Raw genomic sequence first — 72,089 nt, forward strand, 5'->3', positions numbered from 1 at the left:
TCTGCTGACCTTAGAATGAACTGGAAGATTTTATCTGCGGCAACTGGCCACATTCTCCCTCTTTCACCATTGGTGGCTATGGATACCGTCGTCTTTGTTAGTTAGCGGCCATCAAAGACTTCAAAGAGAACTGGGAACACTTTGGCTTTGCCACTGACCACTTGACCCTCGGACGCCCTGCTTGTGAACTGCTGTAATAGGAAATGAACTAAAGATTACTCCAACCACAATCAGTCAGGGTTTTAAAAAAGCGCTTCACACAAGAGGATATTAGCCTTTGCAGCACACAGAGAGAATACATGGGCCTTTCAGAGATAAACGCTAGGGTGGTGGTCCTTCAGATTCAATTATTACTGACTTTGGGTGGCATGGCTACTACTTTGAAGAATTCAGACAGAGGCTCTGTTATTTCTTGCCTTTGAAAAGGTCAGCGGTGACAAGGAATAAATAACAATAGGACTAAACAGCTCTGGTCAAAATGTCATCTTTAATGTCACCCCAGTCACAATGGGGAGCGTGCTTTGATTAGAGGTGGGCACAAGTCTTTACCCTCTTCTACAGTTTTCACCTTTTGAAACCCTCAGTTGCAGTTTGAGTATTTCTTTTAGGCAGAAAAGAAAGTTTTATTACATCCATCAAAGCAGTCAACATCTCCCGGAAACCAAGGTTTACATTTACTTGTGTATTGCTAGTAAAAGTAAAACTGTGTTGCAATGTATGACTAATGCGATTAAAAGAAATATAGACACGGTGCTGGAGGAACATTATTCCGTTTGAACGGTTTTATCAAGGCCAGATTACTGGCATGATCCCTAAATACAGTTTTCCTTAAAGACTGCCATTTTGCGTCTTGCTGTGCCAAAGCAAACAGTGTGCATAAAAGTACAGGAATAAGACACAGCAGATTTAGTAATACTCAAATTTTATAGTGTTGAAATAGTCACTGCTCTTTATTTTTAATAAAGTACACTGACTAGGCTCAAGAAAGTCCTCATGATGAGATGAATTCTTTCATCCATTTACAAATTTAAATCATCCTTTCTATATAGTTTAATAAATGCATTTGAACGTGATATCATAATCACTTATATTCCAATGAAAAAGCATTTTCGGTTACTTGCAGTAGCATATTCCAGTGAAAATTCTTACACTTAAGCACATTCTCATGCTAACCTCTTTTTTTAATCTCACACTTTCACAAAATGTTATTAACAGGTTTACAACTCTGACTTGCGCCAACTGTTGCCTGATCGACATTCAATTTTAGTGTTTGCTTGAATAAATCTGCTGCCCCAGAAGCCAGTCTACCAAGTAAAGTAGAAGTTCACACACATAAAACAAACTGTGGAGAGAAAATGAAGTCTGAAGGTGAATGTGTGTTTTGCACAGGCAAAGGAGGATAACAGAAGAGCTGGTGAATCATCCCACTCTGTAATAACCCTATAAACACATGCATACAAAGATCCTTTCCAATGTAGGAACTGAGAACTTGTGTTGTACACCTGACATATTTTTATAAAGACACTACTGTGATCTGTTTGTGAGATCTGAGGGACTACACATTGATAAGGAGGTATATAAGTTGTTTGTGCTGTTGCAGAAATAGCTAGGGATGGATGTGCGTGTTTGGGACTAACCAAGGGAACCACAGTTAGTGTGCTTGTCGAACTGAATGGATAAACAGAGGATTCATGTGGACGTGCCCGGCTGCAATAATGACTTCTTTACAGAAGACCCTGTGAGGACACAGTTCTGTTTTCATTTAAGTCCCAAAATGAACCTAATTCTGAGACATCAAGCTATGGTCTTGGCTAGCCTCCATCATATGCTCTCTTGTCTGTGCTTTTCACGCTCTGTTTTTGTAGAACCCTCCACTCTGCCATGACTCAGCCTTTCATCATCCACCAGCAAGAGAGTATATACCCAAAGAGGGTGTCCAGTGGTCCTGGAGATGACAAAATGATCACTTTGATTTCAGAGGAATCAAAGAAAATTCTCCAGGCCGTTGACAGATATACAGAGTGGAAAGAAATCAGATGGTGTTCATGTGATAACCGCTTGGCTCATCATAAGTCCATAAAACACATACTGTTCTTTATGTACTGAGGCACTGCATATTTTTGCTGCACATAACCTACTTTGTGCAACTGTCAGGGCTCTTCACTGTTTAAAGCTGTAGACACCCATAATTGAACAAGAGAATGTACAGAAAGGTGGAGTTCAGGCCAGGAGAAAGACGTTGCAGGTGCACCAGCAGGGGTGGAGCTGAACAGTAAGGGAGCATCTGCTTGATTAAATTGTTCATGAAACTTGCTCCAACTTTCACTCTGTCCAGGGAAAAATGGGCAGAGAATGAGAAAAAAGAACAAAAAGAAAGAAGAACTGTGTTTGATTAGTGAACTGTACTACAACAAACTAGCTAAACTTGAAAATGTGAACCAGCTGTGTTGTGTATGGATATTCTCACTCAGTTGCAATTACTGATTTTCATGGCATTCAGGGGGCCAGCAGAATCAGCAGTTGGCACAATACTGTTGATATTGGGAACATATACTGTAGCAAAAAGACTACTGACTGCACATCAGTTAATGTTGCTCCATTTCCAACTTAAGTTTGCTTTACAGACGGACTAACTACTCCAGCGGTGTGCAGTGGAAGGTGAAGACAGACAAAAGCTTTAGAAAGTAAATTCCCCTTGAACTTACCACCAACGAAGTGCCACAAACACATAAGAGGAAAGTAAAAACAAATGGATGAGTAAACCATGTTGACAAGGATATTTAAGAACTGGCTAACCATGAGCAGACGTGACAAAGTCAAGGCCTCGCTGCATCACGTCATTTCTGTAGCATTTATTTGGACTAGTGGGTCTGTCCACACCTAAATGTTAAATCCAATATTTATTGTTTAGCTCAGTCTTTGCTCTCGCCCTAATTGTCTGAGGGGAATATCAGAAACATCTGGCTGTTTCATTGCTAAATACTTTGCTATATTCACTAGCTAGCAGTCACTGTCATCTGTCTGCTGTTTGGTGCTGTGCAGACAGTGGTTTACTGAAGCTTTTTTTTTTTTTTGCAGAAAGCACTTAATTCTGCTGAAAATAAGACTGATGAGTATTCAGAGTGAATGAAAGCAGTAATGTTGTGGGCTTGAAAGCCAAACGATGTAAAAGATATCAATATACACACTCAACACACACGATAGTTTTTGGTTTTCTCAGTGCAAGCATCCTTTGGGTATTAGAAGAACTGCATGTGAAGGGTAACCCATAAACGTTTTGTATTGGATTCACCAGTCAGTTCACCTTTCACCCTTTGCCTTTCGGATGGATCATTGATCTTGAGACTTCAATTGTCGTCAGCTCAAAATACTCAACTGTAGCTGTGTTAGGCACAGCACTTTTTAGTGACTGGAGCGAAGGCGTCTTTGTGGTCTTTGGAAATTCTTAATACAACTACACACAGTAATCACTCCTAAGTCATGTACATGTAGATCTAAACTCTAAAATCTTCCGGCCCTTTTCAGCTGTGGTCTGGATTTCCCCTATCATTCCCTTTTTAAATGTAACAGTGCTATAAATTGTGGAGGGAGCCCTCAAGCAGTTACCGGTTTTACAGTGGGATAAACCTATTCAGAGCGTGTCAAAGCCTGTATCCATGTCGATGAGCTAAGATTGAACCACTCACTCAGTCACTGCCTGTACTGAGATCGGTTGACACTGCTCTGTGTGAAGCTGAAGAGATGATTCTGCCATGGGTTCTGCTGAAAGGCTCCGAGAGTCTCCTCTGGCTTCAGCCCAAGCCCTGTTCCAATTGCATTCCTCTGGGGCAAACTGTTCAATGTTATCTCTGCTCACTCTGACAGAGGCCCCTGGAGCCACAAAGGACTTGCTGTGTTGGCCTCTCCTCACTCGGGCCTCAACACATTTACTGGAGAGGGGAGGCAGACTTCAGAAGTGCCTAATTATGCTGATGCCACAGCACAGGATGCACCTGCAGACAACAGGTGTTTATGTACTTATGTCTGCACGTAGCCTTACTTTATTTTTAACATCCCAGGACTTGGCTGGAGCAGACATTTATTATGTGGTACATCTGAAATAATCACATTTCACTTGATACTCATAAGGAGATATTTTCTGGTGAAGTATATCAATAGTATTCCTTCCCTCCATTCCTTGAACTTCTCTTAAGTAACATGACGCATGCAAGCAAGCACATGTAGGTATACAAAAATACTGTACACATGATAGCCTGGTTAGGTTGAATTTATGATCTCCCCAGGCAGATGCATATGTATCAGGGGCAGTGTTATGACTAGACCTGTGGCGTCAGCCTTCAAAGGAAAGACGCGCAGTGCCACGTCAGGGTATTTGCAGGTGTGTAATCAAAAATCTTGGGGAAAAAAAAGTGCAGGGAGTGTGTGTGTGGGGGTTCCAGGTTGAGCTGCTGCACTGGGAGGGGACAGACTCTGCGGCGTAACATTTCTGTGGTGAGGATTAGGGTTGTTTGAAGGGAGATAAGACACTGCGGGATCACAGCGCTGTTAAATGTATCTGCCAGAGCCAGCACAGGAACAGCAGCAATGCAGAGACTCTGCCAACATTCCTGGGGATCAACACCTGCTGAAGACTCCCACCTCTCTCCCCTGCTGCTTAAACTTAAAAAGTATCTGATAAGGGAAGCTCACTCACCACAGTGTAGAACTTTAGTACTTCCTGTACTGTTCCTGTTTCAGCTTTAAATTGAGGCATTTCAAGCAGCTTTCTTATAGCTGATTGGAGAATTATTCAGAGCACCATGACAGCCCTACTGGTGTGACAGGAAACACAACCTGGCCATTTGAAGGCTCCAAAGAACTTCTAAAATCAGAGACCTCTCAGTGGAGAAATATGATGTCCATGAGCCTGAGTCTAACTGGTTATATGGTCTTGATTTGCTGCCCTGCACCGCCATGACAGCAGCAGTACTCTGCAATGCATCTGAGGACTTCATGACTGCCAGCATGACTCAAGCTCATTAAAGTATTTGTAAAATGATGAGGACATCTAGTGGTTAAAATCAGAAATCCCCAAATCTTTCTGTCTCTTGATTTTTCTATCTTGTATCTTTGTATCCATTTTTTTTGCAGCTTGTATTTATGACGCAGATTGGACCAGAGGGAACCAGTGGGAGTGTTATTAACTTGTGTGGAGCTTCCAGCTGCACACAGACATTAAAGTAGCTGAGAGCTGTCAGGTGCAGCCATGTATGTAGTGAGTGCCTTCACTGACGAGAGGGCATGATGACTGCATTAGATGACAAGGTCTTCTCCACACCTGAGCCAGCACCCAACTTAATACCCCTCAGTCAACACTGGGTGTCTAATTTAAAAGGTATCGACTAGTGTTCAGTAGAGTACAAGCTCTCACGGACACTCACGCCCTCCAGCTATGAGAAATCCTTGTCTAATTTACTATCATAGCAGTTCTTTGTGGAACATGAAAATGACTGTGTTGTGGTGAGTTCTCTGTCCCCCTGATTTCATCACTGGACACAATAAAAACTCCTGTTTCTCAGTGTTTGCATGTGGTCTTTCTCTGGAGTGGCTTTGACATGACAGGATATGTTTGATCTTCAGATAGCTGCTGCAGAGGGGATGTAATATATCAAAGGTCGAGGACAGTGCTGAGGGGAGGAACATGGGAGATTGGTCGGGCGGATGGGAAGATGAAATGTAGACAACCAGGTCAGTGTCAGCCGGTGGCATTTCTTTACACTAAACATACCTGCTAGAAGTAGCAGAAGCCTAGAAACAACAGGCGCTTGGACGGTTCTATTTAAATGCTTTGTACTCATGTCAGTGAAGGTACTGAGTTCAAATTTCAATACAATCTTTATTCAAGGTCATACACATCTCCAAAAGATATAATCCAATGAACAGCAACACAGGCATTTACAATTCAAGGACAAATAATTCACTTTTACAATAACAAATTGAAGATGTTTTGCCTCTTGAATATATGTTTCACCAGTTGTTGCCTGTAGATTTGGACTGCAAATCCTCAATTCAACAATATTTCTGTTAGTACCTTAAATAAAATAGTCAGTACTGAAGGTCATGAAATTGTGATGATAATCTGTTAATTCACAGTCTGTTATCATTTTCTATGTTTCCAAAGTGCATATTGAGGCCTTTAAACTTAGCCTTTTTTTGATTTTTTATTATGGCCTTCTTTTATGGGATGCACTTTGTAGTAAATCAATACTGTGATACTACCAATGACTTCACTGAACATTTGAAGACTAAAATACCTTCTTTGAACTGGAACATCACCAGAATAAATCAATTTGCACAACTACAAATACTGACCAGACTGCCAGTATAAGGGTAACGTATGTGTCTACAACACTGTGACTGAACAAAGACAACTGGATTAAATGAGAAAACACACAAGCATCTGGAAGAAGGTTGTTTTTCATTTAAAACAGCTTCTGTTAAATTGTATTTAATGTTTTTTATTTTAAATATATTAGATTTATTTTACTATATAATGGTTCTCAGACCATGAGGCTGAATTTTCGTGTAAACATCTGGCCAAAATACAAAGATTCAAACTAATGCAGAGAAAAGATAAACCTGCCACACTGAAAACTAAGAATATTTTAGCCAATAGTCAACAATTAATATATCATACTGAAGTTCAAATATCTTTGTTTCTGGCAACCTAGAGTGTATTGTTGACAAAAAGAGATGGCAAGTGGTAATTATACTAAGTTCAGTAATGATGCACTCAAACATAAATTCTACCTACATTATTTTAAAAACAAACATAAAAACATAAAGGCAAGTGCTGTTCAGGTGGACTGAAAGGATTCCTCGCTCCCATAAAGTAAGGCAGTCTTCTTGAACACCTGAACAATCCCTGTAATGCAACACACTCCCCAGGCATAGATATGTTTTCTTTTTTTTTTGTTTGTTTGTTTTTTTGTCTTTTTTTGTGTGCTTCATCCTCACGACTCCACAGGGTAACGACAAAGCACTACACAAGCAGCTACTGTTAAGTTACATCACTATCAAAATGCTGTCGGTGTGAACATTTTGGTGCTAAGTTCTCCGCACTTGCTACAGTGTTTCCCAGTGTTTCTATGATCTGTTACTAATTTGTGCTCCTGTTGTCTTTTCATGAAGGTGTCCCTCTACAATAAAAGTGCCATATTTAAACTGGAAACAACAATTAACAACTCCAAAAGGCCTGATTTTTTTAAATGTGGAAATGCAACATTATGAGGTACTTTTTTTTTTTGTTGGGTGCTTTAGTGCAGAAGAGTTGACTTTACCAGCAATTTTTCCAAATTCCTAGAAAGGCCACATCTTTTTGTATGTTTACCAGCTGTAAACTTTACTGCTACACTGGTGGCAGTAAAGGCCAGTTTCCACAACAGGAAAGGGCTCAGAAAAAAAAAGCTTCCTTTTTCTTTAGTACCTTTTCATGTATTCCGCTACATTATCAGATGTTTGTGACTAGTTTCAGCTTTCTTGAGAGCCTTCAGTGCTGCTCTTATGAAGGTGACACAAGTGACTGATATTAACCTCATTAGTGAGAGCTGAGTGCACTCTCACAGCTGACTGAAATTAAGCTCGTTAGTCCTTCCAGAATAGTTTAAACACATTTAGACAGAAACCCTGTCCAGGAAACCGATCCTTTAAAGCTACAATCTTAACTTGCTAAGTCAACACTAGAGTAAAATCAAGGTTATGTCAATATTAAGCTTTTACCAGAATTTGTGCTCTTTTGAGTTGTTATTAATGTTTCTGTTGCATAACAATTTCATATTCTTCACATGATGGTAGCTGAATTCCAGGATGTAGTCTAATACATCTCTGTAGTTAAGATTCTAACCTCTCAGTTATAGACAAGACACAGCTTTGGAGGACTGACAAGACCTGGTGTTGAATTGTGACCATCAGAGCTGTTGCAGAATATGAGGTCTAGGAATCACTCCTTATGAATAATTATGCCAATGCACAGGTTCATTATGCTTTTCTTGTCTCTTTACTCAAACTTTGATCCTTGTTGAAAGAGCCTGCATCAATTTAAAGTCAGGATAACAAACTCTGTGTTGTGTTTCCAGAACCTTCTGAACGCCACATGAGCTCATTAATTGCAGTTAGCTGGGTTTCTCCTTGTAACTGTTTTTGAAGCTGTACCATCTGGACACACTGGATCATCTTTGGGGATGTCGTTTTCTCCCTTTCAATTATCAGACATCAGGGTCTCCTGGTGTTTTCCCATAACCATGACAGGGTGAGTGGTTCTGAATATAGCCTTTGCTCCCCATGGAGGAGAAGCAAGGTACAAAAGTGACTCATCATTTTTCAAATGAAGCATCAATCTGAGTTCTGTGAATGACCAAAAGGTAAAAAAATAAATGTTTGGTAATAAATAAATAATTGTTTAGGTACTTGTTTGGGTGGTGAATAGCAGTAATTTAAGTAAAATTAATAATGAAAGGGTAAGCAGTCTTATGAGTTTGGATAGCAACTTTTAAATGAATAAAATGTGGAATGTGTGCTTATTCACTCTTTAACAGAATTTACGCTGTACAAAAACTAAAGGGTAAAAGTGACACATTTAATGGGGGTTTAATTGTGGGACTATTTTTTGGCTGGACTCAGTCATGTCTGGGTCATTGGCAAGCTCCTAAAATGTCATTTTCCGGTGGCACTTGTGGTTTACCTTAAAAAACAGCAGGATTAGCATGATTATCAAATGACCAGATCGTGTAAGAATCTATCTTGCCAGGCATCAAGTTATTTGCTTACGGCCAAACCATGTCAGCGTAAGCAGTACTGGCCGCTGTGGATGTGGTTTAGGTGTGATCACAGCAAGAAGCGGCTGCTTGCTGGAAAAGCAACAATTGCAGTGCCTTCAGAGGTTAGCAACAGTTATCATCACAACTGGAGTGTATTTCCTCAATCAGAGAAGAGCAAAGAACAGCACTAACTGCTTTTTTGATGTAAAAGACTCTCCAGACTGGCTTCGTCATCTGCTTCATTGACGTGATTGGTTGAAATTATCCTGTGATAGATGATGGTAGACAGATGGCTCATCCAATTACTCATCCAAGTATTTTTTGAAAGCTCCAACCCTTTTCAAAATCTTCCAGGGACAACTTCTCACATCTACATTTACGTAGTAAATGGCAAATGGCAAAGATGGCAAATCATAGCTAAAATGTTTTAGTATATGTCTGTACTGCACATTTTTGTATGATAATTTCATAATAATTTGTGGCGCCCTCCCAATGTCATGAGGTGGCCAGACAGACTGACTGATTCAAATTAATTTAAGGAGTACAAATTTAGTTATTTCCTCATCAGTTCTCTAAATAAATAAATATGTTCACCGTTTAACACAATTTCCTCTTTTACGTATGACATATGATGAATTTGTTTCTATCATTGTGCTGAATTTGAACAACTTGAAATTAGGGTACAAAACTGTCTGCAGAGATGTTGATTCTGTGGTGCCAGAAAGCAACAAGGAACTGAGTTAAAATAATTGGTCTGTGAGGTTTCTGGCCTCTTCAATAACCCATAATGGGCATTGTGAAGAGCAATCTGAAAAGTCCAATGAACCTGAGCAGTGGCGAGCGCCTCAGGGGAGTGTTAGGCTGCTGCCCTGTCCCTGCTGCTGATCTGTCTGACTGGCCTTAAAACACCAAGTCTGAGAAAGGGCAATTCCCCTGAGCTGTGTCTCCAGGATTTCCTTCATGACATTTGTATTCATAACTGTTTGTTAGTACGCCACTGTATGATCAGGAAAGGTCAAGGTGGGTTCAAGCTTTCACATCCTAAATAGGCTTTCATGCAATTTATCTCCACAACATCCACAGAGAAAGTTCTCTGTGATACTCCCCTGCAACTAATGAGCATGTCTGAGGTATAGAATAAGACTTTGATTGAATACTATTGGATATGTAAGCTACTTCCACAAAATAGTTCTAAAATGTTAAATCTATCATATCAAAGATCATACAACAAAGATAACAATTACCTCATTACAAAAAATATAGACTAGTAACATTTAGGATCAACTATCCATTAAATTCTAAAATATGGTTTAACTGAGACAGCATAGGGTTGCACAGTGACAGGATGTTCATCACCCAGTTAGAAAACAGCAATAAGCTTCACTGTTTCTTTTTTCTCTTTTGATTTTGGTATAGTTACTGAATAAACAATAACATTGGAAAAAATTCAAATATTGTAAACATTGTACCAGTACAAAAGCACATGTCGCAAGACAGGGTCAGAAAACACCAAAACAGGCAGCGCTTACAGCTTTTACTCCTCCTCCATTGACTTCTCGATCTCTTTCAGCCTGCGGACAAACTCCTGAGCCTCCCTGTCTCCGATGCGAGCGTCCAGCATCCTCATGATTGGCTTCTCTGGAGGGAAGAGCAAACAGATGAGAGTAATTCCTACACCTGACACAAATATCTCGAGATTGAGTGGCTTTTCATGCTGTATTGGAGACGTAATTGGAATCCTGGACATACACCCTCTGGCCTCCTGGGAAGCCAATACTATGTGTGTAAAATGAAAAACTGGATAGAGCCTCAAGCTATACGTACCGCTAGGTTTACTACGTGAGAGGTGGAGAATGACGGGCTGGACGCTCTTGCCGGCTGGCGAGGCGTTCGGTCTGCCTGGCCAGCAGAAGTCGCTGAGAGGAGCCACAGCTTCCCCGGCAAAGTCGTTGGTTGAAAGCCAGTCATAGTCCATAACAGTGAAGGTCAAACAGGCAAACCTATGTCTGTACTGTTCAGGACTAACATGGCTGAAAGACAAAAGAACCAAAGAAATCAGCCTGAGACTGTGCACAAATTAGAAAAGGAAAAGGGGGAAATGGTACTCACAAATAAAAGAGTTCGTCAAATACAGGGTGAAGTGTCTTAAGTTTTACTTGAGTGCGTTGACTCTTGGCCATCGGGAAGAGGTGGTGAGGACAAAGCTCTACTATGACAAATGGGTCACTCAGACCTGAGGAAGACCAGGAAAAGTGAGTGAAAACTTACATTTAAAGAAGAACCTGAAGTTTTTTTCTGACTGGTGCACTTTTACCGTTGGCATCCAGTGCAATGATATCTGCAGCATGCAGAATCTCCACCGTCAGTCTCTGCTCTGGCGCATCATAGTAGCACTTCACACTGATGCGACCGTAACGGGTATGTTTGAGTGTTTTCTGGAACATTTAACACAGTTTTTATCACCAACAATTAATCAGCATACAAAGGTGCAATGGCATTGTGACATATTCAGCATACTCGGCATCTTGTTTTAAGAGTCCAGAGGAAGGCGAGTTTTAAATCAGAGGTAAAACAACAGAAGACAGAGGCTGTTCAGTCGATACATGTCTGTCCACTTCAGGGCTAAATTAAATTGTCAGCCTGTTAAGTTGAAACACACCTGGTGGGAAATCTTCTCCAGATAGTACTGTTCAATCAGCTCAAAGGAGGAACATTTATTCAGCCTGAGCTCCTCATCCAGGACCTACAGCAGCAGGAGTACGGTCAGAAAGGACAGAAGGATAAAGGACACCTTAAGAGGACATAAATCCTAAAAAAGAATAGCAGGAAGTCCTACCTTGTATTCTCCACTCTTCATGTCTTCTAGGGAAAGACCTTCTCCCTTAGCATGGAAGAACTGCAACAGGGTCTAAAGCAGTCAAGTGGAAAGGAAAAAAAGGAACTATACATACATAATAATATATATGATATGTGTAACTTGTTTTTTTTCAGTCCAGTTTGTTGGTTTGTCTGTTTGTCAGCAGGACTAGGGAAAAACTACTTGGACGATTTTGGTACACACACTTGGTGTAGCAGGAAGCACCCATTAGATTTTGGGGGTAGATCCGAATCACCACACACAAATGATTTTTCACTTTAACAGAGTGAGTGCGATTAGACTGACCCCTCCCACCCGACTAGAGGAATCGGGGGGAGGTTGAGTGAGGTACACAGTGAATGAAGAGAGGTAGCAGCGTTGGTGACAACAAAGCAGTAAATCAGAAATAAAATGTTATTCTCTCATTGTGTCACAGCGGTTATGTTCTAAGGCACAAATAAACACAGACACCCCTCTGGAAGGAAGGAAGGAAGGAAGGTGCTGCATGGCTCGATTTAGATGAACAAACAGACAGATCTGCAGCTTATTATATATCCACGACATAAACAGAGCAGAGCAGAGAGACCAATGTAACCTGTTGACAACATGACTACAACCCACTATCTAGAGGCTAATGCCCAGACGCTTCCCCAGCACAGTAAAATAATAATAAAAAGAAAACACAGGCACATGCAGCAGCATATTTGGACATAATTCTAATGGTTTTCAATATATACAGATATATAGTTGTTGCGCATCGTGGAAGAGTGAACTACTGGCCTTGGTGGAGGGCGTGTGCTCTCTGAGTGCCCTTTTGGTTTTGATAGAATTAAGTCTCAGCACAGTAGAGAGATGTGTTGTTCATACAATAAGCATGAAACCTCAGGATAAACAGGATATCTGTCTGTCAAACTCAGCCCATGATGTTTCACGCAAATCTGTCACATTCCTGCCAGCTCTTTCAATTGGAATTAGAATTATACAGTGGCTCCCATATTGTCATTCATAAGGGAACTAATTTTGCTGCTTAACTATTACTTAGTGACTACATACATATCTAATATATGCTAATGATTGCACGACAGCAAGCATCCTGAGCTAATTAAAGGATGATGGGAACAGTTGGGATAATAATCAGGGCAAATCTTTTTTTATTTTAGCAGACTCTTCCTAGTGGGGAAACTACACCAGACTGGAAATAGCTATAAAAGAGTACATGATACATGATAAACAGTAGTAATCACTGACCTCAACTGTATACTGGAAACGGTTGTAGAACTCCACCTGCACGCCTCTATTTTCTGCGACCGCATCCAGGATCATCCGCAGGAGCAACTCCCACATGCTTTGGAGAACTCTACGAGATGGCAGACACCGCAAGACACTGTTTACCAGCACTTCAAATTACACTCCTGTCTACTTATTTAATTTGATGTGTGTTTTCACAGATAATAAACATATCTGAGAGGTATTGTTATTATTACTGCAAAGCTCAGCAAGCGCAGTATCTTATTTGATGAGCTATCACACTCAGTACTGAAATCTTATTTAGAGAAGAAGAAACAGTGAGTATTGTCATGTAACTTGACTTGTTTGGTATTAATTTTAAGTTGCACTCAAGTCAATTGCAGGTGTGCTGGAATTCATCAAGTCAAACGTATGCAGATGACACCGTGTTTTATATGTATGCAAAAAACAGGCAACAGACTGGACAGAAGCACCATGCTCAATTTTATAGTGGCTCATCAAATCATGCTTCAGTCTTAATGTCAAAACAAACAAACAAACAAACACAAAGTTTTGCTTGCAAGACATGCTGTATATGTACCAGCTTTAAATATTCTTGTATTATGTGCTACATGTGACTTCATGATGTGAATTCTGTCTTGTTTGTTTCTCATTATTGGACTGAATGTTTTCTTGAAATGTTTATCATTAACTGCACAGGCACACCAGATGGAAATGAGCAAAATACATTTTCATTGTCCCTGCCAAACAAGAAAATAAATGAAGAAATATTTATAGTATTGAGAAATGAGGAGAAAGTGATTACCTGATCAGATTCTCCTTCACAAGTTTTTCAGTGAGGATAACCATAGTGTCTTGTAAGTACTTCATAAGAGGGGACACAGCCTGGTCACATCAAAACATATTACATAAGTACTCTGGCTACAACCACCACTGATACAAGAGTGAATATTGTAGAAAACCAATTCTAGGCCTTACGTCATCATTGTTGATGGAGTCCGGAGACAGGCTGATGTGCTGGATGTACCGCCGCAGCTCGGGAAGCATCTGCATAGAGATATTCTCTCATACATGTGCATGCATGGTGCATACAAGAGTGCTCATAAGGATGGTGCATACACAGGTACGAAGGGTGACACAATTTTGCACAAAGTTAGCATACACATTATGGTTCAGTATATTTTTGCCCAATACAAAACACTCAGTGAAACCCTCTGAAGTGCAGCTGATCTGAAGGTATTTCTGCTTTGTGTATGGCACCTTGTCGGTGAGCAACGTGATGAGACGTTTGGCTTCTCTCTGCAGGTCCAGGTCCATGTTAAACAACTGCCCATTGAGGGCCTTGTAAACCTGCTCCTTGCCCTCCACCCCACAGGACTCCTCCATGGCCCGTTCCACACCTTGCCAGTCCAGTTCACGAGGCAGGTGACCCAGGAAAATCCGCACGTGCTCTGTGTTGTTCAGGGCAATGCAGAGCTAGCAGAAAGCAAGGAGGAGCAGAAGAGGAGAAACAGAGGGTGGAGGTGGAGAAACAAAGAAGGAAAAGAAGCAGGGCTACAGAGAAGTGGAGGGATGGGGTGTAAGTGTAAATGATTGACGACGACAACAGGCAACAGCTTTTTTTTTTTTGCAAACATATCTGATCTCCTGCCGAGCCCTTTATGTTGCCTGTGAGAACACTTGGTGACATTTACTTCCCACGTCATTGTGTGCCCTCCCCCAGTTCTGTCTTGCTACAGGCGTTACCTGCACTGTGAAGCTCTTGTGGTCTCGGCCCAGCTGGTTCCTCTCAATCTTGCGTGTTATCATCTCCGAGTAGCACACAGCCTCACTGCAAAAATTCTGCAATACATAAAATATCAGTGCTGTTAATACAGTGAAATTCCCATCATCTTTTTTATTTTGACTCAAATAATAAAATCTTTAATTAATCCCATGTGAGTCTTCTCATATTTTTCTGTGAGCAGGAAGTGTGTATGTGACTGTGCGAACACTATAAGTGAGACTCACGTCTGTCAAACGGGTGATAAATATGAAGGCCCCCGCAGAGTCTGGCCAGGCCAGCTGGAGCCAGATCTCGCGTACCTGGCTGAAGCATGTTGTCACTTCCACGGCTGAGGAGCTGTGTTTGGCCTGCTGCACAGGCTCGAGCTGTTCACAAAACACATAAAAAGTTCAACATGCAGAGTACATAGAGTGTGAATGAAACAGGGCACAATTTTTCAGGACCATGCAGTTTATTTGCTCTTTCTTAGAAGTCCAGTAATCAAGGTAGATCTCCTAGCATGGCATGGGATATCAGCTGGCACCCCACAAAAATGACTCGAATGAAACAAAACTACAGTAGTAGGTTTGTGTGGAGCACTATGGATTATATGCCTTATCTAATCATATTTAAATGCAGTGTAGCTCATAGCTGTATCATCACAGACAAACCTAATTTATTTTTATTGCATTACTCAAAATATTTCTAATGTAGGGGCATCTCACCTTATCTGTTTCCACGGCGTTACGAATTCTGTCACATGATCTATCATGAACAATCTGCAGCCACTTATGAATCGAGGACTTGAACCAGTTATGAAAGCCTGTCAAGGCCAACATTTTAGCATCCCTGTTGAGGAGAACACAGGTGTTTTTTGATTTAAATTCAAAGCTGAATAAAAGGTTGAAGTCTCATATCCTCGCTGGCATTTCAAACAAACAGCCACCAGTCAGAATTTTTTATGCTGCTATGAATTGTCATTAGAGTTGAACTGATAACCAACTTGAGAGGAAGAAACTCCCGGAAGCCTTTGAGGATTTTCAAGGACATGAAGAGCTCAAAGATGGTCTCTCCCATTGTCTGGGTCAGTCTGGAGCTCTCCTGCTCCAGTGTCCCACATACCCGCTCCATCGCTACATTTATGTCGTCAGCTACCTGTAGGACGAAGGAGTTTGACTGTGTTCAAGTACCGGTTTCAAATTCAGCATCAACAAATCTGTACGACTCAGAAAGGACCTTTTATGACTGGTTTATAATGACACACCTGTTTCTCCAGCTGCCTGTATGATATGCTGAGGAAATCTACTTTCACTGTGCTGTGACAACCCACAAACAAAGGATGAAGTGGCATTAGTCCAACAATAAATCATACATTATGCATCAACATTAATAAATTAAACAGTAAACAATAACAATAAACAGTTTCTAAACTGCTGATGAGATGTACTGCATTAATATTCACCTGTAGAACAGCTTGTTGTAGATGTTCTGGGCTCTCTGCACGTCTGCACATACACAATCAACCACTTGAACAAGCTTCTTCAGCTGCTCCTCCAGAGTCTGCATTGGATATCAGGGTGTCAACTCTCACGCCACAGTCAGTAAAATGATTTCTAGAACTATGACTTCAATTATTCAGTATATCCTTACCCCGTCCTCCGGTTTATATCGTGCGATTAAGCTCTCGTACCACTCCGCACTTCCTTTCTGTTGAAACAATTGATATTTTTACACAAAATGTACAAGGAGCTTATAAAATCTGATTTATATCATTTATTTAAACCACCCAATAGAGTATACAAGTAAAGCCGAAAGAATTGGTCCTCTTATGTGAAGATTTGCTGTTATTTGCTGTAAATATGTTTAATAATTTTGAGTGTGTAACAGTGTAACAGTCACAGGAGAACCTACTTCTACACTTCAAGCATACTTCAAGCACATTTTCACGCTCATACTTGCATAATTTGCAGGACTTTTATTTGTACTCCAGCATTACAGTGTGGCATTAGTGTTTTCACTTTAGTAAATCTGAATACTTCCTCCATCATTGCACTTCATAAAAAGCTTCCTGTCCATTAAGCCAATCATCTACAATTCAGCATGAGTGACAGGTTAAAAAACAAAACAAACAAAAAAAAAACTCATTCATTGTTACCTTGACAGCAGTAGTGATGTCCAAATGCAGTTCATTTCGAAGAGGACATACAGTCTTAAACGCCCGCATGTTTTGCATGTAGCCAATCCCCCTGGCATGTGACAGGGAAAATTACAACGAATTTCAATACAAGTTTAATTTCAAGTCACATAATGCTGGTTTCACATCACGACATGTTCTCTGAATCTGATAAGCACAAAAGCTGCAACCTGACTAAATTCTTTTCTCTCTAATTGTATGTGTAGGATCCTGTGGCTTTAACTTTTAGGTGAGTCACGGTGTGTCTGTGAGAGGTGCAGAAAAGATCTCCTCTCAAGGTGATGATCACTGGGCACAGCTGTACCTCTGGCTGGGAAAGCTTCTATTAAAAGAAAACAGTCTCCTCCAAATTAGTGTGACAGCATGATGAATTTCAACAATTAGCTGATTTTAATGGCTGGTATTTACATGGAACAGACTCCCGCATTTCAGTGCTCTAACTTACTTCCTTCGTGTGATGGTAACTCAAAACCAAGACCAAAAGATGGTGCTTTCACCATCACTTTGGAAACTTTGGATGGTTTCCCATGAATTTTTGGTTAAACTTTCCACTTAACCAACTCACTGGATAATGACAATGTGCTGAAAAATTAATGCCTGGATTTTCATGAACTTCCCTGGTGGATATTCATGTCTTCCAAAACGATGAATGCTTATGATTTGGTGATTTCTTCTCAACGCTCAAAGTTCCACATGCACACAAGCAATATTAAAATATTCAGACGTTAAAAAGATCATCCTTTCATTTTTTCCATAGCTGTTGGGCCCTCAGACCAGTGTGTATGACAGGATCTGCTCTCTGATTGTATTGCTGGAATGACTGCATAATATCATAGAGGCAATACTGTTATGTAAGGTAAAAATGTGTACAGGATATTGTTGCTTATGACCACAATATGCTGCCGCAAATATTATCTACGTTTCGGGTTTTACTCAACAAAATTTGTGGTCAGGAACAAATGTTTAGTACTTTTTATTGGAATGAGTAATGAGCAATGATTAAGATATTTCTGTTCGAGTTAGGACCCCTGCGCCTTCCACAGATTGACTGGTCGATGTCTCTCTGTGTCTGTGGGGGCGAGAGGCTGAGCGTGCTCCTGGTATGGCAGCACAGGCGAGTGCGTGATGCGATGTGATGGCGGTGTGACTTTACCTCAGCATGAGTTCGTAGCGTGTAATGGCAGCGGCGCTGGTACAGGGGAAAACCTGACGCATGTTCTTCATCAGACACAGGCAGTGCTCTGTGTACAGCCTGAAGCTGTCTGACAGCTGCCTCTCCTGGACACAGGAAGGGCCCGCAGTTATAGCTTCAAGTACGCTTGACTGTGAGACATTTTTGGCTGAACCAAAAATCTTGATGAATGTCAGTGAGGAGCTGAGCTAATGAGGTGGCTGTTACCAGGTGATGAAAGGCTTTTATCCTACTGACAGGCCAATGGCGGAGAACCTACCAGGTCGCCCCTCACAGCGACAGGGTCCCACTCTGCATCGATGGTCCTCAGGAGGCGCAGCAGCAGGGAGTAGCACACCCTCTGGGTTCGATGGTGGCTGCTGTAGCACTGCCAGCGACTGTTAATAAACAAAAACAAGCACCTTTTACCTGCCAGCCAAAGCTTTCATGTTTGATTTGATCAATTTTATTCCTCCATTAATACTCACATAATGGCCTGTTGGAGAGGTGAGAGATCAGTTTGCACAGCATGGTGAGTCAGTATAGTCCAAGCTGAAGGGCAAACCTGCCCGCTCCAGTTGTAGGGCTCTCTCTGCAATCACATGTGCTGGATTACCATTTCATTTCAACCGTATTTCGACAAGCGATAGGAAATGTACTCATCAACAATTTTGTGTTAAAATTAGCAGCCAGACTGAAATCTATGAAATAAAATGTCTTCCATCCAGCAATTTACTGTTTTGTTTTTGAGAAGTAACTCAGCTTCAGTTCTCATACACACACAAAATGTATTTGTTAGGACAAAGCCTAATCAATTTAAAATCAAATCCAGTGGTCCCCAGAGGTTTGTCCCAGCAGACAAGAAATTAATCAACTAAGGTTATTATTATTATTGAAGCTCTGCACTTCTACTACTAAAGAGCTTTAAAATCACAAATTACTGCTTTGGGTACATATCTAGAAGAAACTCACCTTAACTTGAGTGTGCTCATATTCCACAATCTGACTGAGCAGTTTCTTGTGAATCGTGACATTTGAGTCTTTCTTTGACAAAACTGTGTCTCTCTGAAAGAAAAAAAAAAAAGAGTATTAAGAGTTGTAGTTCTTAAGAAGAAGAAGAGGAGTATTCTGTATATTGACTTACTGGTATACTGCACAGACCTGGCTGGTGAAGAGCTTCAGTATCAGGTGACATTCTCCCTGAACTTTAGACGTACTTGATCGAGGCTCCAGCTTGAACCAGGTGTCATAGCCGACAACTGGGATCTCCTGCAAGAAGGAAACCGGCCAGATTAACGACGCTGACATACTTCGAGGGAAATCCTTCACATTGTATCCTGTGGGGGGAATCTATTTGTGGCCGTCTTTGATTTTTCACCACGGCTCGACACCTCTGACTAGTGAGGCTTTTGTGTTTTGAACTCATACACTTTGAGCACTCACATTCAGAGGGATGTTGATGCAGCCGAGGAAGTCGTCGGCGTTCTCCTCAGAGCCTGACGATGCAGATCCGTTGGCACGCACTGACTTTGCTATCTGCTTAAAATACCTGGGAAGGAAAAGTAGAGGAAAAATGAGTCTTGGTTTGTCACAGGTTGAATTCCTGTTTAATTATAGCCTAACAGCTCTAATCTACCGGCTTTCATTTTCAGGCATTTAGCTAATGCTTTTATCCACTGTGACTTACAATTAGAGCATTGGCAGAATGAGTTTCATTTGCTAATGAGAGTTGGCGTTTACTCAGATTTTTGTTGAAATGGAAATTGCACATTTTCCACCAGAGGATTATAATCTTTTTGGCCCCAGTTTGTGATTGACACCCTCAGGTTTTCATTAGACATGTCTGCTATTTATTAGTCTCTCCATGGCCATGGCTGAACTCTCTGTGTGCTCTGTCTGCACAGCTTTATTGGCGCTGGTTTTTCTTTTATGTCAGTCTTTCCTTTAAGAATTAATATGAAAGATTTTATGTAGCTATAAGTTTGAGTACTGCAGCCTTTGTGAAATTTTAAACTGGACTGCCTGGTATTAAGAGATCAGATATATTATATATACATATTCCAGTCCCTTGTCCTGCACACCCCCTGCTAATCCTATGCCCAGTTATTTTTCCTAGTCTTTTTTATACAGTTCATATTTACTTGTACATGGTCTTACAGTATAAAGCATCTAAAAGAAATTCCATGTCCGATCCAGCTTGTCAGCTTGCTGTGCTTTTAAAAACTGTGAAAATGTGTCTTCACAAAGTGTCTATCAGGAGGTATCAGAAGCTCATATTTCTTCTGAAGCTGCTGAAATAATGTGAACGCACCCTGATCGTATAAATCCCCAGTGTGATACAGTCCTCGCGCCTTCCGCTGATCAAAGGCTCCATCCATAGTTGAAGGGGTAAACAACGGATTTGTTGATATCAGCAGTGGAAAGAATAGAGCTCTGAGTTTTAGGTTTTTGCTATTTGTCTCCAGATCAGAAAAGGACTCGGGATAATCGAATTGTAATTCAAGCAACATTTTCTGGGATGGGAGACATTACAACAGCACCAAAGACGAACACAGCAAAAGGAATATCCAGCATTTATTGCTGAAGACTTATCTGAAACAATTACCTTTCATTACATTAACGAAAATTCGGGATTACACAAGTTAGTTTCCTGTACCTTCCCATTCCACGAAGTCCACTGACTTCATTGAGCTTTTTGCAGGCCTCAGCAACAGACACGTCATCGTCATGATCCCTGAAGGAAGCAGGACAATTCAAATCTTATCACAACCACTCATCTCCTTCAAGAACAAGGTTGCAAAACAATTAACTGATCTGAGAAGTAAGATCGGCATTCAAGACCCACTGTAGTTGCTGCACACTAATCTTACCATATGTCAAGATGTAAGAGATCATTGTAGACATCATCTATTTCACTGTGGAGAAAAACCAGCCAAAATTATTAACTGAAGAGTCCTCTCCATGAGTAAATACTGGTGATAAACACATCGATCCTTTATCTCGCCACAGTGATGACAATGTGTTGCACCGGTCACATAACTAACACAACAAACAGCTTTGGCCATTAGTGTGAAACAAATGAAACTGTGAATCCAGCATATCACACATATCACTACGTCCAGTACTCTGATGAAAACTGAACTGCTTTACTCACAACACAAAGTGCTCGTCCCACACTGGGTTCAGAGTCTCCGGTTTGACCTCCGTCACCTGGATACACCTGGCAGGTAACACCTCCTTGGTGCTGGAGCGTTTCTCCAGCTTCTCTTTTCTCTTCCTGAAGCTGAACTTTCTCTCCTTCTTCTCCTCCATCTCCCGGGGGCTCTGGCCCACCAGGATTCCCAGCATGCAGTAGGGGTCACTGTACCCTAGCAGGGTGATGAGGAGAAAAGGTTATTGCATACATGAAAATGCTTATAAAACCCTGATGATGCCGTTACAGCAGCGAGAAGAGGGAAACCTTTGGTGCTGTTTTATCTGTTATGGCTCCGTATTTGTTGTAAAAACAACGAACATTTTCTGAAATATGTCAATATGAAAAATGCCATGAAAAATGTTAAGAGAATGAACTGAATGAAAGTAGAAATCAACCCCAGCAAAAGTTTTTATTGTCAGAAGAGAGCAACTGCAGCTCCTGACCGTGAGTGTTGTGAAATTCTTGCGTGACCTCACTTATGTTGAACAACTCATTTTCAATGAATGGCTGAAAACTGCACGATGTTGGCTAATTGGGGGGAGTGAATAACTCGGTTATTTACTGAATGAGTGCCATGTCAAGTCTTTTAATTCCACACAGTTGCTGTTTAAATCACTGTTTTATTTTCTACTAAAAAAAGGTTATTCAATACTTGAGATGACTCACCGTTTGCATCCTTAGCCATCAGATTCTTTGCTTTCATAACAGAAACTCTCAAGGAAAAATTGGGTCGCTGTGGAAAAAACTTCAGTAAGAAACTTTTAATGCAACAAATTAAGATCACGCACAGAGCACACCACAATGCATTTTCTTTTGAGATCCATTTAAATAACACATGCATTAAGGCACATGTTAAAAATCATTCTTTTAAAAAAAAATGTGTAATTGCCACATTAAAATTCTTAAAATGAAACTTATTCCTTCTCCCTCATTCCATAATACACACTATATAGATAAAAGTATTGGGACATCTGCAGCTATAACAGCCTCCACTCTTCTGGAAAGGCTTTCCACAAGATGTTGGAGTGTTTCTGTAAGTGAGTAAGTAAGGGGCAGAGTCCAACCAATGAAAAATCGCCCCATCCCAATACATTTGTCTATATAGTGTATGAATATGAAACATCTTTCCTTTCATAAGTTTAATTGCTGGAAACAAGATGTTTCCAACTGCTGATTATTGGTCTAGGACTGCCTTCCAAACTGTTTCTGACTTTATAAATGTAGGCTCCACCTTCTAAAAATCACATTTTCAATAAGGGCAGAAAAACTTTATAATTTTTAATTATAATTTATAATTTCAGCACTGAGTGTGAAGACAACTCTGCACAAACATTTTTCTATACAGTGAAGCTCAAATATTCAATTGTGGGAACAAGAAGAAAAACACATTTTAACTGAAGGGGGACTTAAACTCTCCTTTACCTCCATTTTATATAAATAAACATCAGCACGCTTTGTAGATAAAAATTTAAAAAATAGTTCCTGTATGCTCCATCAGATATATTATGGTTTCTCACTTAAACTCAAAAATCCAACAGAGGGTAAAAAAAACAAAACAAAACAAAAAAAACAAACAAACAAATAACTAAACAGCAACTTATTTTCACCCTGGTCAACATTTCCAGCAGTCACTGGGGCTCACAGTCCCTAAGAGAGACATTTAAAAGGTCTCTGGCAGTCAAGTAAAAGAAAATCACACAAAATGGGGCTTTCATGGGTTACAGGTCTTTCATCTCAGAACTCTCCATCAGTTCTGCCCTCCAGCTGTGGCTCTCCAGGCCATGCTTTCACTTTATTACTACTTCACACTTCAGACATGAGGAAAATATCAGCAAATGCACTATAACTCACCGCCTGTGGCTGCACAACTGAGGATTTTGTGATGCCTCTAAATCTGCACTTTGTGACCACTGAGCAGTTCAGTCTGTTGTGTGTTGAAACTTAAAAAGATAAGACTTAAAGGATCATACCCGGTGTTTTGTTTGAGTACAATCACCACAAGTCATAGACTATATACTTTTATTGTACATTAGCTGTAAATGTTTTCTATTGCTCCACCAGATGGTTTCCATTTACTTTTGCAACATGACAATATATGAGGTAACTCTTCAATTAGCTTGAATTCTGTACTCCATTGAGATCTGCTTTAAATTTTGTCAAAGCTAATTTATTGGTACAAACTGCAAGTTGCAACTGGTTGCAGTTTGCAACGATATAACCGTATAATTAGGATTTTAAGGTCGACAAAAACTAATCTAGACATGATGTTCACTGTGCTGGTTTGTACAAATCACACAATTTTCAAAAGTTAACTATTTTCATCCTGACATTACTGGAACCACAGGCTGTCTGGAATAGTAGAAAAATACATAAAAATGCACATCATGCATTGCACATCATGTGTTCAGCAAAAATGTAAAATTTACCTAAACTAACAGTAGCTAAAATATGCACAAATACTGGTGTGGTGTTCAAATACTAAAATAAAATAGTATCATTTTCATTTCACTTGCTGTATAAAAGACTGATGAACTATGACTGCCAGCTTCAACGGCCACAGACTATCAGGATGACACTGCTATAAAGACATCTGAATGTACACTGACTCGAGTGCAAAGTGTCTCACCTTGGATTCTTGAACTTTTTGGAGGATGATGTCATGCTCCTCCTCGCCCATATCAAACACCTTGGAGAGATGGAGATGATCAGTAAATGAAGAAAAACAAAAACAAAAACAGAATAAATCACTGAATAAAAATATTTGGTTCAGTCGGAGCTGCTACCAGCACCTGAGCAACTGGGAAAATGCAAAACAACAAATAAGACACTCAATGCAGACCTACAAGGCTACAGTTCTTAGCATTCATCTGAATGGATGTAATATCACAGCTGAATATCAGTACACGCTGTGGGCTTTGATGTTTAATCAGGTTTGAGCCAAGAGCATCTGCTCAAATTTTTACAGCCTGCTCACAACAAATAACACTCTGCTGTGTGGTCAGCATCACTGTGAATGAGGGAGATTTAATGGAGTCTGTATAGACAGATAGATTATACGGATTATGTGGATAGATAGATAGATAGATAGATAGATAGATAGATAGACAGATAGATACCTTTAGCAGGTAAGCAAACAGCTCTTCGTCACTTTTCACATGTTCTGATGAAGGCACTCCCACCCGGTTGACCACCGTGTACACAGCCTCCTCATAAAGCAGGTCCAGCTACATGAAAACACACTCCACTTAATAACAACCCACTAAAAAGAAAATGTTCCTCTGCCTTCGTGCTTTCTGCTCCGCTGCACATCAAAAGCAGGGATAAGAAGGAAAAAAAAAAAAACAAAACAACCTCGACTGCTTTCTGTTATTGTGACTTTTAAGATATAATCCCTGCTGAAATACAGTAAAAAGAGAAAAGCACCTCTGCCCTGCTGATTCTGTCGGGGATAAGGGGCTGGTCCACATGCTCTTGGGGCGGTGGCACTGTGCAGGCCCCTCTCTGGCACTGTGAGGGGACAGAAACTGTTCAGCCAAAACAAAACCCTCCTTTCTTAAGGCTGTGTTGAGTAAGAGCTGAAGAGAGGACAAGCTGAGGTCACAGAAATGCAATATTGACACTACTCATGCTCTCCATTGATTTTCTTTTACTGTTGGAAGAAGTGGTTAGAGCTTTTCCATCCATCCATTTTCTATACCGCTTACCGCTTATCGTGGGGCCGACACACAAAGACAGACAACCACACATGCACACACTCACACCTAAGGGCAATGTACAGCAGCCAATTAACCTAATGTGCATGTTTTTGGGATTGTGGGAGGAAGCTGGAGTACCCGCTGGCGCAGGGAGAACATGCAAACGTCTCACAGAAGGGGGATTCGAACCTGGAACCCTCTTGCTGTGGGGCGACAGTGCTAATCACTGCACCACCATGCAACCTTGGTTAGAGCTTTTACTGAAGTAAAAGTACCCTAATCCAGAGGTTCTCAATTAAGGTTTAGATCCCCTTCAAAGGGTCACAAAATATATTTGGAGGGCTGCAAGATAATTAACGGGAGAAGAAAGAAGAAACAACAAATTTTTATTCTTTTTTTAGGAGCTTTTTTTCCCCTAATATTTGCTTTTTGTGAAATATTGGATATTTTTACTACTTTGCGTCTCAAATACTCAAATTCAAATTCAGTTTATTTGTATAGCACCAGTTCACAACGAAAGTTATCTCATGACACTTTCCAATTAGAGCAGGTCTAGACTAAACTCTAATTAAATTCTGTAATACAGAGAACTCAACATTCCCCCATGAGCACACACTTGGCAACAATGGCAAGGAAAAACTGCTTTTTAGAAGGCAGAAACCAAGGAGCAGACCCTGGCTCGAGGTGGGCAGCCATCTGCCTTGACCTCATTCACATGAAACCATCTGAGATGTTTAGATATGAAATCTATGAAAATGAAAGATATCTTTCTACCACTGCTGCCTTCATAGCCACTTTATTAACCAGAATCAAAAGATGGATTTGAAATGTGAAGTAAAAAAAAAAAACAGACCCAAATTTAAGATCTCAGGAGCGAATGTAACGTCTTCCCTTGTCTACATGTCAGTAAATGTGAGTGTTTTTGTTTTGATGATGACTTTCTGCTTTTTGCTTCTTTTTTCAACTCCTTAGCAATTTGGACATAAAGACATCAGTTGCTCTCAGCAGAGATCTTAACACAGCATCATTGCCTTCTTAGCAGTGGCAGCAGGAGGAGCTGAATGCTTCCATCAACAGCAGCTTGTCACAGCTGAGCTTCCAGTCTTCTGGGCGCCCAACTCACCCCGGCCCGTCTGTCTGCAAACGTCATACTGGCCACGATGTTGGGCTGAATGACAGCGCTGGGGCCCACATGCTACATGAACATGCTTCAAGCGTGTAACAGATGGAAAGGTGAAAGTTAGGGTGGGGGTTACCTCAGCCTGGGCAGCCCGCAGCATGTTCTCCTGCTTCTGAAGGATGGCATTCACACGCTCAAAGAACTCGACGCTGTCTTCGGAAATCCTGCCAAGACGAGGAAACAGATTGACAATTCATCTCAAAGACAGAGAAAAAACACAGGGAAAATATGTTAGTTTATTAGAAAAAGTGAGGTGAAATACATGTTGTGTCATGGTAAACAGACACTCCATCTCATCAAAGTGGGACTTAGTGACATCGATGGGAACAGACTGCTAATAAAGATGATCTCCTTCCTTTTTCATGTTGAACTACTGGACTCCATCGCCTGCAGTTCACCTCCTTATTAGCTTTCACACATGTCTCATCTCATGCACTGAAACAACCGAACAGCTCTGGACCAAAGCTCTCAGCGATCCAACATGTCTGCACTCTGCATGAACCATGTTAATCTACTATGATGAGCAGTGCTGTGTGCAAAATGCAAATGATATTTTCTGTTTCCTCCAGGTGTGAGTGAATCCCCGGACTCCCGCTGGCCCCAGTTGTCATGGTGATTCAGGCACTTTCAGAGAGGGAGTAGCTGGCTGAACACCTTGGGAATGCCCCCCCCCCCCCCCACCACCACCACCACCACCACCACCACCACCTTCACCACCCAACACCTCGCCCCTCCCAGATCTCTCACTGGGGCATCTTCCTTCCCTCTAGCAGAGCCACCAGGATCAGAAGCGCCGTCTGCCTCCTCACCCTTCCCAGCTTCTGTCTCCTTCCTCTTCGTTCAGCCAACCCCGTCACATTATACAGACGAGCTGTGCGTGGAGGCCCTGTCACGCTCCTTTATTAGCGTCATCGCATCACAGCAGGCGTGTGGCAGCCCATCCCAGCATCCACTGACTCTCAACGTGGTGGGAGAGCGGATGGCAAACCCCTGAGGTATTGATGAGAACTAATGGCAGCCATGCTGGGAGAGTTGGTCAGGTTTCTACCGCAAGACCCAGTAAAACCTGAAAGATGGATTCAGTTAAAATAGTTGAAATCTTTCATCAGTGCTCGGTCCAACTTTGCAAAGCCCATGTTGACATCATTTTAATTGCTTATTTTGTCTGATAAAATATGAGCAAGATCAGTTTAATATCATTAAAAACTACAAAGACCAGTAAATATTCTTGCTTTAGAGGCTTGGACCAGTGACTTCTGCCAAAGGTATAATTAAGTAGTCTGCTCGTCAGGACGGATTAGTGGATTGAGTTTAACCTTTCATGTGTTAGCAGTAAAACTATTTTGCGACAAAAGCAGGCTGTTAGTTTACAGCCTCACTGGCGTGTTTGTTGATTTGACTAAACAGTGATCAAAACCCAGAGTTGGTGTTCTTCTCTGAAACCCCTCAGTCAGCGTTTGAATGCTTGAAACCATAAAACCGAGTGCACGATCTGTGAATGACTGCACAAACAAAGCTTGTTCCGCCGACAGGAGATGAGAAGCTTTTTTTTTTTTTTTTCAGTTTCATTTGCACATACAATACAAATGAGCTTCATTTGACTGTAATACTTGTGAGACACTCAGTTCTCTCCACATTCATCTTCATCTTTTTCGTATCCGGAAATCTGTCCCATCATCTGTCAGTCAAACAGCTTGAGGATTTGTCCAGACAGGCTGGGATCTTTTGTTTCGAGCTTTGGGATGCTGTGTTCACAAGCAGAAATAAGGCCAAAAAAATCCAGTCAATTCTCATAAATGATGCTGGTGTCGTTCAACCTTTGTCTCTTTCTCTTTCTCTCTCTCTCTCACATACACACACACACACACACACACACACACACAGATGCATACACGCCACCAGAATAACAAACTGATTTGATGTTGCTAGGAAACAGGTCCCCTTTTTTAAAACTGTCATTTCATTCTAATTTATTTCCAGAATTCACTCAATTACATATTCCTGTTTGGAGAGTGAATCAGAAGGTAAACATAAATAAAAACATGAACGCTGTGAACTTCTTCAATCTGCGTGTTTAAACATGACTAATTGGGAGTGTGACGATGACAGCAACCCTTACTTCAAACTTCAATATAATATGGCAGCGCATACAGGGTAATTAACAGTGGAGACATCGCTGTTGTCTGCGGCATGAAAGACAATATGACATCTGTATGCATTATAATAAAATAGGGCGATTTTTTCAAATGTGATTCATCGCAGTCGTCGGTGCGTAATGTCAGACCCGTGGCTCTCCGTGACAGAGATCCTCCCTCAGATACTACACTCAAGACTTATTTGTTTTTCTCTCATTAGACATGTGATTAAGCAACAAAACGTTACAGGTGAAAAGACTGGCGATACAAATGCAACAGCTCTGATAAGTTGAGCTCCCGGCAGTGCTGACAGTATTAGGCCACTTGGTGAGAGTCAAACCAGTATCAAGAGTTTTTCTTTCCATGGGATTAAACGTCTGTCACTGATGACCCTAATTGAACGTTTTAGGGGTTATCTGTTAAGGCTGATGATATATTTTTTTTAAAAGTAAAAGAAGTAAAAGTATGAGTGAAGCCCACCAATGTGTCTGTTGAAGAACAACACAAATGTCTCCATCTACTCCCACCATCTGAGGTTGTTAAGAACCAGACTTAACTAGTTTTCACGTTGCCCATCCCTCCATCCATCCCATTGTCATGAATGCTGCATGTGAGGAAATTATGGCACAAACTCAGACTCAGTGATGACATGATAAGCATTTAGCTGTCAAAGACCAAGTTATTGTGACCTCACAAAACACACTTTTTTAGCCATAACCTAAGAACAGATGCAAATTAATTTACTTACATTCATAACTGGTCAAAAATGCAGACGTAAACATGTTGTCTACTCCTGTTTGAGTAACGTTGGCTAAAATGTTGGCTAAAAGACTTTACAGATTTTTAAAGACATCTTCAGTAGTGATTATTGGGACTTAGATTAGGACATTAGAAAGATACTGGTAAATTGAATAACATATAGTTGGTTTTGGTCTTTTCATGGGATTTATTGACAAACAAACAAAAAATCTAAAATGACATCAGTCCTATCCTTTACATGGTATGTCTGACATTAAATTCTGTATTCACATGCACATTATGGGTCTCTGCTTATCATTTTAAACTCACCTCATGTTTGAAAACACAGTCAAAGGAGGTGGAAGTGAGCAGTGAAATAACAATAAACCAAATATAAACTTAAATAACAATTTGTGTGGATTTTCGGCTATATGACACCCGGTCAAGCTCATCCCTGAAAACATCTGACGCATTTACGCAGACTTAACAACCAACTCACACGGACGTAAAAACATAATTTGCTCGACCGAATTAAAAAGTTCACCTCCAGCGTGCCACTCTGCTCCGTGAGCTCATCTCTGACAGCCAACTGTACCGATGGGTCAACAATCGTGGACGGAGCAGCCACAAATCCACCCGGCCTCATTTGCAAATTCTCAATTAAAGTGAGAGTGCAGGCAGGGCGGCGGCAGTCTGAATGGATAACAAAGATCAGCAGCCTTCCTCTAATGATGAGCGCTCAGGGTATGTGCACGACTGGGGCTCAGTGGGGAGACTCTCGTACCAGGGGGGCTGGGATGGGAAATGAGCAAAAAGGTGAGATACTGACTGTTCACATCATTCTATAATGAACGTCTCAGATAAGAGTCCTGCTGGAGCTGATTTTACAATAAACTGCGAAAAAATGTGAAGCTACTTTGATAAAATATACCAAGACAGCATCTTGAATGCGCATTGAACAGAAACAAAATGCGCCAAACAGTCCTCTGTAAGTCTGCTCCTACTCTCTCAAATCCAAAATTGATCAGTGTTGCACACAGCATCTCAGCTTATCTTTCATGTTAAAAATAGCCACGGCGGTCATTACAAGTATAAGTTCAGATCGCACAAGGAGCCTGAGTGTAGGTTGCTATAGAAACCTCAGGTTTTTACTATTACGTGATGATTTTACCTGTGACACTTGATTTGTTCCTATGAAGCAGACACGGAAAAAAAAATTAAAAGGAGGGAAGGAACCTCGGAGGTGATCAGACAAGATCAAAACTGAGGTCCAAAATACATTAAACTCCTGTTGATTCTACCTGCACCAAAGAAGGTAGTGATGTCAAGAGGGTGGTGGTAATCAAGACAACACAAAACATTAACAAGTGCAACAGAAAAGTAAAGGAAAACAAAAAATACATGCACACAGTATACACCGCCATATAATACATGCAAGCATGCACATCCCCCGTAGAGCAGTTTGTTCTACAAACAAAGCTAAACGAAAAAAACTACACTTTAAAGTAACATCTGGAGTACCGCTTATCTGTCAGGGTCGCGGGGGAGCTGGGGCCTATCCCAGCTGACTACGGGCAAGAGGCGGGGTACATCCTGGACTGGTCGCCAGTCAATCGCAGGGCCAACACACAAAGACAAACAACCACACACTCTCACACTCACACCTAGGGGCAATTTAGAGTAGCCAATTAACCTAATGTGCATGTTTTTGGTATTATGGGAGGAAGCCAGAGTACCCGGAGAAAACCCACGCAGGCACAAGGAGAACATGCAAACTCCTCACAGAAGGGCCCAGACCGGCATTCGAACCTGGAACCCTCTTGATATGAGGCGACAGTGCTAACCACTGCACCACCGAGCCGAATTATGTTTTATACCATTTATTTAAGAAGCATGCATGTTCATGAGCCCAACTCTAATTCAACATCTGGACAGCATGTTTGGAAGGTAACAGCAGATCCGTCCACTGTTTCTTGAATCACATAGTTTGCCCGACCAACAATCTGAAACCTAAAAATATTCAGTTCATTAAAATGTAGAAGGAGGATAAACAGAAAATCTTTGTCCTTATTAAAATGTAGAAGGAGGATAAACAGGAAATCCTCGTCCTTAGGGGGAGCTGCACCTAACCCCATACATGTAACTTTCATGTAGGATGAATTTACACACAAAACACATACATGCACTGAAACATAAGATGATTTGTTCTCCTGCTGCAGGATGCAGAAGTGTGTTTTTAAAACAGCGGCCTGCTGTAGTGTCGTTTGCACATATGCTGAAGGAGAGATGTGGTCGTCAGAATCATGTGGTGCAAACTGATATGTAAGAAAGCAGCATCTGTGATCCCAGTCAGAGCCTGACTGTGCATGTAATAGTGTGCTTGATGTGTCCTTAGGGGAGAGGCAGCTTGTGCACGGCACTCACAGCAAGTCACAACTCTGGAATAAATGCCAACGACATTAAACCACTCTGTTGACAAGAAACAATGACCTGTGGCTGCAGCTGGACGGCCAGTGGAAAACAGAACAACAGACATGAATTATTCCTTATGAGCTTGAGCCACCGTTTCCAAATAGGCTGTGATTATCTTTTTGAGCCCCACTGACTGCAATTCAATTTTCCTATAAAAAGACTCTCATTATCAAAGCTATTACTCGACTAAATGGCACCAATCGAGCAAATATCAACTGTAGCTGGAAGCAATGTCTCTAGAAATGATGCTGTATTAATAAACAGCCTCCCACTTCTTCCTCAAACTTTAGCAAGGCTTAATTTGTGTCCGACACTGGTAGGAGGAGAGAGCTTGGGACCCAAAGGTCGTTGGTTCAACTCTCCGGACCAGCAAAATAAATTTGGGTGGGGAAGGAGAAAGACAGCAGCTGCCCCTCCCTCATTACCACCACTGAGGTGCCCTGGAGGCAAGTGAAGCTGCTCAGTGGCCAGCAGACAAGACTGTGGTTGTAATGAACAGCTTCCAGGCTGGAACTGTGAGAAGTTGGGGACAAAAGAAGGTAATCTAAAAGCAAAAGCAGAGAGTGTATCATGGCCCAACTTCAGTTCAGGTCATAATCTCCAGGTAAACTGAAGCCCAGTAGAATCATTATTAACAGACTTGGCAAAACAGCACCGAGCACAAAAAGTGCACAGAAATCCTCACAGAAGAAAAACCTTTATAATAACTGGAAACCAGCATTGGAACTTGATGTCATGTGTAAGTGTGTTTGCGTGCACGCGGGTGACTCACCTGCGAGGTAAGGGGTCAGGACAGTGTGTGAGGGGGCTGCCGGCGGCGGGCGGTGGCTCCCGTCGGCTCCTCAGCGATTGGCTCCTCTGCACCTGCCTCAGCACGCTACTCTTCAGGTCCAGCAGCGTCGTCATGACCTTTCACTGCCAGGACAGACACAAGGAGCAAGGAGACTTAAAAAGTTCAGCTGAGGGATCTAATTTATAAAACTGGCTGTTTTTAGAAATCCAGTTGTTTCAGGGGATTCTTTCAGGCTAATCAGCTGCATAATCATCCCACCCCCTCACCCCCGAGCTCTTTTAACATAATTATACTCTTCCTGAGCAGAAGGTGCATTCTATTTCTGTCTGAGTCTGACTAATGCCACAGAGTGTGAAATTTATCTCCCGCCTTTTTGTCTGGTCAGTTCAGAGTCAATGAACTTTTATTTTTGGGACTGGATTTTGCACAAAATATGCAAATGAAGAAGCTTGACGGAGCCACAAGAGCCTCATAAAAGCAGTTTCACGCACAAAAAACGACAGGAAAACAGAGCTAAGTAAAGGCTTCTTCTGTGTTAGTCAATGTAAAAAAAATTAAGTTGTTTTAATTGTATAATTCACATTTTCATCCCGTTTGTGCAAACAGTACAGAGTTTTCATCATCCAGTGGTTGAAGCAGGAAACTCTGGTTAAAAAAAAACCCCAAAACAACCCAAAGCTCTTTTTTAATCAAATGATGAAAGATGAAAAACTTTCACAGCAGGAGGTTATGACAGGTTTGCTCACAAGCACATCAGCAGCAGGTGTTAAAGCTGCCCAAAGGCCAAGAGAAGTCTCCCTCTCTCTCTCTCTCTCTCTCTCACACACACACACACACACACACACACACACACACACACACACACACACACACACACACACACACACACACACACACACACTACATGTCAATCACAAAGCAGTGGAAAGGCTTAATGCTCGATTACAGTTATTTCATTTCATGCCTTCATATCGGTTCTTATTGCCTGTTTTGTGTAAAGTGCTTTGTAACACTGGTTTGGGAAAAGTGCTGGAACTAAGCTTTAAAAGAAACTTGTCATTTTCACAGTTTTTGTGTCAGACTTTTTCCCATAATTATTAAAGATGTGGACTTTCTTATTGGCCCCCACAGGCAGGATTGCTGTTTCTAGTTTTATGCAAAGCCAAGTTGCTGGCTGTATCATCATATGAGTGGCATCAATCTCAGCATGAAAGCAAATTAGTGTAAAATTTTATTATTCCTCGTAACAAATAATAGTGCTAATAAAACCAAACTGCATCTCTAGTGCCATTTAAACTACCAAGTAATTTATCACTGGAAATTACCTCGAATAAAATCCTTTTCAATGTCCATAAAATGCTTAATCTCTTAACAGATTCTAACAGCTTTTCACTTTGTGCAGGTTGAACAGGAGAAGGACCGTTAAGTAAGCATTTGGAGAGAAAGGTGTTCTCAGGTTATCGTGACTGTGAAATATGAATTTGGAAAAATGAGCCTATCTGGCGACCTTAGAGAGATTGGCACTGTGTTGCTAAGCAATTCGCTGAGACCGAGTGCCATAAAGTGAACTCTCATTTTGGCTTCACGGTGTCTTTAAAGTATAACCGAATTATATGACCTCATAATAATATCATGCACTGTCAGCGCTCCCCACAGAGGAAGAGGAATAAAATAAAATGCTATGTTTAGGGATATTCAGTGAAACTGTGCATGTCTGCATTTTCCTCCCCAAGTAAAAGGATAAAGAAAATATGTGAAGTGAGAAGTTTCTCAAGAGCCATGTTGGCATAAGTACTATATATAAGTGTAATGATCCCTTTATGAGCTTTCTGTCCAAAGTCAGACGCTGAACTTCATTATGTGCCTGTAGTATATTTTCTTTATTAGGACTTAATCCTTGACAGAAGGTTGAGTGTCTATAAATACCTGCAGTTCAATATTGAAGTCGGTCACTAAACCCTCACAGGAACTGAATACATTTATTAGCTGCCACAGTTTTCAAGTACAGGCCAACATTTGGGGGCACAGCAAGGCTGTTTACAGTGCAGGCGGTGTTTTGTTTCACTATTCATCCCAATGAAGAGGAGAATAAAAAAAACAAGAAAAAGATTTCAAGATCATTAATTGCATAAAAGTCAGTAGTTGCCACAGCAAAACATTCAGGGATGCTAAAACATCTGCCTAGCAACTTACGAAGAGGGTGAAGCTGATCATCAAATCAAGGAGACTCCTGAACAGCATCCAATCACTGTTGTTCCCTTTTGTCCAATTTAGAACGTTTTAACTGTGATGCAAGGTTCTTAGAAAAGGGACAAGCTCCACCTGGATGACTGAGTGTCTTTTGTGAGTCAGTGTGCCGACGAATAGAGGGGCGACAAAAAAGAAGAGACGGAGCATTCGGAGAAGAAAAAAAAAAGGAGGAATGACAAGGACACAAGAGGGAGGGTTTGATTGATGGAGAAGTTGTTACAGAAGACAGTCAGACAGTCGCAGACAGTCAGACACTCTTTTCAATTGTTGACAGCCCCTGTCTGCACATCTATGTGAAAAAGAAGCAATGAACCGTGGGCTGGGAGCTTGTTCTCATTCTCCAGTCGGCAAAAGACACAATAGTCACTGTTATTAGAAAATTGTAATAGAAGACAATTAGCTCCATGTGCTAGTGGTCACAGACTCTGAGCTGACGCAGCCCATTTTACATCAGTGTTGAATTATTCTGAATTTTATTTCATTTTATTTTTAGATGGCCCTGCTTGCCTGTTTTGAATTACACTGCCGACACCAAACGGATCCAGAAAATGAGACATATTTACTTGTATGAATGCTATCATTCAGCGCTCCAAGCCAATTGCAACGGAGGATGCCAGAAATTCATGGTACAAGTTGCATCATTAGCTGAGCCAAAGGACAGTTCGCTATCGATCTGGGAGGCTGACACCTGTTATCCACTTGGAGTATCCACACTTTGATCTATTAGACTCAAGTGGCGATACTCCCTCTTTGTCAGATATCATCAACGTGGCGTTCCCAAAGCGCTACAGAGAAAGGCTGTTGGAATTCCCTCTATTTTTACATCTGACGATTTTCCAAAATGACAGACAGGAATGAGGTGTAAAGTTGCTATTTCCAGTCACAGATGGTGCATGTGCATATAAACATTCAGCTAGAGCCGACTAGTTGTCAAAATGTCTTGTGTTATTGCATTACGGTCTATTGAAGTGAGTAGCAACTCGAGTGCTGTGAGTAGCTGCCTCTTCCATGATGCATTTATTCTTGTATGCTATTTGAACATCAGCGCTTAAAAGTCTTTGGAAAGCTCTCGGAACCTGACTGAATCTCAGAACTGTTGACAGGCCAACTTTCTGCTGTCAGTCTCCATTGTAGCTGCATGGGAAAGATGCCTTAAATATGAGGGTCTGCGCCCCTCTGTGCAATGTTTGCCTGCATTTTCTCCGGCTTCCTCCCACAGTCCCAAACACATGCACGTTAGGTTAACTGGCTACTCTACATTGCCCCTAGGTGTGAGTGGTTGTGACTGGCTGTCTTCGTGTGTCAGCCCTGTGATTGACTGGCGACCAGTCAATGGTGTACCCAGCCTCTCGCCTGTTGTCAGCTGGGGTCGGATCCAGCCCCCTGCGACCCTGACGGATAAAGTGTGTATAGAAAATGGATGAATGAGGGTAAAATATAATTATATTTATTCCCAGAAATGATAGACAGCACGGTAAACTGCGAAGAGTGAGTGTTTTTGCCATCGCTGCCATGGAAATAACAGGTTAGGTTTGTACTTGTGACCTGTCTGATTTTAAACAGCAGATCGCTTAACCCTAATGTTGCCTAACAGCTCAAAAAACACCTTGATAAAATCTTGTTTTCTCAGCTTAATGGTTTATGATTTTAACTAGTGGTATGTGAGAGAAACCTAAGAAGATTCCGCTGATTGAAAACCAAACCAAAAAAAACAGAATTAGCTAAATTACCTTCAAATAAACTTCAGCTGTAACAGCTTTAACCAACAAAAGCACAAGAACAAATATCATCTTTGGAATTTTTTTTTAAGTATAATCCATCTCAATCTTCACTTTTGACAACCCGGTCCTCTTTATTTTCTTATTATTTTCATGTTTTTGGACATTTCTAGGCAGCAATGATTCTGGAGAAAGACAGCTGATTGTCTCATTCCCAGGATGTCAAATACCAAAGTTTTGGGTTAGTGGCTACTTCACAACCTGCGAACAAGAACTATCAACTACCCTTCTCTGCAATAGCTTACTGGTGTGTTTAAGTCAGCTGTGAGCTGCCACAGTAAAAAGGAGAAACCCCTAAATAAGAGAAGACAAGAAGAAAAACAAAAGGATGATCGTTGGTGGCATAAATTTAGCAAATGTTATACATCATGTCTGCTTATCCCAGCGTCTTGATCGTCACACATTTGGTGTTTGCTCTCAGAAGGATGTATGTGTTTATTTGCATATAAAGCGGGGAAGTGAGATGTGATCACAGGTGATGACTTGAGACACATGAGCTGACGTACTTAGAGCTGTCTGCTAGCTCAGGACGCATGTTAATGTCAGCTATGAACAGCCTCTCAGAGATACCAGACCTCCTCGTCCTCATCATCACCACAGGATCACCAGCGCTGTTGTGAGGAGAGACAATAGTTCAGCCCGGGCCTCCCACTTGCCCAGAATGAACCAACACCACCACCATCCACCACCCTGCTACCTCCGAGCTGGGAAATGTCAGAGAGACGCTGCACACCCTGAACAGCTGGTTTCTGTTCAGCCAAGGTGTACGTAGAGCATCGTCTCACTTAACAGAATAGCAATAGTAGCAGTTGGTAATATGGTAACGTCATAGTGAAAACAGCACATGCTTTTTGGTTTTGGTGTTGTGATGTGTCTCACTATACAGGTTCATTGTTTTTAATGTGTTTATTTCACATGAACAGCTGGAATATTCAGGGTCGTCACTCCTCAACCTCGGGGCAGGAACCCTGAAAACGTGAAATCTGTCAAAGACGTTGATGTGATCGTGTTGACAAACACATGGTGTCAAAATGATCCGCTCACTCTCTGTCCTCCAGGATATAACGAAGTCAACATCTCACCAGTAAAAAACACATTTGGTAAAGAATAGATCAAACCTTGGGCGTAACTGAAAGGGATCCATAGCTGTGTGCTACTTAAATAACCTCAGCAGATTATCCTTATTTTAAAGAAGACAATTCTGAAACTCCCGTGTTCAGAAAAATCCTGTTTCCACGCCCAGAGCAACATGCCTCTAACTGGAGATCTGAATGGACGAACAGGAACTGGACCTGATGTCTGGAACCCACAGGGCATCAAGCATGTGCCTCCTCGGTCTCTCCTGTTTACCAAAGCAGCCGTCACCCATCGGAGCAACTTTGACTTTGAATTAAATCAAAGTGGCAGGGAGGCAGTGCATCTCTTTAGGAGGAGCCACATACTCCTCAGCTCTTGCGTCTTGTGACCATGCTAACACTGACACAGACATCTCAACTGTCAGAGCATAATCCCCCCCATTCAAGCCATAACCAAGTAAACACATTCTTATAGTCGTAACATGCAACACTCTTCTGCTGCTGTTCGTAAATTAAGTGATTCAGAAGATGGTCGATTGTCGTCAGATTGCCACCAACACAAAGCACGGCATCCGGCGCCCTGCGAATGAGACTCAGCAATCAACAATCCTCCTCTGGAATCATTGAAACCTAATGAAAACAACAAAACAGAAAGACACAGACAACCACACAAATCTAGCTTGTCATAAGCGATGACTGAGAGGGATCATTTTTATTTTTCTGCACATATAAAACATGAAACAGCTTCTCATTTTTTGGAATAACACTGCTTTCTCATATTGTGTCATGTCGGTTTGTGGAAAAGGTAAGAGCTGCCACGGTCCGTGTAAAATTGAATGAACGGAAGGTACACGGACCGAATCACAACGGTCAATCAGATTTTGGTGATTTGAATCAAGTATAACACCATGCAAACGGTATTCAAGTACCGGAAAGTCTCCAGTTTTACTGCTAACACAACGCTGCACTGATGTGCATTTTGTCAGCCGGCGTCAGACACTACAGAGTTGTACAGGGAGAAAGAGTTCGCTGCTTTATGCTCTACTTACTTGGAGACAAGTGTTACGCTTTCTTTTGCGGCATCTTTAAAAGGCAGAGCAACCCAAACACCTGAAGCATTTATTTCCCTCTTGCTCTGATAAACAGGAAAAACTTTTTTTTTTTTTTTTTTTAACTTCAAACTATGGTGTCACAGACAAAAAACTGCTCAGGCATCACATCATATCCTCTGCATGCAGGCTGGAAAGCGTGGACTGTTGACAGCTAACAGGCACCGCAGAGCTGCTGTCTCCCAGGTGAACTCATTTCAATTACAGGAGTGGATCTCTCCCAACTGGATTTCGCTCTGTCTCAGCCATCAACCCGTAGTGACAAAACGGGTCGACGTGCCACCGACGGCGGGGGGGCCGCCGAGCTGCCAAGGAAACACTGTCAGAGCCAAGTAAATGCCTTTCTCGCTACACTGGTGCCGGAGTCGTGCCAGGGAAACACTCGCTCACCAGTGTCTCTCTCCTGAGAGAGCCAATGAGCCCGGCAGCCAAAAGCGCCTTACTGATAGGGATGGAGTGTCTCTATGGTAACAGCAGAGGAAAAGGAGCTGGTAAATACAGGTAAATGAAATTCTACAAAGACCGGAAAAAAGACCCTGAATGCTAAATGTGTTCACCTAAACGCTGCCAAACACAGAGGGAACTACATACAGCTCATACTGACAGACACAGCAGTCACAGCAGGCCGCAGTCTGGTGACAGAGGAAAATATCCAACACAATCGTAATCCAGGTGCTAATAAATCACTTTCTCCACAACTTGCTATCTGAGTCTACCAACGCCAGTCACAGTGTAACCCATCAGAGTCGGTCAGTCATGAATAACACTCCAGTGTCACTCGTGAGCTTACGCACGGCAACCGCTGTTACCACTTCTCGTTCCTTTTCCATTTCATGTTCTCAACGTCAAACAAAAGGCAGCGAGAGATACTGCAGCCGATCAATGAAGTAACAAGCTTTACAATGTGTTCTGCTCCAATCAGTCATTAGCAGCTTCAAACACACGCCTCGAGATTAGTCCTTTTGTGGCTTTCAGTAACGCACCTTTCTAAGTCATTAGTCTTTTGTTGTGGAGCGCTTCTCCAAGTGTGTGTTTTGAGCATCAAAGATTCCTTCTTTCGAGTGTTGTTGAGTATTTTAATTGGAGGGGAGGCAGAAAAGGAGGACGGGGTTATGGTTTTCTACGTGTACATCTCTTTGCCTTAATGTAATTAGGAGCATGCATTTAATTCATCACATTCCCCCCGAGTCACCAAAGTGAAAGGAAATATTAATCATCTCCTTTCATGATGACAGTTTACGTAATTGAGTCAACCAAGACGTGCACATCTCTGACCTTCATGTTCCCCCGGACTTAATTTAACCACTTCAGCCTGAGGGGGATACACATTTGTATCACAACTATAAGTAGGTTCTTCTGTAGTGTCGCTGATATTAAAAAACAAAAAACAAAAACAAAAAACATGACTATCATTACCTTTTGGACTGAAACCAAGAGCCTCATCATCGGCCATCAATGTCATTACGTAACTGGTCCTCGGGGACATATGGGCTAAACAGATCAAGCTGTGAGTTCTTTAACAAGCTTTCCAGTGGATTGGACGTGTGGAAAGTGTGGACATCACTGATCTATACTGTATGCACCTGTAGATAACACATAATCTATAATCCAGCAGGCTCTGGCCCAAAGAAACACAGTACATCCAGTCGCCTGTTCCCAAAAGCTCCCGGTGTCTGTGTTGTCAAGGCACATGACAGGCACTTTGGCTTGGAAATTGATTGCTGGAGAAAATCCCAGGTATTGACGGCTGGGAGCTTTTTCAAAAGGGCGTCTACAGCACAGCCAGGCAGCAGAAATCACTGACAGCCACGCACCAAATATAAAACTTAAACAATGGTACAAATCCTTGCTTATTATTACCACACATAATGCATCCTTTGTCGCCCTGAAAAACACTCACTCCAGCAGTTAACACTGCTGTCAAAAATAGCAACAAATGAGTCTTTATGCAGAGACAACAATTCCCCCGCCATAGTTTACGCAAAACAGAGAGAGAGAGAGAAAAAGAAAACAATCAATCTACAATTCAAGACAACCGTGCTACAATACAAGTGACGCTCTGAAGTCACACAACTGCTCACACACGCTGTAATTAATGGCCTACTTCCGAAGAGAACAACTGAATACCCTAACCTTTTCATGATGCGATGTGTGGCGAAAGGAAAACACTGGGGAAGCTGCTTTAATTACAATAAGAGATAATGATTAATTAATGACTAATGGACTCATAATGATCAGCCTAAAGTGGAGTTACAACCTGCTGTGGGCAGCTTCGTAAGAAAAGAAGACGTTTTCGAAAAGCCACATCATTCCTGCACCTGCACAGTTCTGCACACGACATTTCTATTAGACTGCAGTTTCAGACAGTCAGTCAATAATGAAACATAGTCCTTTTTTATTACCCTTTTAATCTCCAACGCATTTAATTATTTCCATTACAGGCTCAGAATTGCTGTTGCAGTCACTGTGTGTGAGAGAGCTCACTCTGCAAGCATCTCCGAAGCACCAGATTGATTTTCTACACAGTATGAAGCTTAGTGCGCTTCTAAGGAGGTTAAAATCATATCAAGATCAAGAGCTCTAAACCTGCCTTTATGCTCATGACGACAATAAACCTGCAACAGGAAGATCAACCAGACTGAAGCAAATCTTCCAACACCAGCTTGCAAATGTTTCAAAAAGTGCATTCAAGACATTTGGAACCAGGAAAACAACATGTCTCTAATGTCAGATTTTTCTCTCATGGGGTGCTGCTCTGGTGCACTTGTGTGTGTGTGTGTGTGTGTGTGTGTGTGTGTGTGTGTGTGTTTTGATTCTTGAAGGGTGTGGAGTGTCTCCAGCTTTTGAAATATACAGCAATAGGTTACATAACAGGAGAGCAGTTAGAAAAAAGAAAGAAAGAAAGAAAGAAAAGAAATCATGCAACCTTATCCATCCGTCAAGTTAAGGTACAGGCAGCGTTTGACTGAACTGGTTTTCCTAAATGTGGTTTCACACAGAGACATCTTGGGATCAGGTTTGTAGTACTGTGTTTAAGATCTCCATGATGGATAGAAGGGGAACTTTTAAGGCCATAAAGCATCTCTGATGTTTCTTCTCACAAAAAGTGGAACAGATCTGCTCAGTAAGTTCTGAAGCACCATCATTTATTCATTCATATAAAGATATCATCAGAGCACTAACATAACTTTATTCTCTGTCCAAAAAAAAAAAAAAAAAGAAAAGAAAAGAAAAAAGTCTCATTTCAAAATATTTTCAGCTGCAGGGGAATGCAGATCAACAGGTGCCAATCAGCCAAGCTCCATAACATAATGACAGCATGAGTCTGTAAAGCTGATGTATGTTTTTTCTAATTGTTCTAAACCAAAGAGAAGATTTTACATGCTGTTAAACGATAGAAAACCCCACATACATCCAGTTTACCTGTGTCTCCTGACAGTTTTCCAGTGTGAAATGTTTTTGCTGCTGCGTGTGTCAGAGTTCCTTTGAATCTGAGCTCTGATCTCTGCGGCAGGACGCGGTTTTTCCTCTCCGGACGTGGCGCAATCAACTTCAGTGGACGCGACGTTTGAATGTTTTTCTTGTGATAGACGCCAGACAAAAGCTCATTTTGGTCCTTCGAAATGCTTTCCTGAGCTCACGCTCCACCGATGCTCGCCTAAATATGGCCAAAGGAAGTGCTGCGACACTTCACTGACCGTGCTGCTGTCGGAAATATCGCTTTTAAGAGTCGACAGCACGACACGAGCCCAAACAAAAAAAAAAAAGGTTGAGGCTAAGCGCAACTGGAGAAATTGTGATTATTTTTTTTAAATAAAGAAACCTCTTAGTTCTGACGTGAAGTGGGGGTGTGAGGGCATTTAATATAAGTGTATATTTATGAGGAATCAGGCTGTCTGCATAGTGAAATAAATAAAAAGGGCATCAGGTGGGACATCTAAGTTATGTTACATTCATTGTGAAATAAAAAGATTGTTTATTGTGTGACTCAGATTATAGTTATTTCATTTTCTACCATGTAGGACAGCATGTATGGCACCAATAACACCAGTAATTGGTGCAGCTAAGAAGATCGATCCGAAGGCCATCAAAGCCTACATCCTATGTCCTTTTGTTGCTTTAGAATTCAGTTAAGATATGATAAAATAAGATAATCATTTCTTGATTCCTCATGGGCAAATTTGGGTGTTACAGAAGCACAATGACAGAATTGTGTCCAGATAAGTAGTGCCATAAAAATGACCCAGCAATTAAACAGTACCCACAACAGGTGTTGCACGTGAATATTGCGACACAGTCTGAAGCTTGGATGACCAGCAGCAGCAAAGTCATGAAAGTAAAGGCTGAGGCTGCCACAGTGTCAGATTTTCAACACACAGTTATCTTGGCCAAAAGTCGTCTTCTTCTCCAGGTGTATTAGATAAAACATTAAAAGGGAAGAAACAGAAATAGCTTAAAATGTGATTGATTATTTATACAGCCTATTCATATGTGTAACACTAACTTCTTTTTGTAAAAAATATCACAGTTATCATTAATTTCAGTAGTCAGTACCCTCAGCATAGGCCTGTATGAAACAGTAACATTATACCTTATACCTATACTTAAAAAAACAAAACAAAAATTGTAGAAATGTTTCAGATGTTCTTGGTTCTAAATTAAACACATAGCAAATTCACCTGACTGTTATTTCATCAAACATAACTGAAGCTATTTCTGTTCCTGGGTCGCTCAGGCACAAATGATAAATCCAAACTCAGGTGCTTGATGATCTAAAAAAAAAAAAGCAGGAGTTTACAGTGTGCACCTGAAGGCATCATTTGACTGTTGCTGAGGGATGTCGCTGAGAAAAATCCACTGAGCGATGGAGGTGCAGGTTCATGCTGTCAGTCAGACTGGGATCCGTGGTACTTTTACTTTGTTCTGCCTAATGAGCTCATCCACTGCTTTAATTGGGTTACATCTAAACAAACCTTTAAAGCTCTAATGACGTTAGTGGGCTACTCAGGAGACCAAGAAACCACCACAGGATTCACATACTGTACTGGTGTGAGTGTCTAACTCCACAAAAACACAAACTGAACAATAATTTAGAGGATTCATGTATAAAACAATGGACATAAAAAATAATGTGCTTTATGTTGCTTGATTCCTGGCGCTGACTCCTGTTTTCACAACATGTTTCATGCCTGTTGGATGGCTCTCGTACAGTAATATTTACAGCTACATGCTGTAGCAGAAGCACTCTGAAGCCCTTGTATCGTAAAACACGTCGGGCGCTTTCTCACACGCCATGTTTGCACATTAGGACACATGAACGGAAGGGCAGGTGCACAAATCCTTTAAATAGGCACAGGAACATTAATTATATGCTTGTAGGGAGGGGAGAGGTGCCACTCTGTAAGCATGGAAATTATTTCACACATGGCAATTATAACAGAAGCTGCAGTCAGACACCATCTCATGGCGTTAGGACTGACAATTTACGAATGAAACCCTTCATCACCATCAACAAAGTCAAAGCTCATCCACATCCTGCTGCTGGGTGGGTTTCCTTATCACCGGTACCTTTAATAATTTACATAAGAGCCATTTCTGAAGGTTGTCATTGTGTCATGAGGAAAATCAATTGCTAAGAGTGAAATTTGTTTCTAATGGCCAGGTATCAAATCCATTCTGTTTTACAAATAATGTCACCTGGTATTGGAAACCCCTCCCCAAAACAGGCTGCTCAAAAAGTTTAAAAGCCAGCATTGTGGAGCTACTTCACGTTCCCGTGAGCATGAAAACAACAGCACACAAACTTAAAACACTCCAGAAGGTAGGCCACTAGCTGCAGCTCAGATACCACAGTGTGTCCTACATCCACTGTTCTTCAGTTCAAAAGTGACAGTTAATGTGATCCTCAGGTGAGTCATGATCAGATGATTGCCAGCAATCACATCTTGAGTTGTTTGTTTTGTGACTTAGTTTGGTGTTTTCTCAGCAACTCATATCGAGGGAGGGAATTTTCACTTACGCCTGAATGCGAGTGCCTCATCAGCTGTGAATGGGAGAGGAAACGGACTGACGAGACATTGGAAACCTTCAATAATTCACTAATGAGGGAAAAACAAAACGCAGGCTTCTCTCTGATTTTGATATGTTTTGACATCACTTCAAAATCTCTGCAAAATTGAACAGAAGGCTTTTCCTGTGTTGAGTGATAAGACACATGTGACCCTTTCCCTTGTTTCCATGGACACATCATTAGAGAACTTCCCCAGCTGGCCCCAACCGCTTGAAGTGACGAAGGCGAACAACAAGTGACGGATTTAGTTATAACGAAGGCAAAAGCTAAACTGGCTTTCAAGCCCAACACTCAGATTTAAGTCCGTCAGCTGTTTACATGTGCTTTAATTCTTTATAGTTGAGATTTTCCTTCAGTTTTATAAGAATTGTTTTGATGCATTTGAATCATGTAAAGGCTGCATTACCACTTGGTGTCGATTCATTGCAATTTCTTGCCTTCAAGTCACACTTCATATCTTCAGTTTTCTGTGTTAGTTGTGCTGCTGCAGCTACTGATGCAAGTCAGTCTTTTCCTTTTTTCCCCCTTCTCTCTCGTACATGAGTCACACCAGTGTTTTCTGTAGAGAAGAAGGCTTTACTGTATACAGAAACGTGTATTCTTTGCCCTGTGGCTGTGTATGTTTTGATAAGAATATGCAGGACCCAACTATATGAAATTACAAGAGGAAATGGCAGAATGAGCATTTACGTGTTGGATGCCACCTGCACCATAATTTAAAACTTGGATAATGTCAGTCGCTCATTCGAGTCCCAGCCCTCCTGTGGCGGCGTTGTCGCCCTCGTGTTTTGCTTGGAAGCTCCTGTGTTTTACCTGCTGCCGGCATCTCAACTCATCGTCTGCATTCTGTTGACATATCATGAACTAAGTCAATAAAGGATGTTGTATTCCTGCTATACAGCATATCTAATGGACAAACCCCAGGGAATCTACAAATTCCCATTAAAATGTTATCCTGGGATTAAGTACTCACCACACACTCACAACAATACAAATAAAGGGCAGAAAAAATTAACATGTGAAGAATATGTTAACACTTTTGGGAAGTGACGCACAGCAGAAGTAACTCTGAATCACCAACCCGTCCAGCACGAGTCCTGCAGCACTCACACAGACAGAAAGAAGAGACACTCACAAAGTTCGTGCTATGTGACAGCCACATTGACCTGTGCTTATACCCTCCTGGGACAAAACAAACACTACAGTCTTTTGTATGCTACAGAGAGGAGCCAGCTTTGACCCACACCACCCAATGAAACTAAAGCACTAAAACGGGTAGACTTACTTAAATGGAATAAGACACAAACAACCGTGTCAGTTAAAACTACACTAATGCTAAACAACCTGCACAGCAGAGCTGACTGAACAGTGAAATACTGTCAGGCAGAAATGTTGAACCAACACTGATGCCTGGCATTGAAACCAACTTGAACGCCGTCATTATATTTGATGTTACATCGACTGTCACTGCAACTGCTGATTCCCACGATTATGTAAAAAAGGTGCTCCGATTGTATTTTACAGGATTCTGCGTTACACTAATTTATGACAACAAAACAGACCTTTGTTTTAAAAATATATGTACTAAGACAAGACAAATTCTCACCACATTGTCCACACAATCTATTGTGGGACAAACCTACATGTCCCCCAGTCTTTTAATGCTGATGTCAGACAGTTTGTGGTGCTTACTGAAGATCACCTTGGAGTCCAACATTCACATGAGAGAAAGAGTTGCTTGTTGGATGCACATATCTCATTGTATTGGCCTGAGTTGACAAAAATAAGAACTTGCCAATGTGATTTTTTTTTTTATTTTCTTAAATGCCTCAAAAACAGAGATTATTATGCAGTCAGAGCTTGAACTACAGTTTGCCGCTTACCTTTTGTTTCACTGAATCGCTCAGCATACAAGATGACACGAAATCTTCTGTTTCTTGGTTGCAATTTGAGCAGAAGACTGAGGTTAGCTTGCACCAGTGACTGAAAATGAAGTGTTAAATCGTTAGCCTAGGGTCAGCCACCATTTTGTTAAATCACCAAACATGAACACATTATAGGAGTTAATTTAAAAAACAGATAAATCTGGTCTGCTCATTTGTTTTAACTAAACTAGTTTACTTGCTACCCACTGAACCACATTTAAAAATAACTATTACAATCAATGTACAAAATGACAATAATACACCTTTAAGTTCAGCATTATGATATTTACTGATTAAAAAAAACAACAAAACAAAACAAAAAATACCTTAAATTCTTAAATTCATTCAGATTGAGCAGCCATTTTTCCCCCCTTAGATGAGGGCTTGACTCCCCTTCAAATATGACTTTAATATTTTCTTATTTGCATATAATTTTAGTTTTGTTTGTCATCTAAAGTCAGAGTAATGTCAAACAAGTTCCAGGACTCACATAAAAACAAAACAAAACAAAAACAAACTGTTTTATTCCTCTGAATTGGTTTTAGTCCTTTAAACATTTTGGAGGGAACGTTAGCAGCAGGAACATTGAGACAACACTGATTAAACGTTAGCATCAGTGCTGATAAAGATTTTATTTTTAAACTTATGCTATTTCGACTCCTTTAATTTCATGTTTACAGCAGCCACAGCGATTTGAAATGATTTAAATTCGACTTTCCAAGCTCAACCACGTAGCGACCTTTCAGACCACAACTCTGAATTAACCACTTTTGACGTTGGAGAAAGCGGAACAAAACCAACCAAAGAAAGAAAGAAAGAAATAAAGAAAGCAGACATCGCAGTAGGGGTAGTAGAGACGAAATGAAAACAGATCAAATCAATCAAAGCAAAGCCAAACAAATCCAAAGCATAAACATAAACGTAACGTTGACATTTGCCTCATATTACTGTGTAATACCCCTATGGGAGGCTCAAAGCGTCAAGCAGATATAAACGGACTTAGCAGTTATCACCTGCCTGCACATCCAGAGCCTGTCGGGATGGGCGAGGAAAGGCGCCACTGACTGAGGGATCACAGGTATGGCTTGTATACTGGGGAAATCAAATTTGGCACTTGGAAGTAGAGGGTGGGCTACGAACTGTCAAGCCCCACGGTAGCCCAGGAGGGAACCTACGTTGCTGGCTACCACAGAGTCTGTACATTACGATAAACATTTAATGAAAAGAAGAAAACTACAACACTTCCGCCATGGCATCTGATTGACGTTCAGATGTCATTGTGGTATTTAGTGTTTCAGTGTTTACAGTATAGGCCTACATTTTGCAGTAAGAACAAGCAGCTAATCAGCTCCTGACGCCACAAAACAATTGTCACTCAAAAATCCAAACTCATTATCTTCAGGAAACTTGTTGTGCAGATGTGACGAGCATAGCAAAAGCACTTTATTGTCCAACACCCAACATAAGATTACAGTGTAAGAAAACAGGGTAAACAGGATGTTCTACCTTGACTTGATTATAAAAGACAAGTGCAGAGTCTTTATTTTGTCACGTTAGTTTAATTTGGCATCATTGCACTCCAGCTGTACTTGTCATTCTTGTGGGAGTATTTTCTCTTCTCTTCTATCTTTATCTTTTCCGCCCACTTACCTGAAAAAGAAAACAGATGATTCATATTTATTAAACACTTGCGTTAACCACCAACTCACAGTGTTTCCACTTTCACACTCTCAAGTCCACTTTATTTAATTACACACACTCTGTCATTATTGGATTATTTTTGTTTCACTCTTGATAAGATGTACAAAGAGATACAAAGACGTAGACACGCAGATAAGATGGTGCTTTTATAGTTCGTCACCACGTCCCTCTATTTAGTCTCATACAAATATGTTCATGCTGTGCCCACACACGTCGCTATAGCATGACCATAACACCATAAAACACTCTCTCTCTCTCTCTCTCTCTCTCACACACACACACACAAAATCAGTGTGACAAGGTCCTTAATATTAAGCTGCATGTGTTTGCACATATGGACACATCCTGTCCCTCTGTGTCTCTTTTTCTGCTCCCGTGCTCGTTGTGCCTCCCCCAGGCAGAAGAGTGAAATGACAGTAGGATGACACTGATTTTATTCTTACATTTTATTTCATTGACCTGCTTATTTATTTTGCCTTTTATTATTTTTATTTGTTTTGACACATGAATGATCATCATGAGCAGCCTCCATTAAACCTCACATCCTCTGTAAATATAAAGCAGTTCCAACAGATGTTGTGAATCTACAAGCACTCAGAATCTGTAGAGGTGCCTTTAAAACATAATTCTCTGCAAAAGAAGTTGAAATAACATCTGTGTCACAAATGATGAGGAGAGTCAGACTAATGTGGGTGGGTTCATAGAGCTCCAGGTGCACTACAGCACACAAACAGCACACAGACCGCTACAACAACTTCATTGGACTATTGAAAGCATAATGAAAGTCATCTGAATCATAGGTCAAATCAAAGGGAGGAACGGGCATTTATAAAACAATTCTTAATCAATGGTCTTTCCTCTGCTATCATTAAAAAAATGATGACAGAAGATATCTGAGTCTATCTGTGCAGAAAATAGTTGGTTATATTGATGTTATATTGTGTATATTGAAGTATTCGAGGATTTACTCACATTCATATAATACACTATTCCTGGTTCAATTGCTGATTTGACGAACTGGGTATATTTAAAGTATTTAAAGTATTTTTTTTTGTTTAAAAAAGGGGGTCTGTTAAAAGAACTTGCTCCTGTCAGGCTGCTGCTCCAACCCCAGTCCAGTAGGTGTCGGTAATGAAGTTAGAAACCTGCGTATCAGCTGCCAACACAAACAAGTAGAAAAACACGAAGAAGACGAAGAAGAAGAAGCAGAAGAAGAAGAAGTAAAACGATTCCGCTATTTGGTAGCTTAGCCCGAATGTGCCTCCAAATATGTGAAAAATGTGAGGTTAACTAACTTTCGACCGCTCTTTCTACTCTAACTGCCATCACCCACAAACCATGGCGGACTACCAGTTTCTTTTGGACATGGACCAGAAGTCGATAATAAGTGCTGTTGTTTCTTTTGGTCTTGTTATTGTAGCTATCGTCAGCATTAGCTAATTTAGCTAACGTAGCTGTTTTCATTTTCAGCCTAACCCAAGTTAATTCATTGCTGCGGGGTAGTAAACAGCAAGAACAAGGTAACTCTGGAGGAAGTTGCAGCAGGAATAACTGACCCGAGCGATGCTTATGTTATGGATCTTAACTCAGTTGGTATTTGATCGTCACTGATATTTTAAGCAAGGTTGTTGTGCACGATTTGCCAACGTTGTTGGAAAAGTGAAAATAACCATCTGCAGCTGCATGCTCTATAAGCACACACCTTAATAGAAAATTGTGTTATTAGCTAAGGTTAGCTAATTTAACACGCCCAATGCTCCCTGCAGCGCAAGCTTTAACGTTAACGAGTTGGCGTTATTGCTGTCTGCATGTTTTGAGATGGAGCAGCAGATAGCTGACAGTGAGATGGCTCTCGTTCTTCTCCGCACATCGGTCTGAGTTGTAGGCCTGTGAAAGAAGAAATCATGTCTTGCAAAGCCGCAGTCAAGGACAAGAAGTCGAGCTTCAGCAAGAAGCTATTCAGACGAGGCTCTGTGCGCTCCGTTGGCAGTTTTATGAGCAGAGTCATAAGGACACTGACAGCGTTATCTCACTTTGGATCTGAAGTGCAAACGGAGGATGACAAAGACGATGGAGGATTTTCCACCTTTAAATCTGGAAGTAAAGATGTGCCCATGGAAGATGGGGAACTCGGGGGTTTCCTGTCTGGAGAGAGAATTCCTGGAGTGTCAGGTCTCAAAAACCACGGGAATACATGCTTCATGAATGCAATCCTGCAGTGCCTCAGTAACACTGAACTCTTTGCTGAGTACTTGGTTTTGGAGCACTATAAAGACAAGGAGCTGGGTGAGGACAAACCAAAGACAAATGGCATACATCTGCAGAAGAAGGGTCCCCTGGGGAAAGGAGAAGTTACAGAGCAGTTGTCAGGACTTGTGCGGGCTTTATGGACATTTGAGTATACCCCCCAGCATAGTAGGGATTTTAAGGTAAATTTATTATGGTGCTCTGCCTGTGGAAAAGTTAACTTTGCTAACACATGCAGAAAATGCAAATGCTGACCTATGACATGATGCACAAATGTTTAGGATCTGCAGCTAATGAAACTTAAAGATACTGTCAGTGTTGAGATTTGGAACTTGAATGTAATCCTGGGACCACGCTGTTTGTTGCAGAACGCTGTGTCAAGAAATGCCACTCAGTTTAAAGGGAATGCCCAGCATGATGCTCAAGAGTTTCTACTGTGGCTGCTGGACAGAGTACATGAGGATCTCAACACCCTCAACCCCAACAGTAGGCCTGCTATTAAGGTGAGTTTAGAAGACTTGTGGGGTTGTTATGGGCATCTGTTTTTGTTTTCTTTTGTTCTTGGAAAAACACTGAACGTATGGGATTCATCAATCCAGACCTGAAGTTTAATTGACAACTTGATATTTCCCCCTTACTGCGCATGCTTTCACTCCTTACTGTTTTGTTGCTTTGCATTATAACTCAAAGGTATTTTATTAGAGTTTTATTTATGAGTTTGTTCCGTCATTAAGCGTATCTTATTAACAAGCTGCAGACAAAGTCCAGCTAAGTGTGACTAACCTGGTCGTGTTTCCTCTTGACTCTCTTGATCTAGTCAATAACCAGAATATGCAGGCTCCCGCAGTGGCTTAAAAAACCCCAGAGTCTGGTATTACTTATGATTTTCAAATCTGAATCTGACTTAATAGAACCTGTTTGTGTTTGTTCAGCCACCTATTGAAGAAGATGACCAAAGCATAGAGGGACCATCTCCTCCCCTCTCTGCTGGGTCGTTTGTACAAGAACTATTTCAGGCTCAGTACAGGTAGGTTTTATGTGCAGTGAAAGTTATTTTTTCCCCACTGTGACCACATGATCTCTCTGCTGTATTAAAAGATTTAATTTCATCCCAACAGGTCTTCTCTCACCTGCCCACATTGCCAAAAGCAGAGCAATACCTTTGATCCCTTCCTCTGCATCTCCTTACCGATCCCACTGCCTCACACACGGTGAGCTACTCTCTTTTGAGCTGTGCTCAGATCACAGGTTTTTGCATGCTCATGACTCTGGTTTAAGAGCTTTATACAGCAAAAACTTGTGCATAATAAAGAGAACATTTATTGGTACAGAAATAATTGTATGTGGCTTCAAAAAAAAAGTAGTGAGTGTTATGTTTATTCTGTCTCTTTTTTTAACTCTATGAACAAGCACAATGTATGCAATTTAACTTTCAGGTCAAATTGTGTGTTGACAAGTTTGCAACAACCTGAAGCAAATATGAGTGTGTGGCGGTTATAGAAGAAGGAATGTGACCTGGTGTGTTAGCAGTGTGCAGATGGTTGAGTGCAAGAGGAGCAGTAAATGGGTGTGGGAGGAGTGTGTACTTTGCAGTTTCAAACCAAAACAACAATGTGTCTTCAGTCCTTAAAAATCAGTGCCATAGACTTATCAAAAACGGGTCGTAAAAGGAAATAATTGCAACACCTTTTAACTATAATAAATGTTAACCATGGCTGTAACGCAAGAGAAACCTTGCTTGCATAGTAAACTATGTAACTGTTTTTGCCAGGCCCCTGTATGTGACAGTGGTCTACCAGGGGAAGTACTCTCACTGTATGAGGATTGGAGTTGCTGTTCCCCTCAACAGCACCGTCTATCGCCTCAGAGATGCTGTGTCACGTGAGACCAAGATCCCAATGGACCAGGTGCTATTCCTGTCTCTTATCAGCTCAGGGTCTGGCACAGTGAGGCTATGTTACAGTCACACAGTGTTACAGTAGCTCACTCTCCCTAAAGCCAGTTTGACCTCTGAACAGCAGTCTGTCATGAAAACAGTTTTTTTATGAAGGGGACTCAGTGCACAGTTGGACAGGGCTGCAACAGCAGCTGAGTGCTAACATTGATTAACGCTGACAAGATGAAGATGCCTCAAGAGTAAATATTACTGAAGGCTAAAGCAGGACAAGGAGTGATATTGTGATGACTGTAATTTTTGCAGCAACAGTATAAAACATTTAAGTAAGCTAGATGCAGTTTTTTTAAATGTACTGTTTCTTTTCTCTCTTTTAGTTTGTTCTGACTGAAATGTACTATGATGGCTTTCATCGTTCATTTTGTGATGATGATGATGATCTAGACATCATTCAGGAGAGTGATTCTATATTTGCCTTTGAGACACCAGAGACCTTCAAACTGGAAAACTTGCGCACAAAACGAGGTAAATAATCCTTTTTTTGCCCCCATAACCCGAACTTTTACACATTAAATTGATTGTAGGGAATCTATGGAAACCTGTTTGTTTGTTTCACAGGAAGTCTTCTGGCAAACCTGAATCATAACAACTTGAAGTATGGTCCAGAAATCAGCAGGACTCCATCTTTCATGCAGGGGGCCATGACTCCTTTAACTGCATCACCGAATAAAAACCTTGGACCTGAAAAAATGATCCTTCTGGTGTGCAACAGAGCATGTAGCGGCCACCAAGGAAAGAGGTACCACAGTCAGAGTATTTTACGTTCTGTGATGCTAACTTGTCCTCTGTCTTATGACTGTTTAACACATGCTTTGTTCTTGTCAATAATAGAAACAATGTCCAATTAGTTTTTTATAGTTCCCAAAAATGGTAGTAATGGCTTAATGGGCAGAAATTGAGCTAACAATTCTCCACACATGATGTTGCTTCAGGTTCGGACTCCCTTTTGTACTGTACATGGAGCGTACTGTGACCTGGGATGCTCTGCAGAAAGAGATCCTGGAGAAAATGCGTCATCTATTGAGGCCTGGGGTCTACATTCAGGTAGGAAGAGGAACAAGAAGCTTATATATTGAATATACGATAAATAATTTGATCCTTAAGTGGAAAAACAAGGCATGAGATGAGTGAAGTTACTGTGGAGTAAAATATTAGAAAGCCAGACTTGATTCTCTCACAGTCGTATTGATGGTGTTGTCTCTGTGTAGGTTGGGCCTTTCAGTCTTCGGGTGGTTGGCGTCGTTGGCATCACCTACCTGCTTCCCCAAGATGAGAGACCACTGTGTCACCCGACTGTGGATAGGTCGGCTCGGCTACTTAAACTAGTATCTGTTTACTAATCTCTAAGATCCACTGTCACTCTATTTTATTGTTATTTTTGAACAAGATGTAATTTTTTAATTTTCTTGCAATTACCCAAACGTTCTTGTCTTTAATGCAGTACGCATTTGTGCATACAGTGCACGCTTTCAGAAATCCCCTGATGTACCAGAGTTGTACTTTTGTTTAAAACCTTTCTGGAGCCCAACCACTGAGATGCAAATATTTATTTCCAAGCTTGCTAAACATTAATGTCAGCGAAAGGTGAACGTGAGCTGAAAATCAAAGCAAACAGCTCATATACAAATGTCCACAGGGGCAGGGACGCGGACATGCCTGATCTTGGGTAGTCGGGTGAGGTGGAAATTACATCCATCTCGTACTCCAAACTTCTCTTCCCACACATGCCCCATCAGTTTTGTTTATCTCGTAGGGCTGCTTAGCTGACATGCCCTGACATGATACTGACTGTGTGCTAAAATGCCAGTTTAGCACGTTTGGCTTGGTACCTACAAAAGTTCAGAACAGTAAAACAAGTCACAGCATTGGAGGTGCATGAGTCAAAGTTAAATCTAAGTTGTTTTTCACATTAGTGTGATTGAGTGATAGGTACTGTTGTGACAGCCATTGTCTTTCACGTGCACAGTTCTAAAAAGCTATGACAGCAGAAATATATTTCAACTTTGAAAAACCAGATGATTTCATTTATTGCAGTCATGTTGGATTAACTCACTGTTTTAAGAACATATTCTTCTCACTGAACCCACACAGAATTGTTCATGGATTGTGTGGCACACAGCTTTTCACGCTAGCCTACAGTGACATAAATGAAAAACTTTAAAACCCCATTTATAAGTGACACCTGTCTAAATGTCTGTTTCCACTCCAGAGCATACAAGTCCTGTGGACAAGGGGGACCACCACATGTGAAAATAGTGGTAGAGTGGGACAAAGAGACAAAGGACTAGTAAGTGAAAAAAGATTAATGTTTGTCAAATGTCTGTTTTTTGTACCTACCGTATGTTTGTTCTGAACAGAATAGAAAGAAGCCAAGTTTGGACATTCATTTGCCTGAGGATAATAAATTAAATTAAAAAAAAAATGTTGCAGAACTGTTTGGGAGACATGCGTACATCAGATCACATTTGATTCAACAATGGCGTTCATTTGACAGAATGGGTTAAGACACTTAGTCTAATAACTTGCCTTGTAGACACTGAACATGTAATTTATTGTAATTTTATTGAAAGCCACGCACTAACAGGCAGAGTAACAAGCTTGTGCATGTAAGTGATGATGTAGAAAGCCGAGTTGAGATGACAGAATCCGTTTTCAATTTGATTACTAAAAAGTATGAAAAAAATAAAAAATGCCTGAATCTTGAAGCGGTTTGTGTCAACAGTATCATGTAGTGAAATAAAGAGGTCAGTTGGTCAATTAGGTCCTCTACTCCTCCTGTTTCCCAACTTAATGTGAGTGCTCATTGGCTTAGAAGGCCGCAACTTGGCACGGTCATAAAAAATAATCTCGCCCACACATCACTGCACCTTTTATGTGTCAGTTCAGAGCACAGTTTTGCAGTTGAAGGTGAAGCAATACTTCATCGAACTGACGGCGAGAGTCATTGCGTTGTGCAGGATTTCTGGAAAGACGGACTTAGCTATCAAGTTAAGCAGCATTTTCAAATGCACAAGGGCTGCTTTACAGGGCTTAAACCTATTTTGAGCCCTTGAGTGTAGGTGTCTCCCACTATTTTTCCCTGCAGTTCGTCACATTATCTGCTTTTGGAAATGAAAGTGGCTTGATCTACACAGAAATGTGCTTAATTTGAAACAGTTGCGGTTTTAAATCAAGCAGTCGCCAGAGTTTGAATTTGCTCCTACACGATCACCAACATGACTGCTCTTATTTCCTCACTTAAGCTAAATACTGTGTTGTGCGGTTACAACGCCCACATGTACACACACGCGCACCCTTTACTGGTGACATGCATCTTCATCAAAAGTGTTGATCACCCGTTTTTGTTATTCATCAGTTTTCGGGGTTTGCACTTAAGGTACACATGGAAGAAAATGCCTGCAAGATACTGAATTTATTATCACCAAGCACGTAGTTAATGTTTGTGCAGACAGAAGCTGTTGTCAGCCCTTTCCAGTGCTGCTGCACCCCTGGGAAGCTCCTTTACTCTAAGAAAAGGTGTACTTCACATCATCATCAAGTATTACACACAATTTAATATGTCAGAGGACACATTGGATCGCTGCCATGTGTTTGACTGTTACATCAACTCTCTCGAGCTATTTCACTTTGATACAGGAAGCAGTTTGACCAACACTATAGGGTCAGATCTTGTGACCCTCACATGATTTAGCTGTTGGATTCACTGTGCTTTGTGTTCCCTGCAGTCTGTTTGGACACACTGAGGAGGAGTACATTCCTGATGCGGAGAGCGTGTATCTGCACAGGGAACAACATCATCAGCCGCAGGCCTGCACCCTCTCTCAGTGCTTTCAGCTCTACACTAAGGAGGAGCAGGTAGTGATGAGACCACAGATACGCACACACGCGGTCAATTAGTGCACAGTCAGCAGTTTAACGTCACAAAATAAGTCCCGTATTTGCCTTGGCACCTGTCAGCAGTTAAGTATATTTTGAAGTTTAGTCTCACGGTTGTCTCCGTGACGGATTATTATTCTTCGGCCTGAGTTCAAAAACCGCTTCGCTCTCTATGGTTTTACTTTGTATTTGACTGCTGATGCTATGTTTAGAAAAAAACAGAAATTCTGAGCACAGACTCACATATACATTGTAGTTTAACTTGCCTGTGATTCCTCTGGAGGAGCAGCGAGAGAAGCGAGAGGAAAAACTCTGAGCCTCACCCCGTGTGAGGCTTTTTTTTTTTTTTTCAAAGCCTGTGTGGTTGGAGATTGACCTTCATTGGTGGATTGTGTGTGTTTTAGCTGGCCCCAGACGATGCCTGGCGCTGTCCCCACTGCAAGCAGCTGCAGCAGGGCCGAATTAAACTCAGCCTGTGGACGCTGCCGGATGTGCTCATATTACACCTCAAGAGGTTCAGACAGGTATTTCAGCTCAAGCAAGCACTTAATATGACTCAGTACCATCGATAGCATAATGTTGTGAGGTTGTCTGTCTGTGTATAGCCGTCTGATCCATTCTTGTGAATACCATTATCTCAGGAATGCCTTGAGAAGATGTCTTAAAATTTGGTGCAAACTGTAAATTGACTTGCATGGAGGCATACAACTGTGTGGCGAATCCTAGTTAAAATGGAAAGTAGAAACTCTACTTTCTGAGTATCAAGGACAAGGCTCACTTCTGTTTTTATTTTGCATCAGGTTGAAGCTTGTTTTTTTATGTTGGATTTCTGGGCGTTCTGTCGTTAGGGCACGTTGGCATTTGTAATCAAACACTCGCTGAAATTTGTCTGTTGCACTGATTATCCAAAACAATTTAATTTCAATTTTGATGTCTGAAAACAGATAGACAGACTGCGGTGAGTTAGTAAGCCGGAGTCGTTGCTGATCTGGTTATCTTGGCGTCTGCTTCAGGAGGGGGACCGGAGGGTGAAGATGCAGAACATGGTGAGGTTCCCGCTGATGGGCATGGACATGGCACCTCATGTGGTTAAAAGGAGCCAGAGCAGCTGGAGTTTACCCTCCCATTGGTCGCCATGGAGACGTCCATATGGCTTGGGAAGGAACCCTGACGACTACCTGTATGACCTGTACGCTGTGTGCAACCACCATGGCAACATGCATGGAGGCCACTACACAGGTAATGCTACAGTATGTTTGTGTGTGAGAATTATCAGGACATAGAGTTAGACTGTATAACTGTGTGTCCATCCTCCTTTTTGACCCATTCTGCTCTTTGTTTTGCACTCACAGCCTACTGTAAGAACTCCATTGATGGTCAGTGGTACTGCTTTGATGACAGCGAGGTTTCACATGTAGCCGATGATGACGTGTGTCAGCAGACGGCTTATATTCTGTTCTACCAGAGGAGGACGGTGATTCCCTCGTGGTCAGCCAACAGCTCTGTCGCCGGTCAGTACATATTTCCGTCTTATTATCTGCCGCATTTGTTTCTTCTAGTCATTGTGATGAAGACTGCAGTGAATTTTTATTTGTATTGCAATGTTTCCCATGAACTTTTGTCATATATTAACACAGGTTCCACCAGTTCATCCTTGTGTGACCACTGGGTCAACAGGCTACATGGCAGCAGGCCTGCTAGTTTGGCTTCTGGAGCCTCATCTAGACGCACCTCTCTGGCATCACTGGCTGAGTCGGTAGAGTTCCCAGGAGAACGCAGTGAAGATGATGGTGAGACGATGCGATGCTTGTGTTTGTTTTAATTTATTCGATTTTCTACGATGAACTGCTGCTGTCTACTGAATCATACTTTAAGTTTCAGATCATAGTTCCCAACAGCAGCACAAAGTTCAGAGTTTTGATTTTTTAACTTTTTGGATGCAAAACCGTGACCCAAATGATGAAAACAAAACTGCTTCAAAGAGACAGCTTTTCTTTCATCGTGTTTAAAATGAGCAACTCAAACCTTGGGGAAAAAGTGCATTACTTGTTCCACAGACAATATTTCTGTTGGAATAAAAATACCACCCAGGCTCTTCTTGCACTTGAACAAATATCAACTCCAAAATTCAATTATAAAATCTCATATAAAAGAGGGAAAATATTCCAGGGACAAAGCAGAAAGTGATACGACATGTGTCGCATGTGACTGGGATGAGCAAGATGACGTGTTTGAGCATAGAAAACTCACATCCTGAGTGAGTCCGGATTGAGATGCGTGTTGGCAGGAGGTGCTGTCTGTGATTAATATAAACGTAGGTTCTGTTTAACCCTCCGGAGTGCAGAGTCAGCAAAGTCCTCACATATTTTGGCGAGGCAAACTGGTATTTAAGCTTACAGCTTTCACAAGTCTCACTGTGGATAGATCTTCCAAATTACACAAGTGATGTATTATTATTATTTATGTTCGAGTACCTAAACCTTTAATTGTGGCATCAATACTTATCCTGGTAGTAGTAATTGTTTTATTATTATATAATTTGCTGTCATTATTTAAGTTTAAGTTAAAGCTGTTCAAATATATTTTGGCAGAATTTCAGAAGCCATGGGAAAGAATGAGAAAAGCTTATGCGGCATTACATGGATTTTTTAAAATTATTTAGCTTGGAAATTTTTTTGGAATTTGGATTAATTCAGAGCTTTCAACAGCACTTAAACCCTAACTGGCATTTGTTTCTTTTTTCATATTTTTAGGAGGGTTCTCTGTGCGTCCTTTTGTGAGAAGCATTCAGCGTCAGAGTCTGTCCTCCAGGTCGTCCATCGCTAGCCCTTTAGCCTTCAGCGACAGTGGGATAAAGCCTTCTTGGTCTCTGTCTGCGAAGCTGCACATGAGATCCAACTCGCCCTCACGTTTCTCCCTTGATTCTCGATGTTCTCCTCCTCTGGAGAGGATAGGAGAGGCCTGTGACGATAAAGTTTCCACATCCTGTTTTGGCAGCTACAGTAGACATGAACGCTACTTTGGCAGCAGGTCCCCCCTGTCTATGATGGAGAGCAACTTGAGTGACCAAGACAACAATAAACGGTTCCTCGACATGATCTACTGCAGGGCTCCCACACCGGTTGAAAAGAAGAGCACCAAAAATGAGACAACGGAAAACAACAACCAGATTACAGCTATAGACCAAAACGTTCTGCCCTCCCAAGGTACTCCCTCCAAAGAACAGAAACGTAAGAGCAGTCTTGGAGGATTTGCCTCAAAGGCAGAAAGCACAGGCTCCACTAAGACTTCCAGCAAAGTGGAGCAAGAGAAAACCTCCAAAAAGCGTTTATGCTCAACCCATAAGACCTCAGCTTCTGAGACGTCTTCCAGTACGCCTGTGAAAGGCAAAAAGGTGAGCAATACTAAAGAAAAGAGTGTAAACGTCAAGAAAGGCACCTCTACACCCAGCGGAACCCCCTCCAAAACAAAGGAGGCAACTCAATCTGTAGAGGCAACGCCACAACACAAGCAATGCATCCGCTCCACACCTCAGTCCTCGGCTTCTCCTTCACCAACGGCAAAGAAGAATTCCAGCGTCACTGACAAAGGCTCCACAAGTAGTCGGAAAAAGCTGGCAGAAAGGAGCTTCAGCAGAGATTCTATGCACACTAGCCCCCCGGTGGACAGTCTCAGAGGCAGCTTGGCATCGCGCTCTTCACTGTCGAAGGGTGGGGAAAGCAACCGGCCTGAAAGGAGATTAATAAGGAGCTCTAGCAGCAGTTCTTCTGTCACTAGCCTGCGCTCACCCAGCGTATCCACCAGAGACCTGCAGCGCAGCAGCAAACCTGAAGAAAAAGGGCTGTCTTTCTTCAAGAGTGCCCTCCGACAAAGAGAAAGCCGCCGGTCGGCTGACTTAGGAAAGAACGCAATGCTTGTCAAAAAGGCTTCGGAGAGGACCGGCAAGCAGAACGGACATGCCAAGGACGTCGGTGGTGATAAGGGAAAGACAGAAGACGCTGTGTCTTCGCAGGCATCTCTAGAGACTCATGGAGGTGAGACAAAGTCAGAGACAAAGATGTCTTCCAAACCCCCCAGCTCTCTCAGTCGCACTCTGTTAAACGTTGGCAAATCCAAGTCTTCCACTTCTGAAGTAAGTCTCAAGTCTCCAGCAAACGGGAAGAAGCCTCTTGAAAGGATGGCATCTTCCCGAAAGCTGTCATCAAGCATGCAATCTCCTGCACGTACAACACAAAAGCCTCAATGATACATCCATAGTACATTGAACTTACATAATGCAGCTATTTTCTTTGTGCCTAAGTTTCAGTGAGCGGCAGATGTATTTGTCGAGAGACATTTTTTGATGTTATTTATTTTATTTTTTTTATTTATTTATTTTTTTTTTACTGGGTTCAGATATATGTGTTGGCTTTGAGGTTTAAATTTTGGCAGCCAACTTTTGAGTTTTTTTAGTCATATTGAATTAAAAGCAAAGAAGTGCACATGTGAGTGCAAAAACACTACATGAGGAGGGTTAGTTTGCCTGCAAAGTATTCTGCTAAAAAAAACAAAACAAAAACCTGACTTAAAATGCATATCCAGTTTATTATACAGTGTATAATAAGCAGCTGGCTACTGACACTTAAACCTCATTATTTTGAGTATTTTAAAATCCACATCAGTGAGGACAGAACCATAACATCACAAAATAGTCTCTGGACAAATACTGAAACCGAGTCGACATGCTCACCAACACAAGCGCACAAGCAAAAGAGTTTCATTCCGAAATAATTGTGGCCAAGCGTTTATAGTAGTTTTCATTGATTGTTTCAAGTAAAACTTAGGTCTGTTTCTTCAGATATTTTTGCAAACCCCTCATGCATTGTTTAAGAGGGTGTAGCATTCGTGTTTTTTGTCTAAAGCTATTTGGGGAAAGACGTGAGTATATTATATGTGCTGGTAAGTTGTTTCATGTCTTGAGAGTTTCGAGGATTGATGCTGTGCTGACTAGACAGACATTAAAAGATTAAAAATACAGAGGTGATGGCAGGCCCTGGACCAAAACAGAAAAAGATTTGAGAGAAGGAAGAATTTGAGACACTTTTCCCAATATTTTAAAAATGTATTTTTGTTTACTACTAGTACTTTTTCGAAAATGTATTTTATGAAGTTACCTACTTTTATCTCAAAGGGACCTTGTGTTTTGGAATGAAACCCTTTAAAATCAAATTCTCTCTCTCTATATATAAAGTATATATACAGTGTGTGTGTGTCTGTACAGATAATGACAAAGTATATGGTATATACACCATTTTTTTCCCTTTCCATAAGCAAGAGGAAAATGATCTTAAGCGCCTTTCAATGCTGTACATGGAAACAAGTAATTGCCTTTGGCAATATTGTAGTCTACTGCTGTATGCATCACTGAGTAGGAATGTTGTATCGTTCGCACTTTGTATAGATAAAGTAGTTTTTCTTTTACCCACAACAGTCACATATATAAATACACACTAACCAATGTAAGTAACTCATTTTTAATATGTTCTCTGTCCATGAGTTCCAGACATATCGTAAAGTATCGTTAACGGGCCTTAGACTTGAAATGGTAAAAGGGTACATTCATCTCTGTGTTTCAGGGGTCATTTTAAGAAATCACCTCTTTACTACACCTGGTGCTCTAACAGGCTGATGCTCCTCTGGCACTGATATTTCTTAAATGAGCATGTTTTCAAATGCTGATGTTCAGAACTGTGACCACACACTTCAGTGAACCAGAAAACTGTCGGCAGCATTTATCATAACCTGTGGTACCTCACTGGAGTAGACAGCACGTTGCCATTTTTTTCCCTCTCCATCAGGCTGAAACAGAGTATTGATAACTAGCGATTTAAGTAATCATAGAAATACATTTCTATTGTCTCTGAGCATTTGTTAAAATATGGACATGTGGCCTGGATTGTGTCAACTATAAAACACTGCATGGGTTATTTTTTGCAGGGAAGTGATAGAAGCACATGCAGAGGCAGGAAATGGTCACTGCAGCTTTCGTGATGCTCTTTGGTCTCATTTTGAACAATCAGCTTTTATCATTGTAGGATTATCCCCAACTGAAATTGCAATATTTTTACATTAGATACCAGCGTAATGCATGTTTTGGATGAATGAATGTGTTTACGCCCTTGAAATCCAAGCATTAGTAAGTATATCAAATGTTTTTCTGTAGCATCTACCAAGTTTACATTGGTTCTCAGATGGTTTCAGAGGGAATACCACTCAATTTAAAGATTTCTGTATGTTATTTAAATGGTCCGTGCAGGGTTTGAGCTAATCGGGAGCTTTAATGTGCCTGGATTTAGATGTGTCACATCGTTCAACAGCATTCAGTCTGAGTCAAACGCTGAGATTAGCTTTAAGGCCTCACAGAAGCATCACAGTTTTTAGTTGAATGCCACAACAAGCTGTTTAACAATGTTGCTAAATGGTGACACTTTCAATCCAAGTTCTACCCAGCAATGTTTTATTTAGACGGCCTTCTGTCGAGAGTATTAAACAGGCCATAGACACAACAAAACTGAGAGCAACCGTAAAACATAACGTATTGGTTAACTACCTGCAGTTTGGTAAGTTTCTCTGTAAATCTCTCTCCAAAACATGAAGACCAGAACATCAAACCTGACATTTAGAAGAATGTATTTTTTTTGTCAGTCAGTTTATCTGTGAAGTGATGAACATTAATAACAAAATGTATTCTCAGGATCCTCATCACTTTGACAAGCTGACCAGCAGGCCAGTTGGCTACTGCGCTCAAACAGTCACTGACCACATAAATAGCACACTGCTGTTTAAATGTGATGGTATTCCTTCAGCTGCTCTTTTCTACTTTACGTTGTAATCTATCAGGAACCTGTGTGTGCGGCACTTTGGCTCAGAGTCGGACAGATTTGTGTGATTTTGGCTTTCACCGCCTTGTTTGATTGTTGTAAGGTCTGTTAATGATTTGTAATGGCTAGTTTTCTTTTCCTAGCTAAATCATGCCATTACATGTAAAATTAAATTAGTTGGATTACTAATCCATTAATGTAGCCAGAACCCAGTGCTGAGGCCCCCTTACATTTTTATTTAGTTTTTTGGGCCATTGTAAACAAAGGTAATTCTGTACACTCATTAAATCAAACCTTCAGAATTCTTTCTATACACAATCTGAATCTGAAAGCTGCAGCCTTTTTCCTCCTCTTGTTTTCCATCCAATTTTCATTCATCTGCAACATGTGTGTCAACAACCTCCATCTTGCCTACAGGACTGTGTTGTTTTTACAATGTGTAAGCTGAGATGAGACACGATGGTTCGTTCAGTAAGCTCATTCGGTAGCAATAGTAAAGAGGTCTGTGCTGGGCTAATTTGAATGGCTCGGCATCACTTTGTTCTTGTGTTACGTCACAGGAAACGGCTGTCATTTAGTGATTAACGTGACACTTTTTAATCAGTAGCAAACAACTTTTAAGCCTTTATTGCACTTGTGGTAGCATAAAAACCCAACAGTCATCTAATTCATTCATTAGACTGGAAGGAAGCTGAGGTTTGGATTACCAAAACATGCAACGTTTCTGACTTTGTACAGCTCAAAAGGCCATTAAAACCAGACAAGTACTGTACTCCATATGAGAGGTATAATTAATCCAAATACACACCTGTTGAAACGAGATGTCGAAAATATGAGAAAATGAATCCACATCTTTACAGAGTTAATTTTCCTCTTTTGTTCTCTTCACTGCAGTTATTGTCTGTTTTTTTTCTTTTTAATTTGTTGATGATTAAGGAATGCAGTATTGCATGAAAACGCTAATGCATGTATTTCATTAACTATGCAAGAGTCCTCAGCTGTGTAAAGTAGAAAGCAGAGCATGGCTGGTATATTCCATTGCTTAATTTGCACACCATTCCGATATTTAGAAATTGTAATTTACAGAATATTTCATCTGTACAGTTAAAAGGATTCAACTTAAAAATCTTGCCAATATAAAAATCTATTTAATGCCATATTTGCTTTCATCACTTTATCACTTAATTTTTATATATTTGTTATTTCCTCTTTTTATTTTCTAAATTCTGCTGATCTGTGCTTTCTGGGTGCTCCTACCAAACTGGTAGGTTACTGTTTTTTTTGTTTTGATGTTTAATAATTATTACTGGTGTACACCAGCAGAGACAACACTATGGATGCGATAATCTCTATGTGTTTACGAAATAGCCTCATGTATGTATGTATGTATGTATTGTGAAAAAGCCTTCCATTAATTCACTTAAGTGATAACAGTTTGTGAAGCCTTGTGAAATGTTCTCAGCTGCATCAAAGATGTGATCATCTATTATAAAGACAACTCATATATAGATAGATAAATGCAATAAACAGAGATAGTACATTTGTAGTTTTATATTACACTACGTAATGAGCAGCGACATTAAAATGTAAATGTTCAGTAAATACTTTTTGTAGTATTTATGTCACATTTCCCATGTTTTGTTAAAGATGTGATTTTTTCTTATTTGAAATGGTCATGTTTCAGAGCAGAGCCACCATTTATTTCTGATAACTGGTCAACTGGGTATAAAACATCAATCAGTTTTTTAAATGCATATAACAGTCCCTGTAGGCATCAGTTAAGATTAGAGGGAAAAAAATGAATGGAGTTGTTGTGTCACGGCTGTTTAGTTGTTGTTAACAGTCACAGAAAGGTGAAACTTAATGCCATTATCTGCAACATGTTTGTGAAGGCATTTGACCACTGAATCAAAGTTGCCATAACCACTGAAACTGAAACACGTACTCTGCAGATACTACAGCAATGCAGCTGCACGGATACAAATGTTGAAATATTCAAGAACTCGAACGGTTATGACTTTGGGGTGAAATTGTTTCTGGACTTTATTATTTTGTGGCAGATGTTTGAGGCTTTTGAGGACATTTTTTTTGTCAAATGTAAACATCACAAACGTGACGCTGAGACTTTTGAGAAGCCTTAAGACGGTTAGTTTGTATCTGTCTTTGGATGATGCTGTGCAAATGAATGTCATGAGTCTCATTTAGATTGTTTTCTAAGCTAACAAAGAACACTACAGTGCTAAATATGTGGCACCCCTCCCCTTTGACCCTTTTGTCTTCTACTTCTGATTTTTTTTTTTAAATGTCATCAGTAAGTAATAAGTGTTCATTGACATTCATTGATATTTTTCTAGTTCATTTAATGCCATTTTGCTGTATTCCTGTACCAGGTTCATGAGGTTTTTGTTCTGCACTGTCTGAACAGGCTTAAAGTTTTCTACTCTTTTATTTTACATTAGGTCCTCTTCATTTTTTTATTTCTATTTTTCTTTTTTTTTTAAGTGTTCTGACATTCAGTTGTTTCAAACAAGTTAATTAGACTGTCAAAGTTTTCTATGTTAATTTATTTCTGATTTTTTTTTTTATCATGTATGCACTTTTGATGTTTTTTTTTTTGTTTTTTATTTCTCCAAAAGGATAAATGTGTATATACTTTGTTGGGCTACCCATGCAAGTATAAATTGAAAGATCTGATTAAAAATACTGAAACAGTTCAAGTGTTTGTGTGCATGTGTATTCATTCCTCCACTAGAGGGAGCTTTTCTCTAACAGATTGGCTCAGCAGGACTAGAAGATGTGGTTTCTGGATTTCAGTGGTTTACACAGACTCACTGATGCGGCATTAAAAAAAAATAATAATAATAATTAAAGTAAAATGAAGCTTAAAGGCACCAAACTTTTTGATGTTATTGTTTTCACAGTTTCAGATGGATCAATGTCAGAAAAGCTTTTGGTCTAAAATTCAGATCGCAGTAAGTGGAAACACTCTTGAATGGACTCAGTCTTCAGAGCTACTGAACTGTCCACCATGTGTCTCCATACAGGTGTTTGCACTCTGGCAGCTGTCACATGTTGTACTGCAGCAGCACAAGACACATTTTGAAGACATTGTTTTAACGTCAAAGATCTCCCGTTGATGCTGTTTAGATCTGGTTGGAGTTTGGCAAGCATGTGTATGAGCACACAAATCTTCTGCCCATTGTCTCGCCGCTGCAGGGACTTTGTATTATCTGAGACCTCAAGGCTGTGCAATACATGAGCAGCTCTAAATTTCGGAGCAGGATTATTATTTCAGGCTTCCCTTGGACACAAAATACGCAGGAGGGACTGCAAGGAGCAGGGATGTGCAGATGCAAGCAAGGCTGAGCTCAGTTTGTTCTCAAAGGGAGGCGTCCACTTGTCATTTTAGCACCTGCGACTGAAAGTGAAAAATTGAAAAAATGAATGTTGGAAGGTTGGTAATATTTAGGAGAAAAAAATCGACGAGATATGCGATTCATGTTCTTCGCTGGATCGAGAATTGATTCCAAGAATTGTCGCTTTTCACTTTTTCTCACAACTTTTGAATGAAATCTGATAGCATAGAGATATTTCCAAGTTTTCCCAGACTCTAACAACTGGCTTGAAGCCACTATTGATTCATCAGCTGTTATTCATTAACTTCTGTTTTAAAATGTCAAAAAAAAGAGGAAAGTGATAGTGATCATTCTACCAGTTAGGCCTTTAAATTAATTCAGATCAGATCAGATCAGAATTCCTTTATTTATCCCTGAAGGGAAATTCTTAAAGCTGCAACGAGTACCTATTTGTCAGCCGTGACTCAAATGTTCACCAGTCGTGAAAGAAGCTTCGCATTCATAAGTCACAGAAAATTAAGTATAGCATTATGTTCTTTTAGTATAAAAAGTAAAAGTACTCTTTATGTAGCATTCATTAAGAGATGTATATATTATACATACATTATCATATAAGCTGCAGTTGCATATGAGCAGCATTTTAATGTTGACACTACAGCAGATTTGATATATTTAGGCATTTTCATCAATAACAATGTGTCATAGTTTTTAGGAAGGTGTTTAATATGAAAACAAAGATGTGACTACAGCTGTCATTTAAATGCAGTACTTTCCCTCTGAAATAGTGTAGTTTGTGTATTAAGTGGTATAAAATGGAAAAGCTTAAATACAAGCACCTAAATTTTTACTGAAGTACTTGAGTAAATGCGCTTGGTTACTTTCCACCACTTTTATTCAAAAAATTCTTCAACACTTTTCTTCTTACCAAGTAATTCATTTTTCAACTCGCCATTTTAGTCATTCTCATCATGCCAAAAGAGAGAGGTACTGATTAGTCCTTTCAGAGGTCAGAATAACTTCTCTCCATGCTGCAGAGACAGTTCAGTCTAATTCATGGTCTCAGCTCATAACAAGATCAACTGGCATCTGTCATCATCTCTCACCATCCAGCTGATTTCTGGTCAGTGGATCACCTTAAAACCTTATAGGACCTGTTTTTCTTTACAGGAAAATTATGGGAGATAAAAAACAGATCAAACTGACCACATGTCACACATTTCTGAAGGTGTTTTGGAAAAAGTGCCCCTCTGGTGTCCAAGATCTGTAATGTTACATATATGTTACAGTGGGTGTTCATAGTAAATTGTTTTTCTTCATTTAAAAGTTTGTGGCACCTGTTTCACAGTGGGTGTTTATGGGTTAAACTATAACTGTCTTTTCCTAAAGTCCTAAAATTTGTATTATAGTATTTGAGTCCCACCCACTGTCTTTGCCTATTTGACTGGCATCTGTTTGTTGGTTGCCAGTCAGCTTTTGGCTGAGATCCACCTCATGAATCATCTGAAATTTCCTGGTAAGTACAAAATGCCATTTACTCTCCTTCTCTGGTGCTTTTAAATGGAGTCTAAGCAGCATCTGACTCCTCTCTCGTGATCGTATCGGTCCCCCTACTGTACAGTGGAGTTACTTTAGCAATCCACCTGCGGTTTTATCTCCTGTGTCCCCTCTTTTGACTTCACTCCCGAGAGTGCAGAAAAAAAAAATCAATAACAATTGATTTTAGATGGCAAGAAAAGGCGGTTGGAATTCAAGGGAAGAGCCAGAGGAAGACAGAGACAGAGAGGTACGAGCAGAAAGGTGTGAGACCCTAAGCATAATATGCATGTGCTGGCACAGCTAAAGGTCACCAACATGAACCTGTCTGTACCAACAGATTATGAAGTGTCAGGCCCCGCGGCTACCGAGGTCTCACATCTAAGATAAGAACAATGGCAGCCATGAGTCGAGGAAGACTGTCCTCCTATGGCTGAGCAGTAGTGGATGATTAAATTCAGAAGCACTGCAAGATGTAGTTGTTTTTCACATTCTCAGTGAAATAGGATATAATGTATCAAAACCAGATCTGCTGCCCCACTATCAGCAATAATTTGTCATGTTCCTCCTTGTAGCCGCCAATTAGTTGCCTGTTTCCTTCTATCTGCTGAGCTTCATTTCGCTTTCACTCTGCTTGTTTGTTATGTCGCCCCCCCCCTCTGTAGTCCATTCAGTCAACCCTCACAGGGTAATGTTCAAAGCAGGACAAGACAGCAACAGACCTCCACTACAGAGAGGAAGGGCTGTTTGATTTCTATAGCGGGATTCATCCGGGGTCCGGTGGGTCAGTGTGGCTGACAGCTTGGAGATTGACAGTTGAGATCTTTCCCAGGCGGAACAGCGTCGGACACCATGAGCAGTGATCCAAGGCTCCAGCGGAGTGGGGTGGAGGTGGGGTGGAGGTGGGGAGGCTGCAGATGTGATGTATCCCTCACTGAAGTGCTTGTGTGTGTGTGTGTGTGTGTGTGTGTGTGTGTGTGTGGTCTTTTGGCTGAGCGCCAGCCCACTCTGTCATCAGGACTGCTGAATGGTACTCAGTACCTGCAGACTTAGTTCCAAGCACTTGGTGACCCATCAACGGTCCAAGATGAGCAAACTTTCAAAGAAAATGGAGGCCTGTTTTATTTTCCTTTTTTGTTCTCTGTTTTCTTTATCGAATTTTTATTATTCTCTGCTGTCATTTCCTTTCGTTCTTTATCTAGTCTTTCAGACAAAGCAAATACACCCAGATTAGCACTGAGAGAAATCGTCACTCTTCCTGATTTTGATCAGAGTCATCCGAATGGTGAGTTGATTTTAATATAGATGCGCGCACACATGAACATCCAGTCACAATGCTGTTATGGTGTCGCTGAACAGATTCTTCTTCTCTCATGAAAATAACATCCTTATAAAAAATAATTTGCTCAATACCACAATAGCGATTTTAAAAGGTGATATTCGTCTGGTAGGGTCATGCTCCCCTTTAGGGTGTGTGTGTGTGTGTGTGTGTGTGTGTGTGTGTGTAGTTTTGTGGTAGGGTTTGATGGAAGGCGGAAAGGCATCTAGTGCAAAAAAAAAAAAAAAAAAAAAAATAGTTTTTGATCTTGAATTATTTTAGCAAGTTGGTGAAAATGAAATTAATTACATAAATAATATTTTCACTCAATATAATAAATATTTAATCATTAGCATAAATCAAAATATGAATATGAAGCAGTATCTTAAACGATGCTTTCTGAGATGCAGAAGAGTATAATTTTAATTTAGTTTGCTCCTAGCACTGTGGGTGACAGTGTTGGCATGGCTGTGCTGACAGTCCTGCTGTACATATTAATTATCTCATGATGTTACGGTTGCAGGATCACAATCAGACAGGTTGATGTGACCCTTTGATTTCTACCTTCACCCTGCTTTCAATTAAACGAACGATTCCATGTTTGGCCTTATTTCCATCACTTTCCACTTGTCAGTGAGCAGGTCAGTACATGAGTGCTTCATTTGCATGAGTGGACTGCATGCATATATGCATGGAATACCAATATAACATAAGGTTACAACTCCTGGCACCCCTGGAAAGAACCCTCACCATCACTACTACTAATACAACTACTACTACTACTAATAATAATTATTATAGTTGTTATTTTAATAATAAGTGAATTTATTTGTGATATGATATATTTTAAGGGCTTTTGCAATATGAAATACTTTAAGGAAGACAGGAAAAGATATTCAAACAAGTAAAAAGTACGAGATAATCAAATAACAGTGCATAAAGAACATTTGTGCACATACTCAGGCTATGAAATAACAAAATCTGATGACGGCCATTTGTTCTGTGAGCAAAACCACATCCTGGTCCAAGATAGGTTCAGAACTGAAAGTAGCCCTGCAGGATTAAGCAGGCCAATAGAAATCTGGAAATGAACCTGGTGAATTTCTCCATTGTGGGACAATAAAGGAAATTTTAATTATAAGCTGGATAATGGGCCTGCCAGCTCTCCTACACCTGCTATGCATTGCCCAAAAAGCTGCCAGACAGCACCTGAAGCCACTGTCTTACAATTTACAGCCATTAAAGCTATTTGACCACCTGTTGTATGGTTTATGAGGACAACAGCAGAGCCAGAGCTGTCATGGCAACAAACAAGTACACGCACACACACACACACACACAGACACACACACACACACACACACACACACTGGCCTGCCAGGTATGAAATAGTTTCTAAGCTGTACAGAGTTGATGAGACTTTAACAACATATGAATATTCTAGTGCAGTTTGCAGTTTCTTAGCATGACATTGTGAATGTAAATTTATATCTACATTTTGCAAAAAAAACCAAACAAACAAACAACAAACCCCCGCACATTACAGGATTAACAGGCAGTGGAAAAAGAAACATTGCATGGCACTTTATGTTATGCTTTTCTACAGGAGCAAAACGCTTGAAGGAACCATATTCAGTGCTCATGAATCCTTTTTATCATGATACATGGTTTCATGAGCACAGCAACTAATAGGAATATAGAGCCAGATGCCCCCATAAGCTGTTTCACCATTATTTATTTATGAATGAATATTCTCCAACTGCACTAATATGTCCTTGGGCTTAGGGAAATGGTGTATTTGTTAAGCTTGGCCTGGGATTCTTTATTACCTGTCAGATCTCTAAAAGTAACACTTTATCATGTGGTTTCATTTCCTTTGCTTTTCACCCCATACAATACATAAGAATCCTCTTAAAAAGTGACAAGCAGAATGTGTCAGTGGATGATAGTTGAGCCTGTGGATGCGCTAGGGTCCGCATCAATGTTTTTATTATTATCACCCGCATTATAAAAACTGAAATAGAAATTTGATGGCAGTTCTAAAGAGCACAGACGTTATTTGCCGCATATGAAAGCAGCAGTGTCCGTGAACGTGGCAAATGGTGAGTTTCAAAAAAAAGAGAGTCACTTCACTAGTAACGTAGCACTGAGACGTGAAAGCATCCACGTCTTAATGGCCCTGATAAAAATGCTGCATCTCCACTCCCATATTTACATCACAAACATAATCAAGAGCGCTGAAGGGGAGCGAATTGGTACCTTGAATCGGTTTGAAGGAGATTTATCATTTATTTCCTGTGGCTCTATTTTTGTATTTTTGTGCACTTGCAGAGGAGTGATGTGGCTGACAGAAAAATACATTTAAAACCGCATTACTTTACATAATAATCTCTGGAGAACTCTGTTTGCTTTGTTTAATGGGGACAAATGCAGGAACAAAGTGCCTCCCTTGTACCGAGATGAGCTTATTTATGTTGGTGTGGTCTATCCACACATCTCTGAATGCCTTCAATTAAACACAAGTGTGAATACACACCGGGGGAAACTCAGTCTTAAACATGCGAAGCGCCGATTGCCTCTTTCTTTCTTCTCCTTTATGTCTCACTTCCATGGTGAGAGATAGCTTTTAAAAATGAGAAGTGAACTACAGATTGTATCAGTGATATTGCAATGAGTCAAATTTCCCAGTCACCTAATGGCCTTGTGTCATGTTCTTGACAAGTTTAAAAAAAAAAACCGCCATGCTCTCCGCTCTGCTAATTAACAGTACGAAGAGGTCCTAGACTCTCCCTCTCAC

General features: G+C 40.8%; 2 protein-coding genes across 3 annotated transcripts; one reads left to right on the top strand and one right to left on the bottom strand.

Annotated features, from left to right (window-relative positions):
- Positions 1 to 9,381: 9,381 nt before the first annotated feature.
- baiap3 (BAI1 associated protein 3) lies at positions 9,382 to 42,157 on the bottom strand. 2 transcript variants are annotated; one of them, XM_046416177.1, is made up of 34 exons: positions 41,876 to 42,157; positions 32,219 to 32,361; positions 26,178 to 26,265; positions 24,650 to 24,733; positions 24,343 to 24,450; positions 23,853 to 23,912; positions 21,893 to 21,959; positions 21,185 to 21,398; positions 20,901 to 20,945; positions 20,687 to 20,764; positions 19,474 to 19,579; positions 19,192 to 19,299; positions 19,003 to 19,095; positions 18,519 to 18,622; positions 18,311 to 18,428; positions 18,013 to 18,137; positions 16,821 to 16,911; positions 16,316 to 16,372; positions 16,128 to 16,225; positions 15,930 to 15,981; positions 15,669 to 15,820; positions 15,391 to 15,514; positions 14,911 to 15,051; positions 14,647 to 14,742; positions 14,161 to 14,376; positions 13,879 to 13,947; positions 13,706 to 13,785; positions 12,901 to 13,009; positions 11,632 to 11,703; positions 11,455 to 11,538; positions 11,110 to 11,230; positions 10,905 to 11,028; positions 10,620 to 10,825; positions 9,382 to 10,433 (listed from the first exon to the last, which is right to left on the bottom strand). In XM_046416177.1, the coding sequence occupies exons 2-34, from the start codon at positions 32,350 to 32,352 to the stop codon at positions 10,330 to 10,332; spliced, it is 3,528 nt and encodes a 1,175-aa protein (XP_046272133.1). In that variant the 5' UTR covers positions 32,353 to 32,361; positions 41,876 to 42,157; the 3' UTR covers positions 9,382 to 10,329. The 2 variants fall into 2 exon arrangements, with proteins under 2 accessions (XP_046272133.1, XP_046272132.1); XM_046416176.1 differs by having other exon boundaries at positions 9,382 to 10,825.
- A 7,166-nt stretch (positions 42,158 to 49,323) lies between these two features.
- usp31 (ubiquitin specific peptidase 31) lies at positions 49,324 to 65,802 on the top strand. Its single transcript, XM_046415481.1, has 16 exons — positions 49,324 to 50,577; positions 50,764 to 50,898; positions 51,328 to 51,422; positions 51,514 to 51,606; positions 52,167 to 52,302; positions 52,667 to 52,814; positions 52,908 to 53,088; positions 53,282 to 53,393; positions 53,558 to 53,652; positions 54,559 to 54,636; positions 56,075 to 56,204; positions 56,630 to 56,749; positions 57,239 to 57,464; positions 57,578 to 57,736; positions 57,863 to 58,015; positions 58,979 to 65,802. Exons 1-16 carry the CDS (start codon positions 50,053 to 50,055, stop codon positions 60,469 to 60,471), a joined length of 3,879 nt encoding a protein of 1,292 aa, XP_046271437.1. The 5' UTR covers positions 49,324 to 50,052; the 3' UTR covers positions 60,472 to 65,802.
- Positions 65,803 to 72,089: the final 6,287 nt, after the last annotated feature.

Source organism: Scatophagus argus, chromosome 16 (genome assembly GCF_020382885.2).
Source record: "Scatophagus argus isolate fScaArg1 chromosome 16, fScaArg1.pri, whole genome shotgun sequence".
Taxonomy (NCBI): domain Eukaryota; kingdom Metazoa; phylum Chordata; class Actinopteri; family Scatophagidae; genus Scatophagus; species Scatophagus argus.

Bases quoted from the DNA above. Each gene is read 5' to 3' on its own strand.
- baiap3 (XM_046416176.1), bottom strand. From the start codon at position 32,352: ATGACGACGCTGCTGGACCTGAAGAGTAGCGTGCTGAGGCAGGTGCAG. The intron at 23,913-24,342 runs GTATCTATCTGT...CATCTCTCCAAG, and splicing joins TGTTTGCTTACCTGCTAAAG to GTGTTTGATATGGGCGAGGA. The intron at 19,096-19,191 runs GTCTGTGCAGTA...TTTTTCTTTCAG, and splicing joins TGAAGCTCTTCACCAGCCAG to AGAGACACAGTTTTGTCAAA.
- usp31 (XM_046415481.1), top strand. From the start codon at position 50,053: ATGTCTTGCAAAGCCGCAGTCAAGGACAAGAAGTCGAGCTTCAGCAAG. The intron at 57,465-57,577 runs GTAATGCTACAG...TTGCACTCACAG, and splicing joins GCATGGAGGCCACTACACAG to CCTACTGTAAGAACTCCATT. The intron at 58,016-58,978 runs GTGAGACGATGC...TCATATTTTTAG, and splicing joins AGAACGCAGTGAAGATGATG to GAGGGTTCTCTGTGCGTCCT.